The sequence below is a fragment of the Peromyscus eremicus genome, chromosome 7 (assembly GCF_949786415.1).
Source record: "Peromyscus eremicus chromosome 7, PerEre_H2_v1, whole genome shotgun sequence".
In the NCBI taxonomy this organism is placed as follows: Eukaryota; Metazoa; Chordata; class Mammalia; order Rodentia; family Cricetidae; genus Peromyscus; species Peromyscus eremicus.
In genome coordinates, this window is record NC_081422.1 from 61,515,795 (window position 1) to 61,587,604 (window position 71,810).

At 44.1% G+C, this 71,810-nt stretch overlaps 2 protein-coding genes and 1 non-coding gene across 3 annotated transcripts; 1 reads left to right on the forward strand and 2 right to left on the reverse strand.

Moving 5' to 3' along the window:
* The first annotated feature begins 9,434 nt into the window (after positions 1–9,434).
* Positions 9,435–12,526, forward strand: Rps27l (ribosomal protein S27 like). The gene is made up of 4 exons (XM_059266989.1): positions 9,435–9,567; positions 10,260–10,368; positions 11,025–11,135; positions 12,338–12,526. Exons 1-4 carry the CDS (start codon positions 9,562–9,564, stop codon positions 12,364–12,366), a joined length of 255 nt encoding a protein of 84 aa, XP_059122972.1. The 5' UTR covers positions 9,435–9,561; the 3' UTR covers positions 12,367–12,526.
* A 5,201-nt stretch (positions 12,527–17,727) lies between these two features.
* Positions 17,728–35,836, reverse strand: Lactb (lactamase beta). Its single transcript, XM_059266990.1, has 6 exons — positions 35,453–35,836; positions 35,055–35,121; positions 31,528–31,718; positions 30,699–31,059; positions 28,041–28,206; positions 17,728–18,488 (listed from the first exon to the last, which is right to left on the reverse strand). Exons 1-6 carry the CDS (start codon positions 35,798–35,800, stop codon positions 17,963–17,965), a joined length of 1,659 nt encoding a protein of 552 aa, XP_059122973.1. The 5' UTR covers positions 35,801–35,836; the 3' UTR covers positions 17,728–17,962.
* A 3,868-nt stretch (positions 35,837–39,704) lies between these two features.
* Positions 39,705–39,811, reverse strand: LOC131915805 (U6 spliceosomal RNA). Its single transcript, XR_009380446.1, has one exon. It is a non-coding gene; the product is annotated as a U6 spliceosomal RNA (small nuclear RNA).
* Positions 39,812–71,810: the final 31,999 nt, after the last annotated feature.

The following is a 71,810-nucleotide window of genomic DNA, read 5'->3' on the forward strand; positions in this document are numbered from 1 at the left end:
GACAAATTCATGGTTATCCTGGAACAATGCTCTCTCTCTCTCTCTCTCTCTCTCTCTCTCCATCTAGCCATTTCCTATTACATCCGCTTGTGAAGTAAGGAAGTGAGTAGCCTTATGAAGCTATAGCCAGGGTTTTGTATTGTCTGGAATTTTCCTACAGGGTGATCTGCACCTCCAGATGACCAGTCATGTATGTTCCAGAAACAAAAAAAATCAACCAACATGATAATTCAAATCCTCTCCAGCTTCCCCAACAATGGATCAGGCCCAAGGTCAGGGGCTCTGACTTTGATTTGTAGGTATGGCCCTGCCCCAGATTCAAAGGCAAATCCTGTGTCTAGCTACAGGCTCTGAAGAACCCTATTCCAGGAGTTCAGGGGACATAGGCTACCACATATATTGTCCTGTTCTAATAAAAAATGTGGGTTTTGACTTCTGGGTTTCTGCTTTCACGATGAGAGGGAGTCTCAATTCCAATTCCCTGTCACAGAGCCTGAGTCTTTGATGACTAGACCTTCATCCCCTGCCTGTGTGCCACCCAACCAGGGTCCTGTACCCTTCCTAATCAGTACTCTAGGGCAGGAGGGATGGCCTTACCAATCAAGAGCACTTGCTGCTCTTCACATTTAGGCCCCATTCTTCATGTAGAGACATTTTATGCAAGAGGAATTTGGAATTTAAGTACTTTTAATTTAGTTAACTAGTTACAGATGAATGGAATATTCAGGAAAAAATATTGGGGGCAAATTAGACTCATGATCAATTGTCTTCTACACCATATAACTTTCTTTAGGAAACCCCATGGTAGTCATTGACTGTGTCTTAAGAAAATCATTTTATAGCTATGTGTAGAATCATCATCACAGACCAGGAAGAACACCTGTGCCAGGAAGGCTCCTGGAACAATCACCGACTTCTCTCTCCTGGCCGGCATAGGTAGGACAAGTAGCTCCTTGCGCCACCTACTGGAATTTGAAAGAACAATCGGTTTTCTTTTGATTAAAGGTAATGGACTGCTTTGAGTTCTTTGTACAAAAGGAAAATATTCACAACATTCCTTAAGGTGGAGCTAATGTAAAGACGTTGCATTTTTCAGTACTTATGAGGCAGCTCATCAACAGTATAAGATGTAGAGACCTAAATCATTTCTTCTTTTTTTTTGTGCTGGGATTGAACCTAGGGCTTCATGCACACTAGACAGGGACTATATCACAAAGTATATACCCAGTCGCGAAAAAGAAAAAAAAAAGTTATATGATAGAATCTCTGGTCACTCAGGCTGGCCTTGAATTCACTCTGTAGCCCAGGTTAGGCCTTAGTCTTCCAAGTAGCTGAGAGTATAGGCCTATACCACCGGGAGGTTCAGTTGAAACTGATTTTTTAAACTTATTTTTGTTTATTATTATTAACATTATTATTATTAACACATACACAGGCACACATGCATACCATAGATGGCAAGCAGGCGGAGGCCAGAGGACAACTTTGGGGAGTTGCTTCTCTCCTCCCACCTTTATGTAGGTTCCAGACATTAAACTCAGGCTTTTGGCACAAGTACTTTTACCTATTGGGCCATCTTTCCTGTTCCCCAAATGATTTTTAAAAAATCGTCAACAAGCATGCTGTGTGTGGTGGCCCATGCCTTTAACCCCAGCACTCAGTAGGCAGGGACAACAGGATCTCTGTGAGTTTGAGGCCAGCTTAGTCTATACAGTGAGTTCTAGGACAGCCAGGGATATGCAGAGAGACCCTGCCCTTACCCCTGCCCCCCCAACAAAAGGTCAACAAGTACAGTAGACTGTAGTTGGCATTTATTGAGTGTCTTAGTTAGGCTTCTGTTGCTGTGAAGAGACGCCAAAACCACCGCAACTCTTATGAAGGAAAACATTTAATTGAGGTGGCAGCTTACAGTTTCAGAGGTTCAGTCCATGGCATGCAGGCAGACATGGTGCTGGAGGAGTAGCTGACAGTCCTACATCTTGCAGGCCACAGGAAGTCAACTGAGACACTGGGCAGTATCCTGAGCATATATGAGACCTCAAAGCTCGCCCCTGCAATGACACACTTCCTCCAACAAGGCCATATCCACTGGAACAAAACCACATCTCCTAATAGGGTCAATTCCTATGAGATTAGGGGGGCCAATTATATTCAAGCTACCACATTGAGTACTTATACTATGCACTGTTTCATTTTATGAAACACTTTATGAAATTATTTTCATTTTAGGGGACTGGGGTGATAGTGGGTAAAGTTCTTGTCATTTAAGCACAAGGGTCCTGGATTTGATCTCTAGCACCCACATAAAAAGCCAGGCATGGTGTGCAGGCTTGTAACCCCAGCACTGGAGAGACAGGAGGATCCCTGGAGCTCTGTAGGGATCTGCAGCCCAGACCAATCCAATAAAAAGACACTGTTTCAAAACACTAGATGGACAGCTCCTGAAGAATTTATACAGAGCTGACCTCTGGCTTGTACACACATGCACACATATGTGCTTCCACACACATTATGTATACCTGCATACACCCCCACACCCCCCACACCCCACCCCCACCCCCACACGCAAAGCTATTTTTATCTTAGCGTCAAGAAGACAGCTTGAGAGGCAAGTGGCTTTCAGTTAGGTTTCTGTGCTCCTGGGAGAGAGGTTTATATCGTCTGTTGCTCTGTACATTGCAGACATTCTATTAATAGTTGAGTAAGATGGGAGGAGAGGGAGGGGGAAGTGCAATCAGGATGTAAAACAAACAAATTAATTTAATTAATAAAAAAAGTTGAGTAAATTTTTCATTGTAAATAACGAAAGCACCATCCTTCTTACTACTTTGAGCCCTTCAAATACAGTCTTTAATCAGCTTTTGGCTAAGGGGGAAAAATGAAAGAATTCCATTTATTTTGCTTGTGCGCTCTTCTCAAGAAAAGAAGCCACATTTATTGTAATGTCTCATTAATCGCAAAATGAGTACAGAGTAGTGTTGCACGAATCCTAATTGGTCTTATAATAAAAACCCAGAGCCAGATATTGAGGTAAATGCTGAAAGATCCGAGAGACAAAGGAATAAGCCACTAGAGAAACTTCTCACCACTACTCTCTACTAAATCCTCAGGCCAAAAGGGCTGAGTTCCTGTCTCCACCTGCCTTACATGACTTTCTCCGTCCAGACATATCATGTCCTGTCTTAACCTTCCTAGTACTGGGATTAAAGGCCTGTGACTCCCAAGTACTGGGATTAAAGGTGTGTGCCATCACTACCTGGCTCTGTTTCTCTTTTAGACTAGATTAATCTAGTGTAATCCAGGGTGACCTTGTACTCACAGAGATCCAGATCTCTGCGTAGTCCTGGCTGTCCTGGAACTCACTCTGTAGCCCAGGCTGGCCTGGAACTCAAAGATCCTCCCACCTCTGCCTCCCGAGTGCTGGGATTAAAGGTTTGGGACACCACTGCCCAGCTGCAAGTGGACTTTTAAGAGAGAAAATACAGACATGGGGAACACTTAGCTTAAGAGTGCAGACGCACAGAGAAGAAAGCTCGCACGGGACATCAGTGGTTATTAAGAAGTGATTAATGTAGCCAATAAGAGCTTGCAAAAGGAAGAGGTTCTATTTGCATTCATTTATGCTGACCTCAAGATCTACATAAAACACATTTTCTTGGGTTGCAGGATCACTCATAAGCTTTGAAAGAGTACCTTGGTACGGTTCAAAATAAGTACCTCGATTTCTTGCCTGGTGGCTTGGGCAGACAGTGAGAAGGTTTGCAGGCAGCAAGAGCAGGGAGATGAGGAAAGGACCAGAGACCTGACCCCTGCAGGCTGGCAGGATGGATTCTAGGAGATCTCACCTGGCTACTAAGGTTACATTCGTTTGTTTATTGAGGCTGGGTCTCCCTTTGTAGCCTAGGCTGGCCTGGAACGCTCTCAGTAATTTGGCTACTGCTTCCAAAGTGATGGAATTACAGCCATATCCCACCACACATGGCTGGATTTGTTTTTATATAAATTTACAAAAAAGGGCCACTCACTGTTCTTGAGGTCGGCAGGTCCAACATCAAGGTACTAGTCTCCTATGAGGGCCTGCTTGCTGTGCCTGCCCGGCCCCAGCCCCGTGTGTGTGTGTGTGTGTGTGTGTGTGTGTGTGTGTGTGTGTGTGTGTGTGTGTGTGTACACAGTGGTAGTCTGTAGTTCTTTCTGGATTTTGCTTCATGGAAATTCTAAACTGTTCTGAAAACTCACAGCAGTGGCTTTTAACCCTAGCTGTACACATAAAGCCTCAGAGAGGTGGGTTTTTTTTTGTTTTTGTTTTTGTTTTTGAAGACAGGATTTCTCTGTGTAGCTTTGGAGCCTGTCCTGGAACTCACTCTGTAGCCCAAGCGGGCCTCGAACTCACAGAGATCTGCCTGCCTCTGCCTCCCGAATGCTGGAATCAAAGGCGTGTACCACCACCGCCTGGCCAGAGAGGTGTGTAAAAACAGTCACGTGGGCTGGGCGGTGGTGGCACACACCTTTAGTCCTAGCACTCGGGAGAGCCAGGCCGATCTCTGTTAGTTTGAGGCCAGCCTGGTCTACAGAGCAAGATCCAGGACAGGCACCAAAACTACACAGAGAAACCCTGTCTCGAAAAACCAAAACAACAACAACAACAGTCACGTGGGTCTCTCTCTAAAGCCCTCTAATTTAATTTGACCTGTGCTGCTGCTTTGACACTTTTAATGTTCAGTTACTGCGAGTATCCTATGCTAGAGGAGGGCTTGACTCACTGGCATGAGAAGCAGATGCCCCTTGCCGGGGAAGATGGATGATTCCTTGCTCCAGTCAAGAGAAATATTCTTGACCCTGGAGTAGCAAGAATCTGACATTTGCACAGAAAGGTAAAAAGACTCCAGAAAGTGTTGGTGTGGGGTCGGCGGTGTAATTTATAGAGCACGTGCTTAGCATGTACAGCATCCTGAGTTACACTCCCAGCACCACACACACAGCAAAGAACGCAGTTAGTCTAAGCCAGGGCTTCTTAGAAGGGGATGCTTACACACATCACTGGAAAATGATAAAATTCATATTCTGGCTCCGAAGGTCTCGGAAATTGCTGTAGACTATTTCCAAAAGGTTACTGAGTGATGGGATGCTGCTGGTCTACAGAGTGGCAAAGACCTACATGGCTAGGCCCTACCACTGTGTAACATCCTCAGGGACATTTCAAGCACAGAACAGGAGGAGCCTCAAGCCTGTCAAACTCTGGGGTTCCAGGGGCAGGCACGACATTGTTATCTGACCAGATGAAGATGGGCAAGGACTGAGGAAATGCATCTTTGTGTCTGTGGGGGCATTTCCACAGAGGACTGCCATGTGGATACTGACTGGACGTGGGCTGCTTGTTCTGCCCTTAATGGTACCCTTCCAACAGGGCCCAGCTTGTATAAAAAGAGAAGCCAGAGGCAGGCTGTGGCTCTAAGCCACTTTCCTTCTGAGTGAGCATGTCCATGCTGCCGTCATTGTCTTCAGCCTTGAAAGTGAGACTTGATACCCGGGACTCTGCAGGGAACTTCCAGACTTTCGGTTTCCAGATTGGGAGTGTTGAGCCATCCAGCTTCCTGAAGTGGGAACTCACTGGGTTCTCTGCTTCTCTAGCATGCAGTCGGCCATTGCTGGACTACCCAGCCACCAATCGCCTCCCTCCCCTCCTTTCCCTCCCTTCCCCGTTCCTCTTCACTCTCCTCTTTTCTCCTCCTCCTCTTCTCCTTCTTCCCCCACCTCTCTCTCAGCTCTATCCTCTTAGAGAACTCTATTTTTTTGGGGGTGTGTGTGGGATGGGTTCAAGACAGAGTTTCTCCATGTAGCTCTGGCTGTCCTAGAGCTCTCTCTGTAGACCAAACTGGCCTTGAACTCACAGAGATCTCCTGCCTCTGCCTCCTGAGTGCTGGGATTAAAGGTGTGCGCCACCACCACCCAGCAGAGAACCCTAATTCTTTCTCTCACCTCACAATCTGAAATTAAAAAACATTTTTACTTTGTTTATTTAATTATTTATCATGTGTGCCAACACTGCATGCATGTTTATTGAGGTTAGAGGACAGCCTGTGGAATGCAGGTCTCTCAATCCACCACATGATCAAACTCAGCTTGGTGACAAGCACCTTTACCCACTGAGCCATTCACACATCCCATGGTTTAAGTCCTGATATAACCAAAACATTTCTTTCTTGCCTGCCAGTTTCCAAATAACCAACATGGAGACTTAATATGAATTACAAATGCTCGATCGATCAATAGCTCAGGCTTGTTACTAGCTAACTCTTACATTTAAATTAATCCACATTTCTTATCTACCCTCTGCCTTGTAGCTCATGGCTTGTTACCTCATTTTCTATACATCCTGCTTCCTCTGTGTCTGCTGGCATCTCCTCTGACTACACCCTTCTTCATCCCAGCATCCTTAGTTTGGTTGTCCCACTTATCCTCCCTGCCTGGCTACCGGCCTGTCAGCTGTTTATTAAACCAATTCGAGTGACAAATCTTTACAGTATACAAAAGGATTATTTCACAGCAAATTATCTATGAGATGCTGTTTAGTTGTGAAAATTATGGGTGGGGAAGGGAAACAGTGAAAGTTAAGTTGGTTCCTAGGTCTTCATTACTGTATTATTTCTGTAAGACATCACCATAAATATAGTAGTTTAAAACAATACAAATGGTGGCAGTGGCACACGCCTTTAATCCCAGCACTCAGGAGGCAGAGCCAGGTGGATCTCTGTGAGTTTAAGGCCAGCCTGGTCTACAGCGTGAGGTCCAGGACAGGCACCAAAACCACACAGAGAAACCTTGTTTCAAAAAAACCAAAAAAAAAAAAAAATACAAATGTATTATCGTAAAATTCTGTATTTCAAAATTTTGACCCAGAGGAGTTAGGAATGCTGTTTATTTCTGGAGGTTCACTGCCTTGGTTTGCTGTATGTGAAGGTCTCCTGTAGGTGGACTTTTCTTGCCCACCTACCATTTCCCAAATAACCAACATGGATACTTAATATTAATTATAAATGTTCGACCAATAGCTCAGGCTTATTACTAACTAGCTCTCACAACTTAAATTAACCCATTTCTATTCATCTATGTGCTGCCATGTGACTCATGGCTTTATCTGTCCTCCAGCATGTCTTGCTCCCTCTGCATCTCCTGGTGACTCTTCTGACTCTGCCCTTCTTCTCCCAGAATTCTTCTAGTCTGGCTCTCAAACCCAATCTCTCCTGCCCAGCTCTTTATTAACCAATGAATGTAATACATATTTACAGGGTACAAAGATTGTCTTACAACAGTTTGCCATATTCCTTGACTCACAGTGCCCTTCCTCCATCTTCAAAGTCAGTAGCAATATCTGGTGTGGTGTTGGTTGGCACACACCTATCATCCCAGCATTCTGGAGGCTAAGGCAATAGGATCAGGAGTTTGAGGCTATCTGGGGCTATGGAGCAAGACCTTATCTCCAAAAATCAAAATCAAAACAAACACTGCCAATCACCACCACTACAAAGCCACTGCATTAATTACTTTTCTATTGTTGTGATGAAACATCATGACAAAGGCGACTTATAGAAGTGTAGTGGTTTGAATGTAATTAGCCCCCATAAGTGCATAGGGAGTGGCATTATTAAGAGGTGTGGCTTTGTTGAAGTAGGTATGGCCTTGTTGGAGGAAGAGTGTCACCGTGAGGGTGGGCTTTGAGGTCTCATATTGCTCAAGCCACACCCAGTGTTTCAGACCACTTCCTGTTGCCTGCTGGTCAAGATTTAGGACTCTTAGCTCCTTCTCTAGCAGCATGTCTACCTGCACACCATCATGTCAAACCATGATGGTAATGGACAAACCTCCGAAAATGTAAGCCACCTCAATTAAGTGTTTTTCCTTTATAAGAGTTGTTGTGGGGGGCTGAAGAGATGGCTCAGAGGTTAAGAGCACTGGCTGTTCTTCCAGAGGTCCTGAGTTCAATTCCCAGCAACCACATGGTGGCTCACAACCATCAATAATGAGATCTGGTGCCCTCTTCTGGCCTGCAGCCATACTGTATACATAATAAACAAATATATCTTAAAAAAAAAAAAAAAGTTGTTGTGGTCATGGTGTCTCTTCACAGCAATAGAAACCCTAATTAAGACAGAGAGGAAAGGTTTATTTGGGTTTGTGGTTCCAGAACAATAAGAACCCAACACCATCATGGTATGGATGTGTGGCACCAGGCAGGCATGTGACTGGAGCAGCAAGCTGAGAGAGCAAGCAGGAGACAGAGACCAAACTGGGAATGGTGCAAGTCTTTTAACACCTCAAAGCTGGCTTCCAATGACATAATTCCTGTCATGAGGCCACACCTCCTAAACCTACCCAAATAGCAGCACCAGCTGGGGATCAAGGGCCCAAATGCCAGAGCCTATGGAGAGGACATCTCTTTCAAACCACAGCCACCAACCTTAACTACACTTGTCTGGTAATCACAGGCCACGGGGATTAGGATATTAAAACCTTTAGGGCCATTATTTTTGCCTACACACCTATAACAATGTACATAATTATCTGTACGACAATATTTAGTGTTGATTCATATTTTATTTGTTATTATTATTTTTGGTGTTCTAGAGAGGGTCTCATGTAGCCGAGGATGATCTTGAACTTCTGATCCTCCTGCCTCCACCCCAATAATGCTGGATTAGGAGTGTGCCCCATCACTCCTAGTTTGATCCAGTGCTGGAAATTGAACCCAGGGATTCTTGTACACTACGAAAGCTCTCTACTAAGGTAGCCAGACTCTCATGTGGTTATTTTCATTTTCTTCTGTTTTATGCAGATTGAATATTATACATGTATCTTCTTTTTCAAAAGAAATAAAAGGTGATATGAGATGTTAGTAGGACATTCTTAGAGTGAAGCTTATAACCAGCGTGTGTGTGTGTGTGTGTGTGTGTGTGTGTGTGTGCGCGCGCGCGCGCGCGCGCCGCGCACATATGCATGCAGCGCTATCAGAGACCAAAAAAGACCTGCATATTCCCCTGGAGCTAGAGTTTGAGGCAGTTGTGAGTTGCCTGGCGTGGATACCAAAAACCAAACTCAGGTCCTCTGCCGGAGCGGTAACACTCTTAAGCGCTGAGCCCCGCCCCGCCCCCCATCATATTTCTAACACAGTGAAGAACAGGGATTATTGTTGTTCGGTGTGTCCCCTCACCCCCACCCCCTGCCCCGCACAAGGAGCAGGGAGAGGCCAGGCTGGCAGCAGCCTCGGGTCTGGCTTCCCTCTAATGCCTAATGTCCAAGGCCAAATAGCCCAGTGGCTTCCCAGGCCTGCCTGCGCTCAGGGCGGAGTCCGAGCTTAACGCAGCCGCCTTTTCGATCTTCAGTAGACTCCGACCGGCTTGCAGGGCCGGAGCCGCACTACCGAGACGGGAGCCTAGAGCGGCTGCCCCGCCCGCATCCCCCTCCACTCCGCCCCGCCGCCTCTATCCCGGAAGTTGTAGCTGAGCGCTCGCTAGCGAGCACCTCACCTCCGAGATCTGGAGCGCCGGTGCTGGCGGAGCCGTCACCATGCCTGTGAGTGTTTGACTTTAGGATCAGGCTTGCTTTCTTTCGGACTTTCTGTCCATCCGGCGCCTCGGCAGGCGGTTGAGCCCGCGGCGCCTCCTGCCCATCAGCGCGGCTCGTGGTAGCGGGCTGGGGCGCGGCGGGCTTGTCCGGACTTGCCCGGGAGGCGAGGCGTGGCGTGGCGTGGCCCTACCTGGGCCGGAGCGCGAGCGAGTGGGCGGCGGGTGGGGAGCAGCTCCCAGCCTGCGGTGGGCTTCGGCTTTCATAACAGTCCCCGGAGCTGCTGACACGTTCATTCCACCCCGGGCGGGAGGGCGAGCGGGCGGGCACGCGGCAGCCTGTGCTGGCCATCCGATGTGGAGCCCCGGGGCTGAGATCATCCCGGCCTTGCTCTGATCGACTGCGGTGCTTCCTCCGCGAGGCCTGGGCCAGAGACTCGTTCTTACTTAGCTTTGCTGGCTTTCCAGCCGATCGAAGAAGAAGGGGGTTGTCTACCATATGCACCTCGATCGCCGTGAAGTCCCAGGACAAGGACTCGGCGAACGCAAAGCATGGGTGAAAGTGGTCCCATTTTTAAAAGTCACATCTAAGTGCTCCCTCTGCCGAGTGTGCCTGTTGCTCCTGCTTTGCGTTCGTCGTGCGGTTAAATCCGCCAGCAATGTGCTTTGACTCCAGCAGTAACAATATGCTTCCTTACTCAGCTGGCTAGAGATCTATTACACCCTTCCTTGGAAGAGGAAAAGAAAAAACATAAGAAGAAACGGCTAGTTCAGAGCCCAAATTCTTACTTCATGGATGTGAAATGTCCAGGTAAATTTTCAAATTTTCTGGTCCTAAAGGAAATTTCTGAAAAGATTGGAGCTTGAGTAAGACAGGATCCACAGTTGAATAGAAATGAGATCACAGAATGGTCACAAGGGACATTTTAAATAAACGTACTCAAACCTTAGTAGAAATATATGTGAGATACGTTTGACTTAAGTCTTTAAGCTGTTCATTAAGATGATGAATTTTCCATTTTTAACGGTGCAGTGAAAGTATGTTGAGTCTTAAGCCTCAAATTGTGCTGTCTGATATGTTGGCCATTATCCATATGTGGCTATTTAGTGCTTAAAATGTGACCGGTGAAACTAGGGACAGTCTTTAAGTGTAACACACTAAACTCTGAAGGCGTAACATGAAAAAGATGACAGACATGTCTATTACATGCTGAAATGTTAATGTTTCATAAATACTAAGTTTAATAAAATGTCACCTTTAAAAAAAAAACTTCAGTGGCTTCTAGAATGCTTTGTTACGGGTGTGGCTTGCTGTTGTAGCAGGGACCAAGGTTTACAGCAAGTGTGTAAAAACATCACTTATTAATTATATAGGCAACATATATTTACATAGTGACGGAAATGGGATGAGCCCGTGCTGTTTTCATCTACTTTGCAAACTTCGTGTTGTTCCCCTCCCCCTTTTAGGTTGCTACAAGATCACTACAGTTTTCAGCCACGCTCAGACAGTGGTTCTCTGCGTAGGTTGTTCAACAGTGTTGTGCCAGCCCACAGGAGGAAAAGCCAGGCTCACAGAAGGTATAGAGAGCATTTGGCCTTTTCTAACCCAGTAATAAGATTTCATATGTTTTCTTGTGGGCTCTTTAAAGAGTCCCCTGCTCAAGTAGCTGAGTTTATGCTTGTGATGATGCAGCTGTTTTTCTAACTTTAGAATACTTGTGCTTAACTTGGAATAAGTTAAAAACGCGTCAGAATGGAAGCAGGTGTAACTGCCTACACTGTTGTACAGGGGTGGTTTTTTTTTATCATGAGATTTTAAAATAGTTTGTTTCTTATATATTTGGTACATAAAAGGGTTTTTTAAGTCATTGCTTGGTAAGGAACAAATACCTCAAATGGACAACTATAATAATACATTCAAATTTACAATTCCACAATACTTGAAATTTGCTTGTGATATTCTGGGGAGCTGTGAATTCCACATTTTCACTGAAAGAGTTACAAATGAGTTAGCAATAAATCCAAGATCTATTTGGTGTGACTGGATGAGATCAGAGTCCAAAGTCAACATAAGGTGTGTAAGAGTAGGGCTGCTGGGCGGTGGTGGCACACGCCTTTAATCCTAGTGTGCAGAGGCGGAAGCAGGCAGATCTCTGAGTTTGAGGCCAGCCTAGGCTACAGAGTGAGTTCCAGGAAAGGCACCAAAGCCTACACAGAGAAACCCTGTCTTGAAAAATCAAAAAAGAAAGGTGGAGTGTGGTGATACACACCTTTAATCCCAGTATGGGGAGTGGGGGCAGAGGTAGGTGGATCTCTATGAGTTCAGCCTGGTCTACAGGGTGAGTTCCAGGACAGCCAGAGCTATAATAACCTGTCTCAAAAAATCAAAACAAAACAAAAAACACATAAGAGTAATAGTGTTGTTAATATGCATTTGCAGGGTAGGGAGGGAGACTGTTTGAATAGGGGAATAAAAGGATCTTCAAAACAGTGTGAACTGGTAGAATCAGGTTTATGGTCTTAATTAGATTTCATGGTATAATTTGAAAACAAGGGACCATTGTGATCATGTCAGAATAAACTCATATACAACATTTATTATAGCAAATTTCTATTAATCATAATATTCAGAAACAAGTTTTCTACCTGAAATCTAACATTCCTATGTCTAATTAATCTGATTTCTAAAATTTTTTTTAACTCAAAAAGTACTTTTTGCCACTAAAATCACACCAGAGATAGAGTAAGGTATTTAATGTACTTTCTTGATTCCTTTACAGGCTGTTCATTTAGAAGAAAGCAACACTAATCATCTATACAAGTTCCTGAGTTTGTGTTTTTCACAGAAAGCCTTATCAAGTTCAGTGACTCTACCAAGACAATGTAACTGTGTTTGATTTTATAAAGTATACAACAGTGATCTCCTATTTTGGTGTCAGTTTTTCAATAAAGTTTTAATTATGGACAAATTCTCCCCTCTCCTTTTTTCTTTTGTAAAGTACATGTGGGTATATTATACAGTTAGTTGTACTGGGTATGTTGATCTTGGTTTAAACATTTTTAAAGTATATTTTGACTAGTTTGTGTCCCATTTCAAGTGTACACACCCTAAATATTTGACTTTTAGACCATTCTAAATTGCATTGAGGGTAATTAAATATCTTTGGGATATTGCAGCTCCATTTTCACACGTGTAAGCAGAGTTCTGTCAAGCCATGGTGTTGCTGTTGTTCCATGCTTAAATGTTCTTTGACATTTGTTTCAAAGGTATTGTCAGAATAGCTATACTTCTTGTGTACCAAAACCTCACCTTAGAAAAGAATTAGGGCTGGGGCTAGCTCAGCACTTGGGCCCAGCATACAGGAGGCTCAGTTCAATCCCCAGTACTTCAGAAAGGGAAAAAGAAGCCCTGTAGATTTAGTTTAAAAGCCTAGTCTGGCAGTGGTGGCGCACGCCTTTAATCCCAGCACTGGGGAAGCAGAGGCAGGCGGATCTCTGTGAGTTCGAGGCCAGCCTGGGCTACAGAGTGAGTTCCAGGAAAGACTCCAAAGCTACACTGTCACGGACTGGCCCATCGGGGGTACCACGACTGTAGGGGGACCAGAGCTTGGGTAGTCAGGAAGGCAAGGATTCGGCGAATGACAGACAACACACTCAGAAGTGGTTTAAATCTGCTGCAATTTTACTACTGCAAATCAGTAGTTTATATACAGAAAACTATCAAGTCATACAAGGAACAACAAGAGCTTGGCAATAATTCAATTACATCATCTTTAAAAAACAGCAAGCACACAATTATTAATCAGCGCTAGACATATCCCTTTACCCACAAGAACTTTGACCCAAAGAGCAGTTGTGTGTGTGTGTGTGTGTGTGTGTGTGTGTGTGTGTATGTTTTTTTTTAAGTCTTGTTTTTTTTTTTTAAGTCTTGTGTTTTTTAAACTTAGTACAGTCCCTAGACTTGGGAAGGCTTCTTTGCGGTTGTGGCTGTGTCCTTCATCTTTATCTCAGCCATTTACTAGTTTATTATGTACTTCTATTTTTTTGGTTCTCATGACCCACTTAGCCAATTTGGATGCTGCAGATCCTCTCTAAGTCTTTCTTTAGTTCTTTTATCATATATCTCTTCTAATATAAAACCTTTTTACCTGCTGGAATATGGACTTTTGTACTTTTACTCCTGTAAGGGGAAGGGGTTCTGCTGCAGTCCTTAAGTTTCCCATGCTGAACTTCCTCTACAGAGGGGCCCACCATCTGCCTCCTATGAGATAACGTCTTCTGCCATAAATCACTTTAGTTGGGATTCCTAAAGGATTCCTAGTGGGTGAGTGTTCATTCCCCAGAAGTGCCTGAACTATTATACTTTCTATTATCTAGCAGCTTGAGGTCTTTAAGGAATAGCTCATTCTGCTATATCTAAATAAGGTCCATGTCCAGCTTCCCCTTTCCTCCATAGTTTACAACCCAAGCATTCATTAATTTTGGCTGTGTTTTATAGATTAATTAGAACATTATCAGAAAAGTAGTTATACAGAACCCATAGCCCAGAGAGCTCATGATCTGTGAGGCATGTCTCCTTCAAGAAGGAGGCATAACACGGGCACTCTGCCAGGGACCTCCAGGGAGCTTAGTCCCGTGGGACACGTATCTCCCGTCCGCTATTATTGACATAGTTGTTCATGTCACACGGACGACACTGGAGTTGGTGTGGCACTACACAGAAACCCTGTCTCGAAAAGAAAAAAGCCTAACCATTTCTTAGGGATGTGGTTCTTGTGTACTGATGAGTCTGTAGCAACAAACGGAGCTGCTGCTGTCCAGACCAGGGCTCGGAAGACCCTCAGCCTCAGCCCTGTCCATGTTCTGTTTTCACGAATGTCTTTCTCATGTCATGGTCTATGTTTAGGACAATGAGTATATAGAGGGTGGCTTTATAGTGCCATCTTCAGTTTTCATTTTGTGTTTTGAGTAGTGCATTCTTGGTTTGCAGTCAAACTTTCTAATGAAAATCTGTAATTATTTTTGTAGCTGTATTAGCCCAGGCCCTTGCACATGTTAGGCATATTAACTCTATCCCTGAGCTGTATTTTCAGGCCTAATTTATTTTGATGTGACATGATTTACTAAGTTGAACTGTTAAAGTTGTATCCTGCAAAATATGACTTGACTGGCCAATTTTTAGAATTTCTTTTAATGTGAGAAGACAAGATAAAGGACCAAAATATCCTCCAGAGTCAGATAGGTTTGAATCAAGTTCTGGTGGTCATTGGTTTGTGACATAAGAAAGGTAAGGACAATTGTACTTTAGAGTTTTGGAGACTGAATGACATGACATACACCAACTGCTTAGTTAGCATAATGCCTTTCACAAGAGATATGCTCTGCTAATAGTTGTGGATTTTTTAACTAAAAGATTGTGTCTATTCAAAATAAAAGTATTATAAAGTTGTATTTTCCTCCAAATGTTCCTATTTCTTGGCAGACAAAAGCACAGTTGTGTTGACTGCTTGTTGTAAAAGAAGCCACCCCAAGTTTAATGGCTTAAGTGATGGTTTATTTTATGTAAGTTGGCTGGTTACTTTGCTGGTCTCATCTAGTTTACTTACACAGCGTTTAGCTGGGAGTGAAGCTGAGCTGGATTCAGCATGGTTTCAGTCATGCCTCATGACTGGTGCGAGCTGGTGTGTAGGACAGACATCTTGGTTCTTCAGTAAGCCTGAGTGTCCTCAGTGAGTGAAGTGGGGCAGTGGGTTTCAGGCAGTGAGGTAAGCTTGACAGTCCCTTAAAGCTTAAGAGCAGGACTTCATACAGTGTTTTCAGCACATTTGACAGGTCAAGAGCGGGTCAGAGTCAACCTAGCTTAAGGAGGGTAGAGAAACAACTACCTATGATGGAGACTGGCAACATCACACCAGAAGAGAATGGGAGGAAATGGTGACTATTAATTCACTATCTTAGAAGAATTCTAGATTCCATCAGTTACTTATTCCCTATCCTGTGAACATGTCCATAATCTGCTTTTTGTTTGTTTGTTTGAGACAGGGTCTCTCTATGTAATCCTGGCCGTCCTGGAACCCACTAAGTAGACCAGGTAGATGTCAGGTTCAAAAAGATCTGCCTGCCTCTGCCTCCCCAACCAAGTGCTAGGAATTAAGGCATGTGCTCTCATGCCTGTTCAGTTCTTAAGTACTTTTCTTTTTCCTGGTCTAAGTAAGCAGACTGTATGTGGGAAATTTGGAGAAAATTCAAAAGATCAAAGGATATGTGAAAATAATCTCTTCCTAAATATTAGGTAAAAGCAAATTAAAACAATTGTACCATCAGATGCTAAAAAAAATAAAGGCATATAAACAAGGCTTATGCAAAACTATATTCAAGTGGTTTTTTTTTTTATATAAGTACAGAATGTCATATGGTTCAATCCACAATGTTACCTCTAATGGCAAAAAGCATCTATTAAGATATTGGATGGGGCAATGATGGTGCATGCCTTTAATCCCAGCACTTGGGAGGCAGAGGTAGGCAGATCTCTGAGTTCAAGGCCAGCCTGGTCTACAGAGCAACTCCCAGAAACCCTGTCTCAAAATATTGCCCCCCCCAAATAAAAAAGATAATGGATAGTGCAATTTAATGTCACAATTTGATAGTTGATAGCAGTTACAACAAAATGGATTTATATAAACTTGACCAGATTACAATAACAGTCTTGAATTTTAAAGAAGGTAGAAAATGTGTAGTATATTTGCATAAATGTGATAGAAAGCAATAGTACTTGAGTTCTGTGCATGGTGACAGATATGGATCTATTTGTAATCTTTTACATATTGACATCCAGTTATGCCAGCACCATTTATTGAAGATACTTTTTTTTTCCGTTGTACAGTTTTGGCTTCTTTGTCAAAATTCAGGCGTTCATATGTGTATGGATTAATATCAGGGTCTTCAATTCGATTCCATTGGTCTGTATGTTGGTTTTTATACCAGTACCAAGTTGTTTTTATTACTATAGCTCTATAGTAGAGCTTGAGGTCAGGGATGGTGATGCCTCCAGAGGTTGCTTTATTATACAGGATTTACTGTTATAAAGAAGAAAGTGAAGAAACAGATGTAGGGCCGAGAAATACAGAAAAATTCTTTCATAAAATACATAAAAACTCTGACATCTTTCTTGTGTCTTCCTGTCTCCGTTGGTACACGGGTAATCTCCAAGATATACCATCTTGGACTATTACAACAAAATATTCCAAAGTCAACACTATAGTCAGCTATCTGGGGAGCCTACCTTCAGATGGCTCCTCATGATTCTCAGTACTCCTCCCTGCGTACAGTCCACTCCTACAATGGATCAGGGTCGACCTGTGATTCTTGGGCCAATAGAATTTGCCACAAGTGATGGCATAGGACTGTCTCTTCTGTACTACCTATTCCTGTCACCATGCCTTCCTTGACATGATAGACAGCAACTCTGAAAATGCAACTTCATTTTCTTCTGTTGTTTTTGACAGGTATCTGCTCACAGTGGCTTAAACTTACCGATATGGTGAATTCTGACTGTCTTGTAACGTACAATGCATTGTTCCTGCTGTGTTGTATTTCCACTCACTCTCTCATCCTCTTCCTCTCTCCTTAACTTGCTCTTAAACCCACAACCATGACATAAGTAGCCAAGCAGCCCTATTGGAAGGTCCATGTTGACAAACTGAGGCCTTTTGCCACATCAGCCACAGGACTGACTGCAGGCCATCTTGGAAACTTTCCTTCAGTCCCAGGGACAACTACCACACCTTATTGGCAACCTCTTTAGACTTTGCCCTGGACCAACCCAACTGCATTACTCAATTCCAGGGCCTAAGGAATGGTGGGAGAAATACATACATACGTATGTATGTATGTATGTATGTATGTATGTATGTATGTATGTATTTCTCATGAATGTGTTTTCACTGTTACATTAAAAAGTCTTCTGTTACATGAGGCTTTCTCTATTATACATTCAAATAATATATATTTTAGACAAGTGCAGTGGCTCATGCCTATAAGCCAGGGACTTGGGAGGTAAAGCAGAAAGATTAAAGTTCAAAGCCAGTATATGCTACACAGCAAGACAGTAAAGAAAGTAAAAATAAAAAACCTAAAAACTAAAAAAGTACTGTCTTTTATCAGAATATTTTATTTCAAGAGTTAACACTTTTTTTTTTCAAAAAGTAGAAACAACTGTTATTTCCCTGAGTGTAAAGAACTAATTGTACAATAAAAAGGCAGTTACAAAATTAAGCAATTAGAGGTACATAATTCTCCACATTTAACTGTACTCTATTACAAATGTATTCTTAAAATTTTATGTATTTTGGAACGTCAACATTTCAAAGAACGAAAGGCTCACTGTGGACCTGTGCCATTTAGGATTAGTCGGCTCTGTCTTTATCAAATTCTAGGGCAATCTTCAAAGCAGTGCTATTGAGGCCAACGGACTGCATGTTGCATATGATAGAGACGATTATTCCTCGTGGGGGAACCTTGTTATTTATGGCCTCCGGGTCCAGTTCTTCAGGGAGGACCAGCAGGACACTACTGGCGCCCACTGCGCCTCCAGTATGTGAAGCGTAGTGCCTCTGCTTCCTGCAGGAACCATATGTCTGCTTCTTCTCTACGACACCCCACGCCATGGCATATTTGCCCTCTTTATCCCAGGACATCTCCGTGTTAGGGACTGGGGTCCACATCATCACCATCGTTTCTGGCTTGAGATATCCAGGTAAGAGATTTTCACTTGAATTCTTAAACAGCCCAACTTGGTAACCATACAGCATTGCGTTCCCAAACTTCAGAAGGTCACCCACTGTAGACAGGAATCCACCACCAGCCCATTTATAGGAGTTATCCACATAAGGTGTGTTGACAAGACGTTTCTTTTTATTGTAAACATAAAATCTAAAATAAAGTAAGAATGGTCATTAAAAATTTAGTAGTCTATTATTATTGACTTTATATATGACAATGAATAGGAATGTGTACAAATGAGGCAGGTTGTACTTCAATGTAGTAATCGTACATACAACTATAAACTAACCATAAATTCTTAATATGAGTCAAATGACAATAACTGGGTAGGTAATCTACTTAATGAACTAAAGCATAGAAAGAATATTTTTTCTATTGGTATGTTTTTCCCATACTGAGCATATCTAACTTTTAATACTTAAAACAATGCACTGATTAATACTATGTATTTTCCCTGTGCATGAGATTAATATTTATATTGGGTATATATTCCTAGCCCTTGGGCTTAGTGTTGAGTTATGAATTTTGTAACAAAAAGTACATTAGGATGTTTAGAAGTAAGGCTGATGTTTGAAAGACTTCTTGGAAAAAATAGTATACCAGTGCCCGGTGGTGGTGGCGGCGGCGGCGGCGGCGGCGGCGGCGGCGGCGGCGGCGGCGGCGCACGCCTTTAATCCCAGCACTTGGGAGGCAGAGCCAGGTGGATCTCTGTGAATTCGAGGCCAGCCTGGTCCAGAGAGAGAGATCTGGAACAGGCACCAAAACTACACAGATAAACAAAACATGCATAAAAAAAAAAATAGCATACCAATGCCATGTATGATGATGCAATAAATGCCATGTATGATGATGTAACATAGTGCATCCCAGGGGTTGTGGGAGAGGGTGGGTTCATCAAAGTTCAGTTTGAATTCCAATTCTCACCTTTACTGCTATGATCACTTTGATTAAACAAATATTTATATTGTTATTACTGTATGTCAGGTCATTTTAATAAGCATTAGATACAAACTCATTTGTCCTGACAACTCATCAGAGGTGTTATTATAAATGTTATTACTTAGCTTGGGAGTGACAGAGCTGGATTTAAAGCCAGGCAGTCTGCCATGCTATGCTGTCTCTCCACTCCAGAATCGTACTTTGTGATCTAGGGGTTAATATTCCTTCCATGCAGAGTCCAGAGCATGTGTATAAAGCACTTTGCATATTTCTCATGGTGCTTAAGAAATAAATGCTAGCTGTAGTTTGCTTACATATCTAACAATATTGATGAATCTCTTAGGGCCAGGTGCTATTCTGATGCTGGGAGAGTGTCAAGGAAGAACAAAGCACTTGACCTCTAGGGGTCTGTGTTCTCTATGAGGAGGCTCCAGAGGGAAGAGCAATGAAACCACAAATAATGAACAAAAGACGAAACTTTCCTCATGGAGATCCGCTCTTTCATGATCCATATGGTGGTGCTCTCAGGTTCTGAGTCTGCTAACTGCCTCCCTCCAGGGATCCGTCTGGACGCTCTTTACAGCTCCACTATTCATAAGCAGGTTCATAGCTCCACTATGAACCACACCCTAACATCTGAAACTCGGAAACGGCTTCCTGTCACCACCGCTTGCTCCCCAACTCTGCAGCATGGAACATCTCTGTCCTCCTTCTGTCCTCCCCCCACCTCCCTGGCCCTCTCCTGTGCTCTCGGTCCTTGGATTCTTCCTGATTTCACCTGCTTTTTCTGCTCTAACTATAGCATCCATCATTTCAGCCGCTGTGGCTAAGGTCTCACCAGAACATTGTCTCATTCTTTGACCACACTGATATGCCAATCTTGACAACCCTCCTTTCTTTTGGTTTTCCTTTTCTTTCTTTTTGACCAGGTAAAGTATAAGTCCATATAGCAAAGCTGACTGGCACCACGATATACTCTGGCTACAGGACATCAGTGCTGGGGACAGACCCCAGGGCTTCTCGCATACTAGGTGGTGCTCTACCACTGAGCCACACCCCCGCCCTGGTGTTGTTATTAAACCTTCCTTCCCCTCTTGCCTATTCCTTGGTACGTTTGTAACAGTTACCCGGAGTCTCTTCCGCTCTCAGCATTCTACCCAAGTTGGCTCCAAGAGGAATACCACCACACGATTTGCTTTACTGAGAAGATCAGGGCCATCTAAAGTGAGCCAGAATGTACCTAAAAGTTATATTTCCACCATCACCACCATCCAGGCTTCTGTATTTACTTAGGACATTTCTTCCAGTTTTTAAAAAAGATTAATTCTACTGTGTACACCTTTTTGTATTTGGGGCTTTTTGTTGCTACTTGTTTGTTTTTTTGAGGCAGAGTCCCATTATGTAACCCAGGTTGGTCTCCAACTCATAATCCTCCTGCCTCGGCCTGCCAAGTGTGAGTACAGATATGTGCCGCAACACCTAGCTCCACATCTGCATCTGTGATCGCCTTGTTTTGCCCCCAAAACTTAACTCTACTGGATACACTTTTCACATTGTTTTCTCTCCTGGAAATCCACGATCTAGTCAGAAGCCACGGATTATGTCTTCCCTGTCTTTCATCCATCCAAAACCCTCTAGTGTTTATAACTGCAATGGGAATAAAATCCACACTTCCTTCCATGATCTGTAACACAACCAGTGGTCCTCCACAGAGGAAGTACTAAAGGTCCTAAATGTACTGTGAAGTAAAGTCCCACCTATGATGAATTCTTCCATATCCTGCCAGACCATCAACTATCTCATTAGATATTTACTAAACAGTGTGTTTACAATTAGCAGAGGCTACAACTCTTGGAGATTTTTACTAAAATGGGGCTTTTGCCTCAACAAGTCTGGGGAGGGGCCTCAAATCCCACACTTCTTCTTTTTTTGGGGGGGGGTTTCGAGACAGGGTTTCTCTGTGTAGCTTTGTGCCTTTCCTGGATCTTGCTCTGTAGACCAGGCTGGCCTCAAACTCACAGAGATCCGCCTGCCTCTTGCCTCCCGAGTGCTGGGATTAAAGGTGTGCGCCACCACCACCCGGCAAATCCCACACTTCTAACCAGGCACCAGATGATGCCGATTCTGCTGGTCCTGGATCACCCTTTGAGAAACAGGTTATGGACTGACCAGCATGGTCAGTGTGAGAAACCCAAACAGGACTATACATGCATGACTGAGGCCATAGCAAGGAGCAAGGAGGTTCAGCTTAGCTAAGGAGGAGCTTGAGGGGGTAAACAACAAGACAAAATGCTGGAGGAGTAGACATGGGACAGGAGACAGACCATGAAGGACTTTCTATATTGTGCTAAGAACTCTGTTTCCCACATCTCAGCTCACAAAAATGCTCACATTTCTTCCAAAGGGAAGAAAAAAAGTATCTTAGCTACAATCTCCAGTCTCTTGTATCTATTTATTTACTGCTGAACTACATCAGAGTTCGCATCTGCTCTTCTCCTTACTCACCTCTCCATTTAGTCTATATTACAGAGTATAACTTCCATTATTCTATAGCCCTTAAAATCAGGTGCCTGTTCCCATGATCCTCTAGTTCCTGCTTATGGTCCTCCTCTGCTTCGTCCCTGTGTCACTGTTGACCAACCCTTCCTGGTACTCCTGTTAGGTCCTTCTGCTCTCTGAGCTCTCTCTTCTGGTCCACATCCCTGGGTCCCTGGGATCCTCTAAAGCCTGCCAGGAGCCAACAGGCCTAGCTGTTGGGTCTCTATAGAGACAAGCACACATCTGCATCTGTACCACCACTCTAGACAGACAACTGAATTTCTTTAATTATTTGTTTTTATTCTGTGTGTGTAAGAATTTGCGGGCATGTATGTAAGTGCACCATGTACATAGAGTACCCACAGAGGATAGGAGAGGATATCAGATCTTCAGGAAATGGACTTATGGATGGTTGGGAGCCACCATGTGGTGCTGCTGGGAACTGATCCCATGTCCTTGGCAAGAGCATCAAGTGCTCTTAACCACTGGCCATCATTCCAGCACGCCCCTCCCCATCCACCCAAACATACTTTTTTTTTTTTCCTCACACTTTAGACACATATTTGTGGCCACCTCTCTCCTAACTGCTAATCCTACTTCATTCAGGTATGAGCTGGGCTTTTAGGGGATATAGTGGAATCTTGAGAAAATTAATTGGAGTCATGGAGAGATGGCTCAGTGCTTAAGAGTTACAGATAGTTGTGAGCCACTTTGAGGATGCTGAGAGTCATACCCAGATCCCCTGCAAGTGCAGCAAGGCTCGTAACTGCTGAGCCAGCTCTCCAGCCCCAACAGCTGGATTTTCTACTAACACTAATAATTCTCTAATGTGCTTTTGAAGAAGGGCTGAAATAGGTTTATTGCAATCACCTGGGCCTTCTCCCTCCCAAAATTATATCCTCCTTTCAAGATTCATAACTTTGGAGGGACTAGAAGAATATATAGTTTGAAAAATGACTCAATTTTTTTCTTTCAAGATTCCACTATATCCTCTAACAGCCCAACTCACAGGATGAAATAGGATAGAGGTGGCCACAAGCATGTGTTTAAAGTAATAATAATAAAAAGTGTGTTGGGTGGACAGGACTGGAGAGACGGCCCAGTGGTTAAGAGCACTTGCTGCTCTTGAAGAGAACCTGGATTTGATTGTCAGCACACTCATGGTAGCTCACAATTGTAGCTGTACAATTTACGATTGTCTGTAACTCCAGTTTCAGGAGGTTACTTCTGACCTCCATGGGCACCAGGCATGCATGTAGTACACATACATAGATGCAGGCAAAGCACATATACACATAAAATAAAAACAAATAATCTTTTTTTAAAGTAACTTCCTTTTCACAGTAAATCATTTGAAAACACTTACAAAGGTTGGACATTAGGAACCCTCATTCATTCTTCCTTTAAGTATAAAATTACAGAGAATTACAGTCTTTAGTTTAGAAATCTAAACTTTATATAGGCAGATTCTAAACTTGAATCTCTCAATTCCTTTGGACAGAAAACAAGTTAGCTTCTTGTGAAAACCATTTTGTTCAGTAGAATGGTAAACGAAACTATTTTAAACTCTTGGGGACTTTCTTCTTTAAAAATGGAACACAGATTCTTGAAAGTTTCTGGCAGTTTGTTGTAACTGAATAACTGAAGTGAAGCCGGATGACAAACAGCCTCCACTTACTTGGAATTCTCCACATTTACAAAAGAGAAGCATTATATAACCTCAAGAATGCAGAGCTACAAACTTAGAAATTCAAAATATTTTCATTTTAAAAACACTTCTTAATGTTTTCAAAGCACTTACGTATTACTTCTATTTTTATTGGTATGAGAGGCTTAGAAACCAGCTAAATTTAAAAATACATATTATAAGGATCTGGGGGTGTAGCTCCGTGGCAAAGCTCTTGCCTAGCATGGGTGAGGCCCTGGGTTCCAGTTCTAGCACAGCAAAACACAGCATTGTGCAGAACAGAATGCAACCATCAATAGCGACTCACTTAACACTTGGCATTAACATTTCAAATGAAGCATCCTGTCTAACATTACCATCTTTGCTAAGGCTGCACTGAGCTCTTCCTGGGCAGCTTTAGGAGTCAGCACTGTGACTGAGGTGGCGCATGCCTTTGCTCCTAGTGCTTGGGAAGCAGAAACAGGCGGATCTCTGTAAGTTCGAGGCCAGCCAGGTCTACAGAGTGAGTTCCAGGACAGCCAGAGCTACACAGAGAAAGCCTGTCCAAAAACCAAGAGGAGGAGGAGAAGGAAGAACCACAAGACTGCCCCTCTTGACAGCCCCTTCCCAAGCCAGAACCAGCCAGGAACTGCTGGCAGAACTGCCTGGACTTGGCCTGCTGTTAGGAAGGCAGCACCCACAAAAGGGCAGCAGCACGTGGACATGCCACACCCTGGGTCTCAGCTGGGAGGACTTCCAAGACACACTTCCTGGGAAGAGCTGACCTGGCTCTACCCTGCTCCTCCTCTGTCCCCTGTCACTATATCTGAGTAGTGAAGGGGGCCCTGAATCATGGTGAAACTACTAATAAAAACTCACTGAAAAATTGAAAAGGAAGAAGAAAACCAAAAACCCTACATTGAAACTGAGCCTGCTAGTCTGTCAGCTAAGGGCATGAAAGAACTTAAAACAAGAGCAATGCTTAGTTCTGAAAGACACCAGGAAGCAAACAGAAGGCCAAGCCATCCCATAATATCAAGTGCCACAGTCCAGAAGACTCCTTTTTCTTGTTTTAGTCCATTCACTTAGGAACCAGAGGGTTCTCCTTTGTTCATATGGTACTGTACTCTAACGCTGAGCTTGCCCAGCCCCCAAACTAAAGGTTTTTATTGCACATACTGCGCCAACAGAAAACACTAACGAGATCTAATAAAGCAATGGATTGACTAAGGATTTCCTCACCAACTAACCAAGCTCCTTTCAAAGGCAAAATCATCTACTATGCTCTTGTGGATGCTAGCTTAGACTTATTTCATTTACTATATAGATAGTGTATTTTGCTCTACAGAATCAACATTGTATATTACCTATATAAAATCTGTTCCTATTCTTTAAAAAAAAAAAAAAAAAATTGTTATGTATAGTGTTCTGCCTGCATGTATGCCCGCATGCCAGAAGAGGGCGCCAGATCTCACTACTGATGGTTGTGAGCTACCATGTAGCTGCTAGGAATTTAACTCAAGATCTCTGGAAGAGCAGCCAATGCTCTTAACTGGTGAGCCATCTCTCCAGCCCTTCTGTTCCTATTCTTGCATCTAAGAACGCCTCAGATTTATTCAGGACGACAATGGAGTCAGCTAGGCATGAATTCCACCCTTCCCTTCCTTACAGCAAACTTCGGCCTTGATAATTGAGCCCAAACAATGTAAGAGTAAACAAAACTAATGTGGAGATGGGAAAATAAAGTTTAAAACCTCCCAAAGTACTGCCATTTCACCTGTTTCTTTTGGAAGTGCCAATAAGGCCCTTTGAAGCATATTACTGAAAACATGCGCCGGGCGGTGGTGGCGCACGCCTTAAATCCCAGCACTCGTGAGGCAGAGCCAGGCGGATCTCTGTGAGTTCGAGGCCAGCCTGGGCTACCAAGTGAGTTCCAGGAAAGGCACAAAGCTACACACAGAAACCCTGTCTCGAAAAACCAAAAAAAAAAAAAACCATGCAAGGAAAAAATTAACAGTTGAATTGTTCAATGCACTACCTTTCTATTATATCAAATATTAATTAATATAAGAGAAACCACAACTGGAAAACTCATATTAGTTGCTGGCCTCAAAATTCTCTGCCAAAAACCCCTTTACAAGTTTCTAACAAAAATTCTGATTAAAAATTTTAGTTGCCGGGTGGTAGTAGCGCACGCCTTTAATTCCAGGCACTCGGGAGGCAGAGCCAGGCGGATCTCTATGAGTTTGAGGCCAGCCTGGGCTACAGAGTGAGTTCCAGGAAAGGCGCAAAGCTACACAGAGAAACCCTGTCTGGAAAAACAAAAACCAACCAACAAACAAAAAAAATTTTAGTTGGTTACACTTCACTAAGTATCTTTCAATTTTTAAAAACTGAATCCATAGTAATGAGAGCATTCCTCATTCTAACCCAATGAACACACAAACATGAACATCTGAATGTTCACCATTAGCATACAGAATATCAACTATAAAACACTAATTAAAATATGCACTGGGCACAGTATTATATGCTTCTGATCCTAGCTCTCAGAAGGTTGAGTAAGGTAGGGGGATTTTGAGTTCATGGCCAGTCTAGGCTACATAATAAAAGTTGTCTCAAAATTCCAAAAATAAAAATATACACATATAGGAGGCTGGAGAGATGGCTTAGCAGTTAAGAGCACTTACTGCTCTTGCAGAAGACATGTGTTCAGTTCCCAGCACCCAAACTAGGAGGCTCACAGGAGGCTTGAAATTCCAGTTTCAGGGGATCTGACACCCTCTCCTAGCCTCTAAAAGCACCTGCACACACATTTCACATAAATTATACAAGCACACACACATACACATAACTAATAATCATAAATATATATAAACATGCATGCTTGGCAGTGGAGGTGAATGCCTTTAATCCTAGCACTCAGGAGGCAGAGGCAGGTGGGGCTCCATGAGTTTGAGGCCAGCCTGGTCTACAGGAACATGTTCCAAGACAGCCAAGGCTACACAGAGAAACTGTCTCAAAAAACAAACAAACAATATATGCAAACGAATAACCATTTGCCCGTATAATGGCAATGACAGATTACGATTCATTGATCAAAGTAAACTACAAATGCATAGTAGTATGAATAAACATCTAGGTAATAAGGGAGGAAAACAGTTTTCTTCTAATAGAATTTCAACCAACAAATGTAGAAAGTAGAGAGGGGCTGGAGAGATGGTTCAGTGGTTAAGAGCACTGGCTGCTCTTCTAGGAGACCTGGGTTTAGTTCCCAGAACCCATTTTCAGTTCACAACTCTAATTCCAGGGATCCAATGCCCTTTTCTGGAATCTTAGGTCAACTGCACACTCATACACACACATACACACACACACACACACACACACATACACACACACACACATACACACACATATATAAAATAAAAATGAATCTTTTAAAAAATAGAAGAGAGGGCTGGAAGATGGTTCAGTGGTTAAGAGCACTGGCTGTTCTTCCAGACGTTCAATTCCTAGCACCCACATGGTGACTCACAACCATCTGTAGTGAGATCAGGTGCCCTCTTCTGGCCTGCAGGCAGAACACTATACATAATAAATAAATTTTAAAAAGAAATAGAGAAATCTGCTACCACTTCAATGAAGCCACTAAAACACTGTTACCAATAATGGGACAAGTTTACGGAATGCAACTTCAGAGACCCAGAACAAGTAAATGAAACGCAGGATACTGGATCAGTCCTTGGACCAGACACTATGTGCAAGTGTGAGTGTATGTTACAAAGGACATTACTGGAACAATTGGCAAAATTGGAATAAAGTCTGCAGATTTGATTAAACCATTGCACTGCACAAATGTTCTCATTTTTAGAAGATGTACATTTAAGCATTTATGAGTAATGAATACCATGTCTGCATAGTATTTCCAAATGGTTTAGGAAACACCAACATACAATCAGATAATATAAATATGGCATAACTATATAACATGTAGGGAATCAGGATGACAGGTCTATGTGAATTTCTTATACTATTGCAACTTTTACTAAGTGTGAATTACTTCAAAATAAACTTTAAGTAATGAAAAATAAGAGGTAAACACAACATTAAAAATAAGCAAAGATGTTTAAAGACCAAATTGTCTACGTACATGATAGGTAGACTTTTGGCTTAACTACTCAGATGCTTAAATTATGATTGTTTCTTTATTGTTCTTGTGCCTGCCTTCCCCTTTGTGACAGTCCCATCCTAGCTTGGCACTCACTATGCAGTCTAGGTGGGTCTTGAATTCTCAGTAATCCCTGTGCCTCATCCTCCTGGTGCTGGGATCACAGGTGTGAGATACTATGCTTGGCTTACTAAGCATCTTGGGGTACAACAGACATATTTATTTCTATACTTTACTAATAAAAACCAGGCACGTAGAGAAGCTCCAAGCATGCAGCCTTGGAGCTGGATGTTGGAATGGAAGTGAGGACCTCCTGTTTTATAAATTGACAGCAGTGTTAAGATGTGACACAGCTGGACACAGATGGACACAGCAGGTGTCCATTTACCTTGCTCTGTTGTAAATCACTGGCTCGTTTTCTTCCTGTACAGTCGTCAGCATGTCCAAGTCATGGAAAATTTTCTGCATATAGTCCAAATATTTATATCCTGAAGCTCTTTCCACTATGGCTGCCAGCAGGGTATAGCCAAATGTTGAATACAAAAACTGACTACCTTGAGACATCATTGCGTGGAGAGAAGGGAAGAAGATGCTTGATTATTATTCAAACATGCAAAACATATTTCTACTGAAAACAGTTATGCTTTTAAAGCTGTAATATTTTACTTCAACATCTAAAAATAGGTTATGGATGACGTGCTAACACACTCAGTTAACTTCGTAATGTCCATGTTTAATCAAGCCTGCTCCAGGACACCAGAATAAATAATAATCAACATAGGGACTGCAAAGTTGTATGAATCTGCTCTTTTGTCTGAAAATAAAATAAGTAAATATATTCCACCTCAAAACAAAACAAATTCTTCAAACTGGCAATCAAATAGAAAGGTGGAAGAAAAGCAAATTTGATTTCTCCATCAATTGTCTTTTGGGGGGCAAATTGAAAGTGCTAGGATTGAACCCCAGACAAGTGAACAGCACGGCAAAAGCTAAAACTTGGAGTTCCTGGAGAGAAGAGGAATGACATGTGCAGAGAACCACACAGACTCTCTGGCTTTCTTTTTACACATAAAAGGCAGAACAACGCTATTGTACAGCTTGGGATATTTAAAGGGCAGAGCAGAGCTGCTGGGTCTCTGGGGGTATCAGCCCTTAACTAGAGTCTTAGAGGTCATTAGGGCTCAGAGTTACTTCTCCAAAATGTGCACCTAAAGGCATTTTCCTTCTGGCTATCAGATTGCCCAGAAGTTTTGAATGCCAAGGGGAGGATGAACTGAGTCATAGGTTGCCCTTGAATTTAGGTTTGCCCTTGAAAAAGCTTTACAGGCCATCTCCATAGCAACACAGACTTCACTGCACATGGTAGGCCAGTGCTCAACCATTGAACCATACAGCTAGCTAGTCCTAATCAAATAAATGTCGTGTTCCCTCAATACATCCCACTGTTTAAGTACAACTAGGCACACAAGTTTTATTTATTTATTTATATCTGCCTGCCTCTACCTCTTGAGTGCTGGGATTAAAAGTGTGCACCATCACCACCCACTATTTTAATAAAATGTATGTAAACATAAAAATCTCATTTCAAATACATGCTTAAATATATACACATATGGTTCACTTTGGGTTTTGATTTCTTAAGATTTTATGATCCATACTAAAAATGGATAGAAACTTTATTTTCAAATACAAAATCCATAATTTTGTTTTCATTGGCCTTCTTAATTATATTTATATAAAAATGTTGATTCATAGTAAAATCTTTTATTTATATATTTTAAAAAAGTATGTGCATGGGGGAATTGAGTGCCCATTGAGGGAAGTTGCCTCCCAGGCCTGAAGAGGGCATGAGAGTCCCAGGATGGAGCTGGACTTATGGGTGATTATGAACCCCCAGATGTGGGTGCTGGGAACTGAACTCACCAGCTGTGGGTTCTCTGTGAGAGCAATAAATACATGCTTGCTCTTGACCACTGAGCCATCTCTTCAGTCCCATAAAATGACTTTCAAAATGAAAATAGTGCATCAATCTACAGTAAATTTAAGAAAAGTAAAGGTAAAGATAAAGCCAAGCAATGTGCTGCACACCTGTAATCTCAGTAGTTGGAAGACTGAGGCAGGGGGACCACATTTGAGGCCAGCCTGAGTTACACAGTAAGCCACGGTCTTAAAGAAAAAAACAATTATTTTTATAGTTTAGCTTTTAGGGAAAGTAAAGTTGATGAACCCTAGCTTCTTAAGGAACAAAAGTATAAAACAGGCTGCTGAGCCCTTTATACACTAGCCAAATACAAGTGTAGCAGCACTACCCTTGCCTCCCCACCTTCGAGGTTTTGTTTTGTGAATGATTATTTCAACACTCTCCACAGTTCCCGTGAATATCTTGGTACTGAGTATCTTCTATGCCTGGGCAACCTTCCATGACACTAAAGCTAAGCAGCTACCTGCCTCGCTGTTAGGGGAGATAGCTCAGTTGGGAAAGAGCTTGTAAGGCAAGCAGGAGGACCTCAGTTCAATCCCCAGAACCCACATGAAATAGTCAGGGTGATGCCCTTGCAATCCCAGCTCTAGGGGGACAGAGACAGGCTGGAGTCAGCCAGGCAGCCCAGACTGATTGGTGTGCTCCAGTCAATGAGACTCTGTCTCAAAAATAAGGTGGGGCTGGCAAGATGGCTAGACAGATAAAAGTATCTGCTGCCAAGACTGATGCCCTAAGTTCAGTCCCTGGGACCACATGGTGGAAGAACTGACTCCTGGAAGTTGTCCTCTGAACTCCACGCACATCACAATAAACAAACAAACAAATAAAATGTAAAAAACAAAAACCAAGGTCAACTCTTCCTGAGGAATGACATACAAGGTTGTCCTCTGGCCTCCACAGGCATGTGCACCACACACACCCACACACACACACACACACACAAGGCAGGCACTATACTGGCCTGTTACAATCATTAACCTTACTGACAGCAGTCAGAATGGCCATCTTGAGTTTCCTAAAGATAGAACACTTCCACAAAACTTAGGGGAGGGAGTTAGCACTCACCAGGTTTAAAGAATAAAGGATCATTTTTAAATAATCTTAGGGATTCGATTGAATTTTCAAATTTCTCTTTCAAATACAATTCGCCTTGTTCAAAATCATTCTTTTTCTTGCCCGGCTTTGAGTGCCGACACCTGCCTTCATTCTCCTGGTCGGCTTTTGCCTTCGGGGAGTCGCTCTTTTCGCTCTTTTCGTGATTCTTGCCTCCCTTTTCTTTCGGTTCTTTCTCTTGGTCAGATGGCATTAACCCTTTCGTCATCTTCAGGGCTTTACAAGCTTTCTCTTCTTTCACTTTCTTCATGTCCTTTTCATAATGGCGAATTCCACTTAAGTGGGAAATCAATAATCTTGTTGTGACAGAAACCTAAAACAAAACCATAAAAATTCAATTACAGCCGGGCATGGTGGTGCGCACCTTTAATCCCAGCATCCAGGAGGCAGAGGCTAGCGGATCTCTGTGAGTTCGAGGCTAGCCCATTTTACAAAAGTGAGTTCCAGGACAGCCAGGGCTCTTACACGGAGAAACCCTGTCTCGAAAAATCAAAATTTAAAAAAAAAAATGAATGCAATTACAGTGTTAACCTACAAATAACAAGCCAAAAGCCTTGGAAGACTAACAGTCTCCACTCAGAACCGCTGCGGGAAAATGCCACGTACAGACAGACCCTTGTTCTAAATTACAGAAATGTAGTCAACAGATTATCATCTAGATTGAGAATGAAATCTATGAAACAAAAGCAGAACCCAAAGAATTCTATTAGCTATTTAAACTATAATTGCAGTGTAGACCGTGTGACATACCAGTGGGTGAAGGAACTGGGGGTGTCACTACCTTTTCACCCTCGTATTCTTTTTCTGGGAACTCGGGGACGTAGTGCTGCACTGGGAGGTCCAGATCCAGCTTCCCCGCTTCCCACAGTTTGGCCAGAGCCACCATGGTGAGGCTTTTGCTGATGCTTGCGATTCTCATGACCGTCTCCGGTTTGCAGGGGACCCGGTTCTCCACGTCTGCATAGCCTAAACCTTCAAGGGAAATAAAGCAGAAAGTCTGACCCTGAAATTGGATCAATTAAAACACACTATGTATCACTTTTACGAGATATTTAAACTGGACTCAGGAGGGATGAGAGTCTTGCCTTGACAATAGGAAGCCTAATGATTTAAGCTTATAGCTGAATTGGAATTTTACCTGGCACTCAACAATTTCCCATCTGATATTTTCAGATATTATTAATTTTTCTTATCTTAACAATATGATGATTACACCTCTTTTTGTGTTTTCCAGACAGGGTCTTGCCACATAGGCCAGGTTAGCCTTGAACTCAAGATACTCCTGCTTCCATCTGGGATTACAGGTATTATGATGGCTGTTCTTGGTTGTCAACTTGACTACATCTGGAATTAATCAAAACACTAAAATGGAGGGCACACTTGCTAGGGGTTTCTGCTAAATTTGAAATGGAAAGATCTACTTTCTAACCCAGGTCTTTGAGGCAGGAAGACACACCCTTAATCTGGATCTAATTTGGGCCAAGCCTCCTGCTAGAAGTCTATAGAAGGGCATGGAAGAAGGAAGCTTTCTCTGTCTGCCCGCTTACCCTCACCTTGCTAGCAAGTCCATTCCTTCACTGGCATTAGAGCCTACTTCTTTGGGATTCCAGCAAAGACTGAAGACCAACTGAGACATCCCACCTCGTGGACTAAGCAATTCTTGGACTTCCCATTCATACCTAGCCATTGTTGGAGTAGCTGGACCATAGCCTGTAAGTCATTCTAATAAATACCCTTTATATATACATACACACAACACACATATATACACATGTATATATATATATATCCCTTTCTCTCTCTCTCTCTGTGTGTGTGTGTATATATATATATATATATATATATATATATATATATATATATATATATATATATATATTCTACTAAATATTTAAAATATAATTACAGGCCGGGCAGTGGTGGCGCACGCCTTTAATCCCAGCACTCGGGAGATAGAGGCAGGCGGATCTCTGTGAGTTCAAGGCCAGCCTGGTCTACAAAGCGAGTTCCAGGAAAGGCACAAAGCTACACAAAGAAACCCTGTCTCGGAAAAAACAAACAAATATGTGTGTGTGTGTGTGTATATATATATATATATTATAAACTGTATAACATACCAGTGAGAATATATACATACACACATATATATACATATATATTCTATAGGTTCTGTTACTCTAGAGAACCCTGACTAATATAGATTTTGGTACCAGAAGTGGGGTGACAGATATTGCAGTCAGATCTATATCATCACGCTTGCTATTCCATAGTTTAAATAATTTACAGTTTTTAAAGTAAATGTCACCTTCTTTATAATTCTTCATATTGTAGTCTTCTCCATTTTTGAGTATCATCACTGAGTTCTTTAAAATAGCCAGCCATAAAATGAATGTAAAAACATGTCAAATTCCCTAGCCACCCATTAAATCCAGCTGCAACCAGCAGAAAAACAATATAATGCTAATTTTTAAAAGCTTCTTCCAGAAAAACAAAGTTTGGTTTTCATCTTCTGTACAGTGTAAAAGTGTGCAATTAGATGTAAGAAATATAAAGAACTGAGTCCAAAAAAAATAAAGTGGTAAATGAAAATATTTCTATAAAACTCCCACTTATAAAGCTGGCACTTATTAAATTCTTTTTATTACTTTTATTCTCTCTCTCTCTCTCTCTCTCTCTCTCTTTCTCTCTCTTCATAATCCTCCCTGGTTGTGTGTGTGTGTGTGTGTGTGTATGTGTGTGTGTGTGTGTGTGTACATACATACATACATACATACATGTATGTACACATATAGAAGCCAGAGGACAATTTGCAAGAGTTGGTTCTCTCCTTCCATCATGTGGGCCTCTGGGACTGACCTCAGATTGTCAAGTTTGGACTCTCGGGGCACCAAGCATGCACATGGTGCACAGACATATATGCAGGCAAAACACACTCCTACATATCAGATGTATGCCCATAGCGGCTAGACCTAAGTATCGGATCCTCCGGAACTGAAGTTACAGTTATGAGCCACCATGTGGGAACCTAATCTGGACGCTCTGCAAGAACAGCAAGTGTTTTTAACCTCCGAGTTATCCCTCTAGCCCTGCCCCTGTTGTGCTTTCTGAGTCAAAATCTTGCTGTATAAACCCCAGGTGGCCTCAAACTCAAGGTGATCCTCCTGCCTCAGCTCTTCAGTGCTAGGGTTATAGGCATGGGTAACTATGCCTGGCTAACTAGATTTTTTACCACAAGATTTTTCACCAATTAGTTATATTGATTAGAATACACATATACTCAGGGGAAGTATAATTTTTCAGAACCTCACTGCCGCCAGCAATGTCTTCTAAAACTACGGCTTTCCTTAAATAATGCCTAAAATATCATTTGCTAAAAACCGAGGTGCCGAACTGAAGCAATTTGTCTGCAACAGTGAAGTTATATTCTGAAATAGTACCTTGATAAACATCAGAAAACGAATAGAACTGCGTCTCTCAAAGGTTCTGACTGTGGGGGAAGGAGTGGGGACCAGGGTCTCACCTGACTCAGGCGGGCAACTGTGTGACCTCGAACTTCTGATCCTCAAGCTTCCACCTCCAGAGCAATGGGACCACAGGTCCATACCACTTTATGTGTACAGGAGATCATACTGAGGGCTTGTGCCCAAGAGCAAGCACTCTACCAACTGAGCTACATCCCAAACCACTTCAAGCTTTTTCTTGATCAAAACAAAACAGTTAACACTTCTGCCTAATAAAAATAATCATAGATTGTAAAAATAATAATTATAGGTTGTAACTCATTAAGGACAAAGGCTTTTGTGTGTCCCTAGTATTTACTACAGTGCTTTTTATAGAAATGGGGAATAAAAAAACTTACTGAATTAAAGAATAAAATTATACAGGAGCTGACGTTTTATTTATTCATCAGGGCTATCTACAAAGGCTATAATGTGATAGTAGATATTTAATAGATTGTTCTACATTCCATTTTCAGATCAATAAATCCACTCTTAAGAGTAAACTGGGAGAAGAAACAAGCCATTTTGATCATTTCCATTTTACTTGAGTAACATTTTAATTATTTACTTACTTTTGGATTTGAAGCCAGGCTTTACACATTAAGGTTACACAAGTGATTCCACTGAGCTGCACTCCTAGCCCGGTTAGTTGCATTTTAACTTTGCAGGGATGGATAAAACCGCCTGATTATTCGATAGATACATTGTCTCTACAGTATGTGCCACTTTTTGTAACTCCAGTAAAATATCAGTATTTTATTTCACTAAGTAACAAAATGAGCCACTAAATAATACTTGCTCAACCCACCTTCTGACCAGACTTCTTTTCCGTCTACAGAAACTCCAACCACTATGCCGGGTGCGCCAACCTCATCCTAAGAGAAAAGAAGAAAAGATCTAGTTGATTCAAAAGTACAGTCTCTGTGCACAAGAGGCGCTCTGAGGCTGGGCCTCCTGACCCCGCCCACTCGGGCCCCGCCCACTCTCCGGCCCCGCCCACAGGGGGCAAGGGCTCTGCTCAGTTTGCCGTGGCCTGCGAGGGGTTCACAGGGCTCGCTCTCTAAAGGGGAAGGGGCGGTCCGCTCTGCGGCCGGTGACCTCAGCTGCGACTTGAGCAACCCCGAGAGCGTCAACCCGCGGCCGGGCGGTCGGGAAACGGGAAATCTGTCTCGGAAGCCGCCTCCCTGGCGTCCGCTAGGCCCGCACCTTGATCCGATGCAGCAGATCGCGGCTGCTCTCGATGGCTCTGGAGAAGCCCCTGGCTGCGGGCGGCGCAGGCGTGTGCGGGCTCCCGGGGCTCAAGGCCTGCTCGTGCGGCAGCTCGGCGCCCGCAGCCTCGGGGTCCGCGGGGGACTGAATGGGGCTGGCGCCCCGCAACCCCACCGCCAGCTTCGCCCCGAGCGCCAGCCCTAGCCCGAGCCCCAGGCCCCCGGCCCAGCCAAGGCCCAGCACGGGCAGGGCGGGTCGTCCGTGCGCCCCGCGCCGTCCTCCGCTCCAGGCCGGGCCCGTGGCGGCCGAAGCCCGAGCTGTCACACTTGACAGGAGCCGGTACATGTCGCCGCTGTCGAGCCCGCTGCCTCCCTGCTCGCGCAGGCCCGGCCCGCGGCAGGCAGGACGAGGGGCGGGGCGGGGGCGGAGCCTTACAGTCCCGCGCAGTTGAGTCCCTAAGTGTGAGCGACGAGCGCATCGAGCGAGCGTCTGTCTGTTCCTGGCCTCCTTTCTGCCTTCTGGCTCCTAGTCCTCACTGGTTCCTCCCCTCCCTTTATCGCTTTCTTCTCCCTTCCTCTCTTCATGCCTCTTTCCTCCCCATCTCTTTACTTTCTTGATCTCTCCCCTCCGCCTCTTCTCTTTCTTGCTTGCTTTTGCTCTGGCTTCCCTCATTCCTCGCTCTATCCTTTCTTTATCGCCTTCACTTACTTTAGTTCTATTTCTTTCCCTCTCTTTCTCTTCCCACTTGATTTTCTCTCTCTCCCTCTAGCCTCTCTTTCCTTATTTTCGCCTCCTCCCCACTCTCCCTTCTTTCTTGCTTCTCCCCTCCCCAAACACAGGTGACATCCTTAGACAAGTTTCCTGTCCAGTGTCCCATCAACAAATCCTCTTGCCACTGTATGCACACCTTAATAATATTAAGCCCTGGGCATCACTGAGATGCCCAGTGATTAAAGCGCTTGCCATGCAAACATGAGGACTGGAATTCAAATCCCCAGAATTTCACTAGATGAAAATGCCCAATGGGCATGATGCCTGCCTGCAACTGGCAAGGTCTAGGTTTGACTAAGAAACCCAGCCTCAACCAGTAAGTTAGAAGAGCAATTAAAGATAATTCCCAACATAATCTGGGGCTTTCACATGCTCCTCCCACATAAATGCAAATATGTATATACACAGGCACACACATGAAAATGGAAAAAAATTGTAATGGGTTTTATCATTTTCATTTTTTTGGATTTACTATGTGTAGTGTTCTGCTTGCATGTATTCCTGCAAGCCAGAAGAGGGCACTAGATCACCATGTGGGTGCTTGGAATTGAACTCAGGACCTCCATAAGAGCAGCCAGTGTTCTTAACCTCTAAGCAATCTCTCCAGCTCTGTGACTTTTTGGGGGAGAATTGTATATCTTGACTCACCTTCCCGCTCAGTGACAATCATGCTAGCAAACACGCAGTGCTTATTCTGTACCAGACACAACTCTGAGCCCTTGACATGTCGTCCCCTTAGGCATCATAACCACTCTGGAGTTGGTTGTGTTCTCATGGCCATCAGACACATGAGGACACTGGAGTAAAAGGTGATTAAGGGATCCGTCCAAATCTACAAAGAGGGTAGGTGGTGGGTGGCCCGAAATTTACATTCTCAGCCTTCCTGTCCTCAGAAGTTTGAAGTAGGCTTCTCCTAGCAGAGGCATGGGCTTTGGGAAGCTGGGGGGTGTATTGGCTAAGACCTGCGGCTTCCCAGTGGTGCCAGTGGAGGCAGCTGCAGCAAGTATAACGTGGCCAAGGCCCACTGGGATGGCACAGCTGCCCTTTCGTGCTCAGGCCTGTTCCCTGCTGCACTTGCTGGCTTCTGGGGGTGCCTAGACAGTAAAAGTCCTCCTCATGCATGTCTCCTTTGCAGCTAGTTAAAAATGCCTTCCTTCCCCTCTCATGTGGGGGGATAAAATAAGCAGCTCCCACTGGTTACATGTTAATACTTCATTTTCTATTCTAAGATGGTCTTTGAATTTGCAGCTCAGGATGTGCCTGGTGTGACGGGCTCAGGCCCCTCCCTTCCCACTTTGCACCCACCTCCTGTCTGCAATTCTACCTCAGTTCTCTGAAAATAGAAGACAGATGCTTGCCATCCTGAGTGCAGAGTTCTTCTTTCTGGAATGTTCCTTTTTTTTTTTCCCTTCAATGTTGCTTTCTTCCGAATATTATACCCAATTGCAGCCCTCAGCCCCGGGTTACAGTTTCCCTTAACTTCTTGGCTTTGACTTTGAAGTCTATCTGTCAATGATTTGTGAGTTCCTGCCAAGCTGAGGCTTAGTTTCAGTGACTGACACATGGTAAACTTCAACAATATTATTGAAAAGTCTGTGTGAGGGTTATGGGGGATGGCTTGGCACAGCTCGAAGAGCCAAGTTCAATTCCTAGCACTCACGTGAACTGGGCTAGATAGTGTGTGCTAGTGTGAGAAATGAGTTTTTTGTTTTGTTTGTCAAAGGTAATCCAGGGTAGCTTTGAACTCACAGAGATCCAGACAGATCTCTGCCTTCTGAGTGCTAGGATTAAAGGTGTGTACCACCACTATCTGGCCTCTATGTTTAGTCTAGTGGCTTGTTCTATTCTCCGATCTTCAGGCAAATTTTATTAGGGTACACAATATATCACCACACCTACCACCAAGCCTACCAAATCTGGCAACCGGGACCTCTGGACCAACGTGGTCAAAGGAGAGAACTACTTACTCCGGCAAGTTGTCCTTTGACCTCTACCTGCTACAGGAAACATTCTGAAAGTCCTACCATCTGTGAGTCACTGTGTCAACAAAGGTTCTCTCACTGACCAAACTCTAGCCAGGTTCCTCTCAGTCTTGCCCCTCAAACACTTGAACAAACACACATTTTCTCACAGCTCAAGGCTGAATTGCTGAAATGACCGTGTTTCTCTTCAAAATACCTGTCTGAGAAAACTCAGAGTTTCCAAAATAGGTTATTGTTTGTTCCAGGCACCACCTGAAATAGAGTCCCTGTCTCCCTGTCTCCCCGTCTCCCAGTGGGGGTTAGGGGGCCCTTTCTTGATAAGGCGTAAGTGCCAGTTAGCAATCTGGATAGAATTCACATGGAGCAAAGTCCTTCTGCTTTTAGTGACTTTCCACGCTCCCAACTCAGCTCAAGCCGTCACCACCCACTCTCTCTTCTCCCACCCCATCACCTCTGCCCACATCCTGCGGAGCTCAGCTCTTTCTCTGCCCTTGGCAGCAATAGACTACAGTCTATCTTGGTGCCTTAACTGGTGTCCAGCTGTGTCTGCCTTTGTCACACACATCCATCCACTCGGTCCTGTTGAAAACGTGGGCCTTTCAAAACGAGATCTTCTTGTGTGCATTCACTCTGCGGTTCATGGAGCTGTGCATTTAAGGTTTGTGTGATTTTCCTGTCTGCATTGTAATCTTTAATGTAAAAGCTGATAACAAAATAAAATCCTGGAAAATCCTGATGAAGGATAATTTAGGAGCTGTAAGCAGAAAAGGCTGCATACCCTGACATGTGGCGGCAGACTCACAAACAGGCATGAAGACTGTGAACACAGAGGAACAGAAATTTGGTGCAATTACAGGTGCTAATGCTACAGACTTTTCTTTTAAAAAGACTCTATCTGTGGGCTAGCATGATCAGTTGGTAGAGCGCTTGCCTAGTGTGCTGGGCTTCATCCCAGCACCACATAAACTAGGTGTGGTGGCACATGCCTAGAATTCCAGCACTTAGAAGGTGGAGGCTGGCGGATCAGAAGTTTGCATTTTTTAGATCTCGACCTATGAAGTTGTGGATCACATCCTTTTTAAAGTGTCCTCTCTTCCACCCAGTGCATGGAGTCAGTGCATGCCAACACATGGACCACAGCTCACTCTTCTTTATTATTAACTATGTTCCTATACAAAAAGATAAAATTTGAAATTGTTCTAGATATTCCTTCCTATTCTGTTGCTGGGGTGCGACTGTTCCTTCACACGGGGAAAAACTGCATTCATGTCAGTTTGTTCGAGGACCTGGTGCAAGATTCAAGCAGCAAAACCCCAACTTAGCAGATCCAATTCCAAGCTTAAGGAAAAAGGAGCAAAGATCCACTCAAAGGAATGGACTATGATACAATCAATGCTCTTTCCAAAATGTTTGCATTCTGCAACTGTAGTTACATGGCCATTTTAGGTGTCTCTCTCTCTGTATGTGTACTATGTATATCAGCATACTTTTCAAAAACAAATATGGAACACTTCATGAATTTGAGTGTCATCCTTGCACAGGGGCCATGCTCATCTTCTCTGTATTGTTACAGTTTTAGTATGCATGCTGCTGAAATGAGCATGGCTTGCTGCTTTTCAACAAGCAGTAGTATTGCATGTATGGCTATACTATAACACAGTTCACTTATGCACTTACTAGTGGACTGGGTTATTCTAGTTTCAACCATTGTACAATTTCTTGTCGAAATGCAGGTTTTCATTTCTCTTAGAAATTACAGCTGGAAGTGGACTTGCAGAGTCATTTCCTAACTCTGTATTAAATTGCGCTCCAAAGGGTGGCATTTCTCCTGCCCACCAGCATGACGTCACAGTTGCAGTTCCTCCGTGTAGCTGCCAACATTGGCTTTCTCTCAACAGCCACCCCAGCAGGTAGGAACTGAATCTCACTGAGGTTCTGCTTTGCATTTCCTCTGAGAGCTGCTGCTGCTGCTAAGTTCACTGGCTGTTTACACATCTTTTCCTTAGTTATAAGTGCTCTTTTTATAAGTTAAGATATACTTTATGTACAGCAATATAGTTTACACATTAAATAAAACTATAGTAAAATGATTTGATAGAGTTTCAACAGAAGAAAAAGGGGGGGGACTGAGATTAGAAAAACCCCTCCCCCAAAACAAAAAATTACTTTTTCTAAGTGGGTCAATGCAAAAATATATTCAGTGGTTAGTCTTGTCTAACTCTTATTGCACTGAGGATCAATAGAATTATAAAAGAATTGGTGCACATCTTTAATCCCAGCACTTGGGAGGCAGGGGCAGGTGGATCTCAGTAAGTTCAAGGCCAGCCTGGTCTACAGAGTGAGTTCCAGGACAGTCAGGATCACACAGAGAAACCCTGCCTCAAAAAAAAAAAAAAAAAAAAAAAAAAGACGAAAAGAACCATTATGGATTCAACTTTCTGGATATTGAAGTAGCACATACATCTTTTGTAGAGTAATATCCATTCAACTCTCCTCCTGCTCTCATTTTGTTCATTTTGTAGAACAAATGTTTTATGTGTACATGTGTACCTAAGTGTATGTAGGCCAGTAGAGGGCATCAAATCCCCTACATCTGGAGTTACAGGTAATTGTGCTCTCTTTGTTGTGGGAACCAAACCCTGGGTCCTCTGCAAGAACAGCAAGTTTTCTTAACCACCGAGCCATCTCTCCAGCCCCTTGACTTTGTTTTGTTCATTTGTTTGTTGCTTTATTTATTTATTTATTTATTTATTTATTTATTGAAATAGGCTCATGTTTTACAGCTCAGGTGGGCCTGGAATTCACTAAGTACCCCAGCTTGTCCTCAAATTCCTGATCCTCTTGCCTTAGCACCACAAGTAATTTGACTACAGGTGTGCACCATCACGGCTGGATCCTCTACCTATCTCTTTTAAAATTGAAATATTAATTTCATTTTACTTCATATGTGTTTTACCTGTATGTATGTATATGTACCATGTGTGTGCCTAGTTAGAAGAGGGGGTCACATTCCTTGGAACTGGAGTTACAGATAGTTGTGAACCACCATGTGGATCCTGGGAACTGAACCCAGGTCCTCTTTAAGAGCAGCAAGTGCTGTGAACCACTAAGCCATCACTCCATCCCCATCTGCCCATTTCTCTAACAGTCTTGAATGATAAAACGAAGAAGCGACTAGTGGGTTGCAATTAGGTTAAGGATTGGGGTGGGAGAAGGGGAGAAGGGTGAAGCATTTATCTAATTATTCTTTTTCAATAAAAACTCGGGAGTCAGGTGTTGAAGTGAGAACCTGATTGACCAGAGAAATGGTGGAGAAGCAGCCAGTGGCTTCCTTGCTCTCTCCTTCCTCTATCCAAAAGGGCCAAGAATCTTTCTAAACCCCTCCCTACTACTTCCTGTGTCTCTCTATATGTTCTTGGTCCTCCAAAACCTCTATAGCTAATTTTGGTCAGCTAGTAGCTAGCTCCGCCCTCTGATTTAAAGTAAACTTTATTGTCAGTCTCCTGAGTTGTCAGAGTGCAACCAAAATATCCCACATTTCCCCCTTTCTTGTCTAAATAAAAAGGGAAGGTTTTTAACTCTAACACAGTAAAAATTATATACAAATTAGTAGGTCTTTCTAAGGATTGTATCTTATCTTATCAATTTCTTATATGGCACAGATATCAAACCACTTTTTTAAAGATAAAACATGAATTACCAAGCTGATAATGATTATAATCGACATTATGTCAATCCCAGCTAAGTTGATTTTTTTCATCTAATTTTTCTATTTTCAAACTATCCATTGTGGAATCATACAGAGACCTCACTCCCTGCATCCTAATATTGTCCCCCATTCTAAACATGGGTTAAAAAACTCTTTTTTTTAAACTAATTCCTTTTTAAGAATTCCCAGGTATCTCACCAGATCTGCTGATGACAACAGTGAAGTGTGAGGCTGGCTGTCGCTGGGCCGCACAGCTGGGCAGGGAACATGGGCAGTGCGTGGCTGGCCGAGAGTAGCTGCAGCTGCTCACATGCAGATGGGGCCTGAGAGTGTGTGGTGGTGGCAGCAGCAGTAAAAGCCTGAGCAGTGCTGAGGCAGCTGACCTGGTGTGGCAGCAGCCCGAGGAAGGGATCCGGGGGAAGCCTGCAACCCACAGGGAGAGGGAGTGAGTCATCTACAAAGTGGAAACATGGGGTCATTCGTTCATAAGAAGCCCATGTGGCAGGAAGCAAGGGCACGGGGCTGCATGAAGGCAGAGCCAACCAGTGGTGGGCGGCTAACTCTGGCAGCATTGGGGGCCCCCACCACCTGTGGTGTTTGGGGCTTGAGATGGGCAGCAGCTGGAGGCTGCTATTGAGAGGCTGCAATGGGAAAAACCCCAGACTCCCATGGAAGGCCTGGACGGAGGAGGGAAAGCCAGCCATGGTGGTGACCCCAGCAGCTGCAAAGCCAGAGACAAGCAGGTGCCTCATGATCTCCTGCCCCACGTTGGCTGCCAGATGAAGCACTGATCTAATTATTCCTTTTCAATAAAAACTCAGGAGTCAGATATTGGGGTAAGAACCTGGTTGATCAGAGAAACAGCAGAGAAGTGACCAGTGACCTCCTCACTCTCTTCTTCTTCAATCCAATCTTTCTAAACCCCTCCCTCCTACTTCCTGTGTCTCTCTATATGTCCTCAGTCCTACAAAATCTCTGTGGCTAATTTTGGTCAGCTAGTAGTTAGCTCTACCCTCTATTTTAAAGTAAACTTTATTGTCAGTTTTGGGAGTATCAGAGTGCAATCAAATATCCCACAACAGAAGAATGCTGAGTATAGTTTAAAAGATTGATCTGAATTATTCTGGTGGTGATAGGCCTCTTCAGCTTGGCTCTGGAGTAGGATACATGTTTTATATTTCATTAATTGTCATAGATACACACATACACAAAGATTAGGAGAAAAACCAGGGAATGTTGTTGTTTGTTTTTGCTCTTTTGGGGGGCCTGCTACCCAGCTCCCAAATAAATCACTCACAGAGGTTTATTCTTATTTATAAATGCCGGGTCTTAGCTTAGCTTGTTTCTTGCCTGCTTTCCTTAACCTTGAATTATCCCCTCTACCTTTTGCCTCTGGGCTTTTTCCTTTTCTTACTGTTGTGTATCTTACTTTCACTCTTACTTCATGGCTGGCTGTGTAGCTGAGTGGCTGATCTTTGGTATTCTCCTCCTTTTCTTTCTCTTCCTAGATTTCTCCTCTCTCAGATTTTTCCTTCTATTAATTCTTTCTGCCTGCCAACTCAACCATCCTTTCTCCTGCCTCGCTATTGGCCGTTCAGTTCTTTATTAGACAATCAGGTGTTTTAGACAAGCACAGCAACACAGCTTCACAGAATTAAATGCAACATAAACAAAAGTAACACACCTTAAAATAATATTCCCCAACGAGAGCAACCTGAACTACATTGATAGATTGTGTTTATGTTACTGTCTTATCCATGGTATTTTACAGAAGTTTTATAAAATGTTACCAATGCAGGAATTTGTCCTTTAGAAATGCTATGGGATCTATAAGCAATAAGTTATATATTACTTACGAGGGCATGTGGATATACAATTATTTCCAAATAAGGTTAAGTTTTAAAATGCAACTAAGAAACAAACCCTTATCAGCCTCATAAATGTGTATCTTTGTGTATTGTAAGACTATTACACAACTTTCAAAGTTCAGCTCAGGTCCTGTCTCCCCCCCACCCCCCATAGACTTCACTGATTGGTATCAGCCCTACCATTTGCTCTTCTACCTTGATCTTATGTGTCCTGGTGTGTTTGTGCCGGCTGTTCTGATTTGGAAGGCAAGCCACTGAAGGCACAGCTTTGCCTCCGCCCCTCCCCCATATAAAGCCCAGGATTGCTTTGTTTGGTGGATCTGAATCTGGATGGTAAGCTTGATACTCATTTTGCTCATCTATAAACTAATTATAACTGCATTGCAGGGTTGCTGTGAAGGCGAAATGTGCTTCAACAGGAAAAAACCAAAACAAAAAACAAATGATAGAATAAACAGCAGGAATGATCAGAACTGTTAATTTCCCTCAAACATTGTTTTTTTATTTTTATTTTACTGAAAATAAAAACAATGAGCTGAAGAGATGGACCAGCAATTAAGACTGCATAACTGTGCTGAGCAGTGGTGGCACACGCCTTTAAATCCAGCACTCGGGAGGCAGAGGCAGGGGGATCTCTGTGAGTTCGAGGCCAGCCTGGTCTGTGGAGCTAGTTCTAGGACAGGTAAGGCTACACAGAGAAACCCTGACTTGGAAAAAAAAAAAGAATATCCTGCTTTCTTATACCACCCAGGACCACCTGCCCAGGGGTGACACCATCCACAGTGGGCTGAATCCTCCCAATCAACCATCAATCAAGAAAATGCCCCACGGACTTGCCACAGTACTATCCAATGAAGGTAATTCTTCCCTCTTCACAGGTCTAGGCTTGTGCTAGTAGGAAAAAAATAATACCAGCACAGCTACATAGCAAGATTCTATGAAATGAATCAAAACAAAACAAAAGGTTTGCCAAACACCGACATTCTTTTGTTCCTTTGCTACCACACAGGAAGCAGCCCTTTAGTTAAACAAGCTCAAACAGGTTGTTTTCCTCCCCAATTTCTCTCTAGCAACCTCCCAGTCAATCAGTTGGTCTCTGTGCAGGGATTAAAGACCAACTAGGAATTGAGTTTCAATCACCTGAGGGAGCCAGCCTGTTCTGCTCTTGGATGGAAACAGGTGGACAGTTAGTAAATAGTCTTTTCTTGAAGTGTCATAAGGACCTTTCAAAAGAAATTAATCAAGTACCGTGAACGCAGCCCCTCTGCCGTCATGGGAATCTTGAAACTCTAAACTGAGTGAACCCTGAGGACCACTCTAGGCTCTAGGTCCTCCCCTAGATTCTGCAATGTCTCTGCAGCTGCCTGTGTCCTCTGCCTGGGCCGCGGGCCTGGTGGGTGGCATGATTTCCCTGATGCGTGAGCAGGGTAATGGGTGTTTTTTTTCAGTCAGACCATTTTTCCTATAGTCTCAGACATATTTACCTCCTAGGAAAATGAAAAGGATTTTTGTTTGGGGGCAAAAACAAAGAATGGAGCTGGGGAGACGGCTCAGTCTGCAAAGTGTTTGCTAGGCAAGCATGAGGACCTGCATTCGGATCCCCACCACTCACATAAAAAGCTGGGCATGGCGGGATGCACCTGCAGCCCCAGGGCTGGGGAGGTGAAGACAGGTGCGTCTTTGGAGCTCAATGGTCAGCCAGCTTAGCCTAACTGGGAGCTCCAGGTCCAGCAAAGAGACCCTGTCTCAAAATAGTGTGGAGCCAGGTGTGGTGGCACATGAGCATGAACATACATCACACACACACACACACACACACACACATAAGCACACACACACTCGCCCCAAAGTATGAAGTAGCCTATATTTATTTATTTGGTTTGGATTTTTTGCCACACATAGAACACACTTTATTATCTAACTCAAATATTTCAAATAGAAACCACAAGGCAGTAATCTCCACCATCAGTCTTGAGTGAACATGGTAAGTAATTTACTTCCTTCAAGGGTATGATGAAAAATAAATGAAATGTGACTTTTGTTCTTGAAGCTGAAGACAACTGTGATTTCTAAAGTCTTTACCAAATTGTTTACTTAAATAGAGTTTTTCTCTTGTATGAGTTTGTCCCCATTTCCAGACTTCAAAACTATGTAAATAGGCTTTAAAATACTTACAGCACTAAAAACATGGCTGAGCAGTTAAGAAATGTTCATTCCCAGGACCAAGGTGTGATTTTTGGCAAATTCCTGTAATTCCTGTTACAACAAGTTCCAAGGGTTTAACATCTCAGGATCCAGCATGCGCATTCGAATACCCACACAAACACACAGTGACATCACATAATTACAATTAAAACAACTCTTTAAACAAACAATTTTTCATGAAAGTTTTTCTCTTGTAAGCATTAATTCCTGTAACAGGTGTTGAGGCTTCTAATGGCTTACATACAGAGTTTTTCTTCACCATAAACTGGTTTATATAGCCAAAATGTAAGCATTTAAGCATGAAGTCTGAGAAATCAATCCTTGTAAGCTGGTGATTTCATTTGGGAATGTATAGGAGATGCTGCCCTGCTGGAGGAAATATGTCCCTGGGGTAGGCCTTTAGAATTTACATCCACACACCATTTCCAGTTCCCTCTCTGCTTCATGCTGCATCTCAAGGAAATGAGTTCTTAGCTTCCTGATTTAGCTGCCATGTCTGACACTTGTTGCCATGCCACTTTCATGGTGACCCTATATCACTCTTTCATGTTGTCTAGAACTTTGACAACGTTCTGCACTGTTATGGTTTTCCCGACTGTATCCTATAATAGTGAGATTCCTGTGGGTCTCCAGCATCACATCTTTGTAGAGATTCTTCTGGGAAGGATTCAGCAAACTCCATTCTTCCCAAGTGAAGTCAACATGCACATCATCATAGGTCACTGCATTCTCACTTTCCCTACATCAGATTCTCTCCTATATGACCATGGCAAGCTGTTCCTGGGTTATTTCCTGCCACTCCTAATGTCTACAGCAGCAGCACTAAAACCTCCACCTCCCTGGGTTTCATCACCAGCCTTTGTTAACTCCTTGTCTAGCTTGATTCAGGTCCTGGGGGTTTGCATGGAATAGTTCCAGTACTGCAAATCGCCTATATTTATTTTATCCTCACAATTATAAATAAATTTCAAAGTGTAGGTGATGAAAAGCCAAAGTCCATGGTGAGTGAGCCCTCACACTGTTTATTCTGCTTCAAGGGCCTTCTTTATAGCAGCATTTGATGTGCTGCTCCTGGGAGGAACCACTCAGACTACCATTCATTCACAAAGCCAGTAGGTCACCAAGAGGCTCAGTCTGCAGAATAGAGAGAGGGAGAGGCCCTGAGCATGGCTGAGCAGGCTGTGTACCTTGCACAAGTGTCTGCAGTCCTGCCAAGGCTTCTATTTGCCAAGCCATAGGCTGGCTCCAGGGGAAGGACACCTTTTCCTAGCATACACTGAGCAGTGTGCACTCCTAGCAGGCCAGGACAAATGTCCAGACTTAGGACTTACTTGATATGCTCAGCACTATAATGGAGGTTATTATCAATGAGCTGTGTGGAGGAGCCAGCAGGTGAGTCTGTCTTGAGGAAGGACTTAAAGAGTGACAGAGAGAAGGGACATTTCAGAAGGGTGTTGGAAGGGGTACAGACATCCACCCAATGAAACTGGTCCCAGAAAGACAGACAAGGTGAGAGATTGGAGGCCTGAAAATGCAGGGCCTTTGTCAACATGAGTTTTCTAGGACAGGGAGTGGTTCTGGCTGCTGGAGGTGAAGCAGGAAGGTGGCGGCAGCAGATGCTGTGGGCCATACAAGGCCCGTTGAGGACTCTGTGCTCTAGCATGTAGCTGCTGACTCTCCAACTCTGTTGGGAGCTGAAAGAATATGCAGAGGACTTGTTCTTAATGCAGTTTCCTTAGCTCAAGCCCCGGGGAATGGGTTCTGAGTCTGTAGGTCTGGGAACAGACCAGGAATAAGCATCTTCAAGAATTTTCCCACACGAGAGTATCTGGGGGCTCAGGGAGGAGGGGTCGCCAGCTGTGAAGGAGAGGGTGAGAGGCAGCTGTTAGAATTCAATTTACAAGCGCCCAATGCCTGGTAAGTAACCTTAGAACACAGCCCCTCATTAATCCACTCTTAAGTATTTCTAACAACGGTGTAAAGTGTAAAGAGAGCAGATGGTAGAGCCAGAGGCAAGGATTTCAGGCTCAGCTCTTCCACCAAGATGGTGGGTCACTCTAGGCTAGTCATTTCCCTTCTGAATTGCAGTCTATGCTGAAAGCTAGCACACACTCTGAGGCCACTTTCAGTCATGTGATGTCAACGTTCTATACGTCCCAGCAAGGGGTTCAAGGTTCATTATGAAGGTAATACTAAAGCGTAGTGGAAATCTAGCAGAATCATTGTGTCCAGGATAAACGACAGAATGAGACAGTTGTCTTGCACTGTGTCTAGACTAAACTTAGAATGAAATAGTTGTTTGTTGGAGGTACTTAGACCTTGAAGAGATTATTGTGGGAAACAGTGATTGTTTTCTGTTATCTATAGTGTTATTTTTCTGAAGGAGCTTTACAGCCTTTACATGACTTTAGTCACAAACTCGTCCTGGCACACCTGGAATGTCTCGCATTACTGGGTACAGCAAACAGGGCACAATAAGAACTCAAGTTGCCAGGGTGTGATGTTTTCCTTCACAAAGCATATAGATTAGATCAGGGACGTGGTATGAAGAACTTGTTTTACCCAAAACCCAACTTTTGTGTAACAATCAATAAATACACCTTTGTATGGCTGTTTGGGGTTCAGTCCATTGAGGCTGGGCCTCCCTGCTGCCTGCAAGACCACATTTCGTCCTGGAGTGGTCCTCTTTCTTTGATTGTCCCAAGTAACTCAGAAAACCGACACCAGAGAATGGTTCCCATTCCTCCACCCCCTGTTTCCTAAAACAAACAAACAAACAAACAAAAACACTAATTTTAGAAGTTGGGATAGTCTCCTGACATGGTGGCACATGCCTTTAACCCCAGCACTGAAAAGGCAGAGGCAGGCAGATCTCTGTGAGTTCGAGGCCAGCCTGGTCTACAAAGTGAATTTGTGAGTTTTAGGACCGCTAGAATGGTTACAAAGGGAAACCCTGTCTCAAGAAGAAGAAGAAGAAGAAGAAGAAGAAGAAGAAGAAGAAGAAGAAGAAGAAGAAGAAGAAGAAGAAGAAGAAGAAGAAGAAGTTGGGTTTGGGGGAAAGGAAGTTCTTTCTAGAAGTTTCTTAGGCCTCTTCCTCTGTGCCTCACAGCACTTAGCACAGAGCTCTTCACTCAGCGGGCACTCAACACCTTCCTTCCCATCCCTCCCCTCCCTTCTGTTCCTTTTCTATCTCCCCCATCCCTCTCCTTCCTTTCCCTTCCTTCTTTCCTTTCGTCTTGTTTATTTTGCTCTGTAGTCTTGAACCTCGAAGTCTTGTCCCAAACTCAGCCTGTAGCCAAAGATGACCTTGGACTACTGGTACATCTACCTTCCTGGTGCTGGGGTCACAGGAGGGCACCACCATGGCTGGTTTCATGCAGTGCTGGAGCTTTGTGCATGCTAGGCAAGCATGCCACCAGCTGGGGTGGGAGCCACATTTCCAGCACTCCTTGCTAGGGAACAGCATCTAGTGGGATGAGCTGCATCTTCAGGGCTGGAAACATCTCTCAGCCTCCTCTGCTAGTTCGTTACCCAGCCTGTAATCCAGCAGTGACGGCAGATACCATCTTGTTTCCTAGACTTTTGTAATTAGCGCTCTCAGTGATCTGAGTGTTTTCCAGAATGCTCAGGCAGTGACAACCAGGCCTTAGTGATGACTCTGACGAGGTCGGGAACCCGTGACTAGCGAGAGGATTAGTGATCTTGAAGCCGATGAGAAGGTTTTCTTGGTCCCAAACAGTCTTTGGAATACACAGGTTATGGTCTTTATTACACTTACTGATTGATTGACTGAATATGTGAGCAGGGGGCATGCATGCCGTGACATCGCGTGGCAGTAAGGACAACCCTCAGGAGTTGGTTCTCTCCTTCCACCGTTTGGGTCCCAGGGACCAAACTCAGGCTGTCAGGCTGGTGGGCAAATGCCTTTATTGGTAGCCATCTCCCCAGCCCACTTTATTGCCTCTAAAACATGTTAAAGGAAGGTGTGATGAGGGATATATGACAGTCGACTAGAAACCGCAGGCCAGAGAAGCAGCCTTCGATTGGTCAGGGAAATTGTCTTCTCAAACCTGATCATATACGTACTAAAACTTCATGTTTATCTTAAATACGTACAATAATGTTTAAAAGCAATTTTATTCATCAGTTTGCATCAATTTCATTTGTCAGCCGGAGCCTTGTGATTTCGATGTGAAATGTCCCTCCAAAAGGTTCACGTGTTAAAGGCTTGGTTCCCCAGCTGGTGGCGCAGTTGAGAGGTGGTTGGATCATGAGAATACTAACCTCATCAACAGACTGAATGGGCTATTATTAGGAGGTGGGGTGTGGCTGGAAGCCCCTGGGCTCGTGTCTTTGACAGCATGCCTTGCTTCTGGCCCCTTCCCGCCTACTGTGGTTTCTTGTTGTCTGATGTGAGCAGCTCTCTTCCACCAATGCCCTTCCACCTGGACGTCCTGCCTTGTCACAGGCGGTGACAAGATGATGGCTGCTGTGATAGGGTAGACTAGCATCTCTTCTTGCTGCTGTGGCGAAATGCCCTGACAAAAGCGACTTATGGAAGGGCTTATCCTGGCTCACAGTTTGCGTGCACAGCCCGTCACCGTGAAGTCACGAGGCAGGAGCATGAGGCAGCTGATCACATCACCTCTGCAGTCAGGAAGCAGAGAGACACACATGCTGGCACTCAGCTGGCCTTCTTCTGTTATTCAGTGGGGGACCCCAGCTCACGGGATGGTCTTGCTCACAGAGTGGCTCTTCCCACCTCCACTAGCTCAGTCTAGACACTCCCTCATAGACCTCTCACAGGGGATTATCTCCTAGGTGATTTTAGACCCTGTTGATGTGACAGTTAGTAACCACCATAGGAGGCAGGGAGGAGGGCAGCTTCTGGAATCCAGAAATGACAAGGGCGTGCATTCTCCCACAGCAGGAGGAACACAGTCCCAATTTTGGACTGCACATCCCGATTTTGGACCAGAAAGACTAGTTTCTAACTTCTTTTTATTTTTATTCTTTGGTTTTTTTCAAGACAGGGTTTCTCTGTGTAGTTTTGGTGCCTGTCCTGGATCTCACTCTGTAGACCAGGCTGGCATTGAACTCACAGAAATCTGCCTGGCTCTGCCTCCCGAGTGCTGGGATTAAAGGCGCGTGTACCACCACCACCACCACCACCACCTCCACCACCACCACCACCACCCAGCCTAGTTTCGGACTTTTGACTTCTCAGGCTCTATGAGAATGGATGTTATTTTTGGAGGTATAGGTTTATGGTAATCAGTCACAATGACGATAAGAAACGAATAGATCAATCAACATGAGTATAGATTAGTGCCAGTCTCTAGAGCAGGTGTTCTCAAGTCTCCTAATGCTGCGCGACCCTGCAACACAGTTAGTTCCTCGTATTGTGGTCACCCCCAACCATAAAATTATTTTCATTGCTTCTGTAATTTTGCTACTGTCATGGATCATAATGTAAACATCTGACATGTAACCTTGACTGGGTCGTGACCCACAGGTTGACAACTACTCCTCTAGAGCGTTCAGTGAGTGACATTTAGTGTTCCTGGGCCTGTTCACTACTACAGGGAATGAGAAATCAGGTTTTCTGGTTTGCTAGAAAGACCAGGCTGGCTGGTCTCAACTACCCTGTGGTCCTCTGGTTCGGAAAGCCTGACCTGATCCGGCCCTACCAATCACACTTCCGGCCAGACACACTTCCACCTCGTGTCTTGGTTGAGGCTGAAAGAATTCCAGCAGAGGTAGTTTATCTGGAAGTCGATTCCAGGAAACTCCAGTAGGAATATGAGTTGGGAGGAGGAAGGAGACCTTGAAGAACAGTGGCCATCCAGGTTACCACAGGCTGGAGCTTCACTTCCTCAGGGAACTCTGGGGACAGGGCTGTCTGCCTAAAGAGCAAGGCTACTGAGATCTTTTACACCTGTCAGTTTCCAGAGGGAGAAAGAACTATCTGTCAGCTTACATCAGTGGGTTTTTGTTGCTACTGTTGTATTTTTGAAAGAGGGTCTCACTGTGTTGTCCAGGCTGGCCTCAAAGTCCTGAGCTAAAGCAATCCTCTGGCCTCAGCATCCTGAGTAGTTGGAACTAGCCTTTTTTATAATGCTCACCCTGTGCCTTCCTTTAAGCTCTCCAACCCTCCAATATCAGGTCCGTGACCTCAGAGCTTTGGGTGCTCTCCCTCCTTACAGCTTTCTCTTTATATACAGTCACACTGGGGATTAGGCCTCACGGGAACATGGGGATACTCTGAGTCCATAGAATATTTCTAGAGAATCCTTTAATCTTTACAGAATCACCCCCCCTCCCCGCTACTACATTGAGCTATCTGGATAATCTAGTATAATCTTTTCAAGATTCTTACTTTGGTCCCACCTGCAAAATTTGTTTTGTCCCCCAAAGTAACATATTCACATGTCCCAGGCGGACTAAGAGGAGGGCACTTCGAGGCCACTCTTCAACCGATTATAGTAAACTGTATTTGGTCCCCCTCCCCCCACTGCATGAAAAACTACAGCTAAACCCTTTTATGATGAGAGCTGTCTGGGGAAACGGAACCTAGGGCATAGGAATGTAGAAGATCTCTGTGATCATGTGGACATGGTAATATACCAACCATCAGAGACTGGGTACTCACCTGCCCCCAACAATGGGGGCTAGAAACTTCCAGCACTCAGGCTTTCTGCTCTTCTTTGGAGTACCACACACTTGTATCAGACAGACTCTGGTCAGTCTACTTACACCCACTCTCCCTCATGTCTGTTACAATCGGTCCATAGACCCAGTCCCATCCTGAGTCCCCTTTAATTATGCACATTTGCCCCTCTGACAGGCCATTCTACAAAGCTGTCCTTGGGGCAGCATGTGGTCCAGGTGTTTGCATAGAATGCCACTGTTCCCTGTCTCTCTGTCCTGGTTTTCTGTGGATGTGATAAAATATCCTGGCAAAGGGTTTACGTGACTTATAGTTCCAGATTATAGCCTGTCATTTGGGGAAAGTCGAGGCAGGAACTCAAGTGCTCAGTCACGTGACATCCCCAGCCAAGAGAAGAGAGGAAGGAGTGGACCCAAGGCAGCCCCCACAGACAGGTCAGCCCCCACAGACAGGTCTGCCCCCACAGACAGGTCAGCCCCCACAGACAGGTCAGCCCCCACAGACAGGTCTGCCCCCACAGACAGGTCAGCCCCACAGACAGGTCAGCCCCCACAGACAGGTCAGCCCCCACAGACAGGTCTGCCCCCTCAGACAGGTCTGCGGCCGACCTGATCTAGACAAGGCCTCCGTTGAGGCTCTCTTCTCGGGTGGGTATAGGTTGCGGCATGTTGACAGTTGAAAGCTAACCTTCACATCTTCTCTCTCACCTCTCCGTCCTTTGGCCACACACGCTAGGTTCCAAACATGCTCTGCCTTTCTCTGTGATGTTGATAATCTGTTGGGACTTTCCCTCTGCACTCTTTCTTTTTTCCCTATTACCTGGATTTTTTGGTACATATCACCTCATGTATTACATGTTAAGATTTTTTTTGTTGTGGTTTTTGTTTGTTTATTTAGCTCTGATTACTTTTTTTTTTTTTTTTTTTGCTTTTCAAGACAGGGTTTCTCTGTGTAGCTTTGTGCCTTTCCTGGATCTCACTCTGTAGACCAGGCTGGCCTTGAACTCACAAAGATCCGCCTGGCTCTGCCTCCCAGTGCTGGGATTAAAGGCGTGCGCCACCACCGCCTGGCTTACTTTTTGAGACAGGATCTCCCAATGCAACCCAGGCTAACCTCAAACTCAAAATCTCTCTGCTTTAGGCTCCTGAGTGCTGGGATTACATGTGTGTGCCACTGTGCCTAGCTATGTGTTGAGTTTTATAAGTAATTCTGTCCTGAATTTTGGGGAACACTTGACCTTAGTTTCTCAATTATCTTGACAGCTAAAAAGCAAAAGCTTAGATTCTCAGTTTATGTTTCTCACTCAGTTTGTACCTCTCTGAAAGCCAGTCGATAAATGCTCAGGCATTTTTTTTTTTTTTTGAGTGCCAGGCACCCGGTAAACCCCAAAGATTCAGTGGTGACACCACCATCCTGCTCCTAGGGAGCCTGTGACCAGTAAGAAGGGTAGGTACTTATCAAATAATCACATCCACGCATGTTTAATTATATCTGAAGATAAAGGCTCACTAGAAGGGTGGTGTGGGAGACATCACTAGTGACAGTTTAAAGAGACCTGCCCTGGATTGGGGGTCCTGGAGAGAACCTTCCCCAAGGAAATGCCCTGTGAATTATGATCAGGAGAGGGAGCAGGGGAGAGGTGAGGGAGCTGGGAGGTGAATGTGGCTGCCAGAGGGGCAAAGGAGGGGAGGTAGGCTTGGGCTTTAGCCTTAGAGCAGAGAATATTCCGCAAGAAAGAGGTGACACATGAAGACGCTGAGGCGGTCTTTCTGGTGACCACGTGGAGAAGATACACTAGTGACCACGTGGAGAAGATACACTAGTGACCACATGGAGAAGATACACTAGTGACCACGTGGAGAAGATACACTAGTGACCATGTGGAGAAACATAGCTATAGACAGAACAGTTAGGAGGCTCTAATACAGTGATTCTCAACCTGTGGGTCGTGACCCCTTTGGAAGTAGAATGATCCTCTCACAGGGGTCACATATCAGACACCCTGCATATCAGATATTTACATTACTATTTACAACAGTAGTAAGATTACAGTTAAGAAGTAGCAACAAAATAATGTTATGGTTGGGGGGGCCATCACCGCATGAGACACTGTACTGTATGTATTAAAGGGCCGCAGCATTGGGAAGGTTGAGAACCACCGCTCTCGTGGATACAGCGGAGACTCGGGAAGGTCACTTGGCTCGGGTGTTGGCAGGAAAGGGTTAAAAACCAAACAGTGGAAAGTTTCAAAGATGTAATCAAGCTTCAAGGCAGATATGAGCTATGAAGTGAGGTTTATATCAACGGGGACGACACATTTTTGAAGGGAGAAATGCCAGCTCTTTTATTTTAAGGCAGGCCTAAGTGCCCAGCTATCTGCAGCATGAGTGAGTCACTCCATACCATGAGCCTCAGATATGACAGGGGTGGCATCCTGGGGGAAGTTGACATATTCGTGTTTATGTCCGTGGGTGGCCAACATGGTTGATGCTTCTCCCATCCAAATACCCCTCACATTCTTTTCTGTGTCTGTGTGGGGGATGCACTGTTTCTAAAATCACACTGGAGAGGGGCTGACCTTGGGGGTGAGAGGCTTACAATAAATTGGGAATTCTGGGAATCTCACCCCAGGAATGCTGGCTTCTTTCCACGCTGTGACTGTCTTGTGAACTTTAGGATTTGGCAGTCAGTCAAACCAAATAGCTCCCGGCACAAGAGTCAACAGGGTCCAGAACAATCTCTGCTTCATCGCTTCATGTCTCCAAGGGGCATGTCTTATTCCTTCCCTCTTTCTGTTAAAGCAGATTCTCTTGCCCAAGAGTCTGTCGGAACCATTTTTCCCTTACTTTCCTCTGTTTATGTGTGCATGTGCATGTGCATGTGATATGTATGCCTATGTGTACATGTGTAAGTGTGGGGGTGCATGCACAGGCATGAGGCCTGAGGTTGATACTGAGTGTCCTCCTCTATCACTCTTTACCTTATTTTTTGAGGCAGGGTCTCTCACTGAACCTGGAGCTCCCTGACTAGCTAGACTGGCCCCCTAACAAGTCCTAGGAATCCCCCTGTCTCTGCCTCTCCAGTCCTGGTGTTACAGGTACACCACCACACCCAGCTTTTTAAGTGGGTGCTGGGGATCTGAACTCAGGTCCTATGTTTGAGCAGCAAGCCCTTTGCTTATTAAGCCAATTCCCCAGCCCTTTCAACATGCTTTTCTCTAACACAGCATGTGGTTGCTTTACCGGGAGAGAATATCCAAGTTTTCGGATGAAAATCTTTGGTCCTAAGCATACTGATAACATACCTGAATGTCCTCATTAAACTCACTGGTTAAAGTCAGTGGAAACTGTGAACTATCCAATCAGATTTTGTTACCCAATGGTCTCCCCACTGCTTTACACACACACTCAGCAGAGGGGCTGTGAGGGGACAAGTGTGTGTGCCTTGGGGATGAGACTGAAAGCGCCCAGATGGGGAGTGGGCCAGTGCACTCTGAACCAGCCCTTTATTCTCCTTCAATGACCCATTCTGGAGAGCGAAAAGAATGAAGAAAGTAAGGTTGTGCTTGACGGCCGTGGCAGCCAACACAGGTCCTCAGGACTTCCCAGACCCCCATAGCCGAGCTCTATGTACACCCGAGCCTATTACCACGCTCCCTGTTTCATCATTAAAACCCATGTTCTCAGCCTTGGCTACACTTTAATTCACCACGTAGGAGGAGGTGGGTGGCATCTTACAAGAAACAATGGCACCAAATACCTATGGTAATAATTTTATCCAGTGCCCTGTGTGTGTGAGTCACCCCAACTCTCCTCCATCCTTATTTTATCTCCCAGCCTGTAAAGCAAACTATGGGTCACTTTAGTTCCATTCTGTCATGGGTTTTCTTCGCCCAGAACATACTTTCTTCCTCTCTCCCTAAATCACTTGATGGTGTCACCTGTTCGAGACTGGCATCTCCATGCAGATGTAGCCTCAGAAGCTTGGCCCTGCCTTCCTCTCAGCATTGGAGGGTCAGATCCGGGCTCTGCTGGGCTTGGCAATTGTGTGCAGGTTTTAGATCCTTAAAAACAGTCTGGGAAGTAGGACAGTGTGCTCTCCCTGTCTGATGGGTGGGGCTACAAATGCCTGGAAAGGTTAAGTGGCCCCTAGAACCTCACCCGGTTCTGGAATTCACTGTTCCGTAACTCCTCAATCTGGAGAATGGCTTGTCTGAATGTAATTTGAAAATAGGAAAAAAATGGTCACCACCTGCTTTCTTGGATGGTGAAGAGTAAAGAGATAGAGTCGTGAGACTGGTGAGCTCGGAGCAGACTAGCTGGGTCACTGGAAGCTGGCTGACTAAGTTGTAGGCACTCGATGTGGCCGTGAGTGGTTTGTACTCATCATCCGGACTGCCCCAATGAAGTGCCGCAGGCTGGATTGCTTGTACATCAATACTTATTTCCCACAGCTCTGCAGGCTACAAATCCAGGTCAGGTACTGGCTAGTCAAGTTCCAGGGAGAGCCCCTTTCCGACTTGCAGGATAGCCACCAACTGGCTGTATACCTGTGGGGTGGGAGGCAGGGCACAGAGCAGGACACACTGTGTTTCAGCTCTCTCTGCCTCTTGTAAGCACTCTAACCCTACCTTACAGGAAAAGACGGGGAGGGAGGGAAATGAATGGCTTGGGAGCCCATTTCACCTTTACCAACTTCTTACAGACTTTATCAAGTTCCTATAACATTTCTAGAAACATTCTAACAGCTCATTTCTCTGCTGAGCCTCCTGTCCTGAAGAGGGCTGGAGTGGGGTCGGTGGTAGAGGCACTCTCTTCTCTGTATTTTATGCCCGGTCCTCAGGAAGGTCACCCCAAATAAGTTGATTATTCACAGGGATTCCCAAGGAAAATACCTACCGTCCCCAATACTAAGGGCTTGGTTTGTCTCCCATAATACTACAGTGAAGGCATCCGACCTTATCTAAGGGATTGACTTCCACTCTGCAGTCTAAGCTCTATTCGTTCAGCAGATCTTGTCATTATGGAGAGGAAGTGCTTATCCCTAGAGTCACCTCAGGTAGGTGAAGAGGATGCTGGGAAACAGTCTCAAGTGTAAGCCTGTAGAAGTCATCCTGTGACAGCCATGACTTCTGACAGCATCCTCCCCCAGTGGTGGCCAAAGGCTTAGCTCCTCCCACTTCACATATTAAGTTTTTAAACGCAGATTTCAAGAGGTCCTTATGGCAAGAATTTCAGGAAGCTTAAAGCTCAGCTGCATCAGCAGATACTCCTGGAAAGGGGCTGGGATGCAGGAAGAGACACATGCTTAATTTTGTATTCTAGGCTTTTCGCTGTCTTCATCCTAGTCCAGCCCTGGCAGAGGACTGCAGACATGGAAACCTTACATTTTGAGCGTTTGAAGGACACTGAAGATCTACACTACAGCAGGAAGCAGAGAGAGCTAACTTGAAATGGCAAGAGACTTTACACTCGCAAAGCTTATCTCCAGTGACATTCCCCGACAAGGCCACACCTCCTAAACCTCCCCAAGAGAATACTATTGACTGGGGACAAAGTATAAATGCCAGACCTATAGGGGATATCCCACCCAAACTGCCACAGGGACCACATCTTCACCATATGAGTCTTGGAAAGACATTGAAGATCTACACTGTAGCACCCTCTTCTTGTTTGTTTGCTTGTTTTTTAGAGACAGGGTTTCTCTGTGTAACAGCCCTGGCTGTCCTGGAACTTGATTTGTAGACCAGGCTGGCCTTGTACCCTGGCTCTGCCTCTCGAGTGCTGGGATCAAAGGCGTGCACCACCACCGCCAGGCATAAAATCCATCTTTTAAAAAATAAAATAAAGATATTTTAAAAGCTGGGTGTAGCAACATGCACTTATAATCTCAGCACTGGGGAGGTGGAGACAAAAGACTCTCTGGGCTCACTGGCCAGCCAGGCTAGTCTAATCCGTGAGATCTAGGTCCAGTCAAAGATCATGCTTCAAGCTATGTGTGTTAGTGCATGCCTTTAATCACAGCACTCAGGAGGTAGAGGCAGAGGCAGGGGCAGGCAGATCTCTGAGTTTCAGGCCAGCCTGGTCTACAGAGTGAGTTTTAGGACAGCCTGGACTACACAGAGAAACCTTGTCTCAACAAAACAAAACAAAACAAACAAACAAACAAACGACCTTGCCTCAAAACAGAAGGTGGATAAATGATCAAGGAAGACACTCAATGTTAAGTGTTGACCTCTGACCTCCACATGTACACTCACACACACATGCACACATAGATATATACCCACACACACTAAGTAAACAAATAAATCAGTATAATGTTAACAGGCATTTATTTAGCCCTTGGGTGCTGAGTGTTATGCTAATAGCAATGTTTTGCTGTGGTCTTCTCTGGTCAGGCACTTTGGACACATTGTTAGTAATTTGCTCAACAGTTTTTATGAGGTAGAGTTTATCAGCATCCCAATTTAAGGCAACAGATCAAGAGAGTGATTAAATAGTTTGAGATTAGTAATTAATTTAAGCTAAGGAAAAAGTGTAGGAGTTTGACTCCTGCATCAGCCAAGAGAACAAGATTGGAGAGAGAAGGGAGATCTGAAAGGGGGGAAAAATGGAGGCATGAAACGCCAGAAAACGGCTGTGCAGTCTTACCTCCGTTCTCCCAGAGCATCCTTCGAGGTAGGCAGATGTAGTCTCACTTGTCAGAGGGGCTCAGAGAAGTGGGATTTCTTGCCTAGGGACACTAAGACTTTCTCAGCAGGGTGCTCACACGCTTGTGTGAGTTCTCCACTGACGACAAAGGCATCATGGGAGTCTGTGGCCTCAAGAGTATTGCTCCAGTGCCAGCTATTGGTCAAGAGCTAATTCCCTGCTCACGCTTGTCTTCGTGGACTAGGAATTCTTCACAGTACCAGAGACTCAGGGATGTGTTATTTTGGTTTTGTGGGTCTGTGTGTGCTATTAAATAGTTAGTTTTTAAAGGTATGTAGCAGTTTCAAGATGTCATTGTTACTTAGGCAGGGTTCTCTAGAGAAAGAGAACCGATAGAATGTGTACACACGTATACACACACACACACACACACACACACACACACACATACACACACACACACACACACTATAACACATAGAAGGAGATTTATTAGGGTTGACTTACAGGCTAGGGAGGGGCTGGGTAGTGTGGAACAATGGCCACCTGCATTCTATAGAAGCAGAAAACCTGGTGCCTCAGCAGGTCCTGTCCAGCACTGAAGGCCTGGATGTTCACTGCAGAGTTGTTGCTGGCCGCAGACCAGGGACACTGGAGTCTGGTGTCTATGGAGGATGGAAGCAGCCGCAGTATGGACTTCCATTCTCGGTATGTAGTGAAAGCAGGCGGGCAGCATGGCTTTTCTCTTGGACCCCTTTTCAAATCTAGGCTGTTGGGAAGGTGTCTCCCAACTCTGAGGATGGGTCTTCCCATCTCTCTAGAAATACCCTCATGGAAGCCAGAGGCGCATCTCCTAGGTTGATCCTAAATATCATCAAACTGACAATTAAAATCCAGTCATCATAGGAGTTATACAGAGTTCCATGTTGATAGATACCTAACTAGCATTCAAATAAAATTAATCTAGCAAACCTAGAGGTCCATATGACATGTTCCTTTAAGCTCATAGAGCCACAAATCCAGAACAGTTCAAATGATCAGCGTTAGTTTAAGGATGTTTCACGGGAGCTGAGTTGTCACTAGCAACTTGACTGTGGTGACCGTGCTGATGGCAAAACGTCAGGTTGCTAAGGGACAGTTCCAAAACAGGGTAAAGTCATGACTCACAGAAACAAAGAATGAACACTAGACCATGATGTTATTACATTCATTCACTAATTTATGACTAAAACAGGAAGCTGTTGAGACTGGTATAAAGAGTGAGAGGCTAACATTTATAAACAATTTCATAAAGAAACATTAGGAGGTAGTTGCTAGGTTAAAGATTTGTTTTTATTTTATACGTACGTATTAGTGCTTTGCCTGCATGTATGTCTGTGCACCATGTGTGTGTCCAGTTGCTAGGTTAGATATGAAACTTGTTAACCTCCTTTATAGAGCAATAAATTATAACCTTTAAAGTTGTCTTTTCTGTTAGGCAAAAACAAATTTCACTTTTACTAGACTAAACTCTATAAGCTAAAATGTAATTTTACTAAAGCTGGGTTATTTTTTTAAAGATCCATTCATTTTTATTGTGTATTTGTGTGTGCCTGCCTGTGTGCCTGCGTACCACGTGTATGCAGTGTCTGCAGAGGTCAGAAGAGGGCATCAAATCCCTAAAGCTGGAGTTACAGGTGGTTGTGAGCCAGTTTGTGGATACTGGGGACTCGATCCCCATCCTCTGCCAGAGCAGCCAAGTGCTCTTAACCACTGGGGTAAATACAACAAACAGTGACTCCAATTCAGAACAGTCCCTGGTTCAATCTTGAACCTGATTGAGACCCTCTAGGATCCCAGAAAAGCATTCAAGAAATCTATGTTTTCACAACCATAATTATTATTATTATTAGTAGTAGTAGTAATAGTAATAAACACTAGTAATACATTGTTTGCCCTTTTCCCATGTCAACATTTATCTTGGTGACTCAAAAGAAATGCAGCTGAACTTGCTGTCATTTTTCACAAATCAAGAAGGTAGTGCCACCAAATGGAATATGCAGTAATTGTATTCTTCATGATAGGTACTAGGAGGTGGGAAGTGAGAAGGGACTGTTTCACTTAGGAAAGTCCCTGACGAACAAATCTTTCCAAATATTCACTTCTATAAAATGAGAAGTACATATTAAACATGTCTACACCAGACTCAAGTATGACAGATGTCTTGAAAAAAAGCACTGGTGCAGTTGAGGCATGAACAGAATTAGCCACTTCTGACATTTATTTCTTATCTATCTATCTATCTATCTATCTATCTATCTATCTATCTATCTATCTATCTGTTATCTATCTATCTATCTATCTATCTATCATCATTTTGTGGGTGGTGAGGAGAGTCATGCCACAGTGCAGTGTGGAGGTCAGAGGATCATTCTCAGGAGTCAGTTCTCCCCTTCCACCAGGGCTCAGGAGATCAAAATCTGGTTGTCAGGCCAGGTAGCAAGTGCCTGTATCCACTGAGCCATCTGTCAGGTTCTGAGACCCCTGCAGATTGTCTTCTGATTTCTATTCTTAATCTGTGGTATGCTCATGCACACACAAACACTAATAAATATAAGCATGTATGGTCAAAATGGGAGATGAACTAGTGGGTTTAAGTGTGACTGAACTTGAGACATTCAATGAAAGGGTTCCAGACTGTTGCTTGCATTGAATGAAGCATCATTCCTTGAAGTGTGGTGTGACATCAAGGAACAATGGTCTGAAAAGTCTACTGAACATGCTTCTCTTTTCCAGCTCTATATGTGCATGAGGTCGTATTTTCTTCATATATTTCAACAAAAATAATACGTCAATATCTGCAGATTCAAAAAACCCAGATACCTTCTGTCCATCTGAATATTAGCTCTGTAAAAAGCACAAAATAATTCCACTCTTCTCACTAGAATTTTATTTTTGGAAAGAATATTTTCTTTAAAATATCATTTGTGTTAACAATGGTTTATTATTAATATCTGAAAACAAATTAGCGAATATCTTTGTCTCATTTTAAATTCTTTCCTTTCCCTTTCTTCACATTTTCTTTTGCTTTTCTTTCTTTTCTTTTCATTTTTCCCCCTTTTTCACATTTTTTTTTCTGAGACAGGGTCTCATGTATCCCAGGCTGGCCTTAAACTAGAAATATAGCCAAGGATGACCTTGTATTCCCGACCAGCCCCTCCTCCTCCCAAGTGCTGGGATCACAGGTGTGCTTTAGCACAGCTGGTTTATTTGGTACTGTGGAAGGAACTCATGGTACTGTGCATGCTAGGCAAGCACTCTATTGGCTCAGCTATATCTCTAGACCCTTAGTTTTAATTTCTCATATGGAAATACTGATAAGTGTAAACCATATACATAAAAGCTCTTTGAAATCCTTAATTATCCACAGTATGAATGACTCCCAAGATCCAAAAAAGTCATCACTGGCCAGGCTTTCATTTCGTATGACCTCAAAGGGACAGACTGCCTACCTGTTTGCACTATGTTTTTTTCTTTTTTACGTATGTGCATGTCCAGATGTGGGTACAGGTTTATGTGTGTATTAGAGTGTACAGATGTGTATGGGTACATGCATACATGCATATGTGTGTGCCTGTATGTGTGGCCAGAGATCAATCTTAGATGCTGTTCCTCAGGTGCCATCCATCTCGTTTTTTGAGACAAGGTCTCTCACTAGGACCTGGTGCTTGCTGGTTAGGCCAGGATGGCTGGCCAGCGAGGTCCAAGGGTCCTCCTGCCTCTGCTCCCCGACCCCACACTGGGATTAGAAGCATGCACCACCATGCCTGGCTTTTACCTGAGTTCTGTGGCTTGAACTCAGGTCCTCAGGCTTGCCTGGCAAGCACTGAGCTGACCGAGTTATCTCTGAGTTCATGCTTTAGACAGCTTGTTTCTCTTAAGAGGGTTCATCTGAATTTCACACACTGCTACTCCACAGGCGGGATGATGACTTTTCATGTCCACCTTTTTGGTGTTTGTGATGAGGAACGTTTCCTGCAGGCATGCTTCATGATGCCCTTTGGCCTCTACTTGTTTACATATGAGGTCACCTCTATTTTCTCTTCCTTTAGCCTGTGACAATTTAAATAGCACGATTCACCCCCAAACTTACCTAAATGCAACGACACCACCAACATTGAACCCAGGAGGTGGTATTCAGTGGTGTCCAGATGACCTAGAATACGCAAACATCAGGGGTTTTTGTTTGTTGGCTTGTTTGTTTTTTTGGTAGTTCTGTGGATTGAACCCAGGCCTATAAAAGCTCCACCACTGAGAAACATGCATACATTCATGACAGTGACTCTGAAGAGCTTCAAGCACAGGGACCAGATCCTGCAATGAATTAGAAGAGAAGTTGTAAAAGCTATGGTTGACATCACTGTGTGCTTAGTGTCTTAAGCTCTGTAACTAGAAATCATCTAAAGACTTCTTCCTTTCATTTCTATGTCCTGGGTCTAAGTTTGAAATTTTTCCTCTCAGCTTCCTGGCTTCCTGAGGGCCCACAGATCCATTTTCTTGCAATTAAGACACACTGTGTCTTCACTGTGTTGTTATGGGGCCCACGAGCATACTTTGTCTGGTTCTCCCTAGCCCTGTCTACCATTTATGTTTTACAAAACATCCCTTTCTCCCCTTAAGGTTGATCAGGGATTGGGGAGAGGGGGTGATGCTCAGCTGATAAAGTGGTTGCCATGGAAACATGAGGACCTGGGTTAGGTCTGTAGCACGCATGTAAAGAGCCAGGGCCAGTGGGTCACATGTGTAATCCCAGCTCTGGGGAGGCAGAGACATGAGGATACCCAGCTAGGGTTTGCTCGCCAATCTAGTCTGTTCTGTCAGCCTCACATCAACAAGAGACCGTGGCTCACAAAACACAATGGATGGCTCCTGAGGAAGGACATTGGAGGCTGCCCTCGGGCTTCCACTTGCAAATGCACACATATGGATCTGCACACACAGATTAGCGCACACACACACACACACACACACACAAAGCCAATCAGTATTTTCTCCCGTAATCCCCATATCTCAGAGTGACATGCCAGCCTCGAGAAAGAAATAATATCCTCCTTTTGCAGACGACTCTCAAATGCTGAGCTCTCGCTCTGCCATTTACTAACCCTGTGAACCCAAGAGCCAGCGTTCTTGTCTATAAAATGGTCACGCTCCCTCGCCCCCGCCCCCGTCCCCTCCCCCCTCCCCCTGCCCCCCCCCCCCCCCCCCGCCTCCGCCCCCGTCCCCCAGGCACTCTGCTGTATGGGGCTGCTGCCAAGCTCCAATTGGACAAACTATCTCAGAGATCACAAGGGCTATCCAAATGAAGTTGACAGCAGAGCAGACCTGGGCGTGTTTAACATTCACTTCATGATCCTTCCATCAAGCTAGACAAGAGTCACACCTTGGCAACAGATCAACATATTGATGATTTAGGGACATGAGTCTTACCCAGAGGGTATCCCCCCTCTGCTTTGCTTCTAATTGCAATACGTTATTTCCAAACATATATATATATATATATATATCCTAGTTATTATCTGTGAGCCTAGACGGCAGGAAGATTGCAATGAAAATGGACATATAATTTTGTATTCTGACTTTTTCCCCACTAACACTATAGCAAGCATTTGCTATAGCAGACTCTGTGTTTATCACTGTGCATGTGTGTGTGTACATGTGCACACGCATGTACATGTGTGCATACAGAGGTCACAAGTCAATGTTGGGTGTCTTTCTCAATCATTCACCTTATTTTCTGAGACAGGGTCTCTGCCAACCCAGATCTTACCATGAGTTGGACTGGCTGGCCAGCAACCCCAGAGATCCTTCTGTCTCTGATTCCACCCAGTGCTGGGGGTTACAGATGCACACATCCAGCTTCTGACGTGGGTACTGGGGATCCAAATTCGGCTCCTGCTTGGCTAGCAAGCACTTTACCATCTGGGCCTTCTTACCTGTCCCTATACTTATCATTTCAATGTCAACAAAGTATTCCTTGTATACTTCGTCATGATCCCTTTGGGTCAGGATTTAGGTTTTTCTATTGTTTTCTTTCTCCCCCCCCCCCCCCCGGTCCCCCATATGGTTTCTCTGTGTAGCTTTGGAGCCTGTCCTGGAACCCACTCTGTAGCCCAGGCTGACCTCGAACTCACAGAGATCCACTTGCCTCTGCCTCCTGAGTGCTGGGATTAAAGGCGTGTGCCACCGCCACCACCACCCAGCAGTTTTTATTTTGATGCTATAAGTGTTGTTACTTCAATGGACAGTTTTTGTTGTTGATGATGATATTGTTGTTTTGGAGACAGGGTCTCTTTATGTACCCCTGGATGTCTTGGAACTCACTATGTAGACCAGGCTTACCTTGAACTTAGAGATCTATCTGCTTCTGCCTCCCAAGTGCCTTGCTTGGGCACACCTTTTTTTTTTTTTTTTCTTTTCTGAGACAGGGTTTCTCCGTGTAGTTTTGGTGCCTGTCCTGGATCTCGCTCCGAAGACCAGGCTGTCCTAGAACTCACAGAGATCTGCCTGGCTCTGCCTCCCTAGTGCTGGGATTAGAGGCGTGCGCCACCGCTGGCCAGCTTTGGGCAGACTTTTAAATTCAATATTTTGCCTTTTAAGATAAGGTCTCAAAACTAGTTTCACTCAAAGGGTATGGAAAATCCAGCTTTCTTGCAAGTCTATGTCTGCTGCTTTCCTATTATGCCATTAAGTATGTGTGAGATCACTGCAGCCACCCCAGCAACATGTGTTCTAGATTTTACTAATTTAACAAATACAAATGCTCTTTTAAAAGATTTACTTTTATTTATGTAAGTGTGTGTGTGTGTGTGTGTGTGTGTGTGTGTGTGTGTGTACAGATGGGCAGATGGGCAGATAATTGCAATACATTATTTCCAAACATCCAATATATATATATATTTAGCCTAGTTATTATATGGATGCTGGGAACTGGAATCCAGTCCTCTGCACAAACAACAAGCGTTCACAACTGCTGAAGCACCTCTACCAGTCCCAGATGCTATCTTTTTTGAATGCTATTTTTATTTCCACAAATGAGAGAAAATTTTCAGAGGCTACGCTTTAGAGGAAAAACATTTGGCACCAAGAAGTCCTGGTAGCAAGTTGCGTCTTCACCAGGAGGTGGGAAGCATGTTGGTACCCAGTCCCTTCTGAGAGCATGAGAGCTTCCCCTGTTCCCATCACATCCAGGGCTGAAATACCCAGCAAAGCAGATTGTCCAGAAGTAATTTCATGCGCTGCTGGAACTCACCAATAGACAGATTTAGCATTGTTGAACTTCTAAAGCAGCAACATAAGCTAATGGTCCAGAAGGGATGAGATTGGCAGCGTGCAAGTTACCATCTGGTGGCTGCTATCCACACTCAGAAAAGATTTCCAGGCAAACAGAATCTGCTGTGGTGTTTATAGCTTCTCGGAGGGAGCCAAGCCTCTTAGCTTTGCTATGTATATCAGCTCCCAAGGGGACTGGACTGGAAAAAGATCACTCCAGTTTTCTTGGTTTGGGGTTGCTCATTTGCCTGAAAGAAGTGATGTGAGCCGGGCGGTGGTTGCGCACGCCTTTAATCCCAGCATTCGGGAGGCAGAGCCAGGCGGATCTCTGTGAGTTCGAGGCCAGCCTGGGCTACCAAGTGAGTCCCAGGAAAGGTGCAAAGCTACACAGAGAAACCCTGTCTCAAAAAACTAAAAAAAAAAAAAAAAGTGGTGTGAGATTTGCGAATCAGAATCTTGGAAACACTCTGACGGGTGCAGAGGGCAGAAACAAATATAACTTAGGAAGTATAATCAGGGGCTGCTGAGATGGGTCAGCAGGGTTCAAAGTCAAGAATGACGACCTACCTGAGTTCAATTCCCAGCACCCACATGGTGGCTCACAACCATCTGTAATGAGATCTGGCACCCTCTTCTGTATACATAATAAATAAATAAATCTTTAAAAAAAAAAAAAGAATGACGACCTAATGTGTAGTTAGGTCTGCTACTCTGTCTAAATGATGCTGTCCTTTGCCTAAGAAAAGATTTTCAGTTTCATGAGGTCCCATTTGTTAGTTGTTGTTCTTAGTGTCTGTGCTAACAATGTTCTGTTCAGAAAGCCTTTTGTGTGTGTGTGTGTGTGTGTGCCAATGAGTTCAAGACTATTCCCAGCCGAATAAATAAATAAATAAATAAATAAATAAATAAATAAATAGATAGATAGATAAAACTTTTTAAAGATCGGTTATATTTTCAGTACTTCAAATACTGGTTCTGATATTCTCTTTTTGCTGTTGTTGTTTTTTGTTTTTGTTTTTGTTTTTTCAAGACTGGGTTTCTCTGTGTAACTCTAGCTTGATAGACCAGGCTGACCTTGAACTCACAGAGATCTGCCTGCTTCTGCCTTCTGAGTGCTGGGATCAAAGGCGTGTGCCACCACTGCTCCGGTTCAGGGACCCTTAAAAAAATGCAAAGAAAATGACAGACTTACTTGTGACCACTATAAAGTCATATATAGGGAACTATACTATTAAAAGTAAATTGTTAAACACGATAATGAAAGCAGAGGTGGTTTAGTTTTAATCATTTTTCTTTCTTTCTTTCTTTTAGCTTTTCAAAACAGAGTCTCTCTGTGTAGCTCTGGCTGTCCTAGAACTCACTCTGTACCAGGCTGCCCTTGAATCAGAGATTCACCTGTCTCTACCTCCTGAGTGCTGCGACTCAAGGCATGCGCCACCACCACCCAGCTCATTTTATAGTTGAAATTATGTGTATTTTGAATGTGTGTGTGTCGGTGTGCACACGTGAGTGCGGTGCCTGAAGACCAGCAGTGTCACGCCCTGGAGCTGGAGTTCCAGGAACCTAGGAGCGGCCTGACGTGGGTGCTGGAAACTGAACTCTGTTCTTCTGCAAGAGCATTAAGCACTTTCAACTACTGAACCATCATCTTGCCAGTCCCAACAGAGGTGCACACTGAGTTGTGTGTGTGTGTTTTTAAATTATTTAGAGATTTTTAATTGTGTCTCACCCTGATTTGCCCTTCACACAGTTAACATTTTTTTGGTATGAAGATAGATTTCTGAGGGGTGTGTGGTTCAGTTGGTAGAGTGTTTACCTAGTATGCTGGAGGCCCTGAGTTCAGTCCCCAGCACCCACATCAGGTGGTGCTTGCACGGTGACATACACCTTCAGTCCCATGACTCAGGACAGGTGGAAACAAGAGGATCAAAAGTGCAAGGACATCCTCAGTTGCAGAGCAAATTTGAGGGAAGCCTGGGCTACATGAGACCCTATCTCAAAATAAAATAAAGTAAAATAAAATAATGAATAGAAAAATAAAGACTTCCTTATTTCATTTAAATGACAGTATGAAACAATATTCCTGTGTTCTTTTTTTTTATTTTACACACAGAAACTGACCCCAGGAAACTAAAGGCCTTGCCCCAAGGTCGCATGCCTCAGAAACAATTATAAAAGTTACTTGGGCAGTGGTGGTGCACGCCTTTAATCCCAGCACTCAGGAGGCAGAGGCAGAGGCAGGTGGTTCTCTGTGAGTTCAAGGCCAGCCTGCTGGCTTACAGAGTGAGTTCCAAAAGGAGGAGGGGAAGGAGGAGGAGGAGGAGGAGGAGGAGGAGGAGGAGGAGGAGGAGGAGGAGGAGGAGGAGGAGAAGTTGTTACTGGAGTCCTTTTACTCTACCGAGGAATCACCCTTATGGATTCTTAAGCAAAAAGGCTTGAACTCTCCCTGAGGCTGCCGGACTGACGTGGGCAAGACAAGAACCAGGTGGCTGCAGACTGTGTGAACAGCAGGTGGCAGCAGTGTCCTTGGAGTTCCAGCCTGGGCCTCTCAGTCCTGGGAAAGCAAGGTCAACACGGACCACCGCATTGAGTAACTTGTGACCCTTCTCCCACGTCTCTCTCTCATTCATCTTCTCCTGAACTGGGTGGGCCATCCCCCTGCTTGTTTCCGCTCTCTCCAGCGGATCCCCGAGGAATGAGTGGGGGAGTCCGGGAAAGGAGAGTCAGATAGAGGGACGGCTTGGTGGTTAAAAGCTTGGCCCTTGGTGGTTAAAAGCTTGGGTTCTGGAGATCATGCACCATGTCAGGAGGTTCACAACTGTCTATAACTCCAGCTCCAGGGGATCCTATGTCTCTGACCTCCAAGAGTATGCACATAATACCCACACACACACACATAATTAAAATAAATATTTCCAAAAAGATTCAACTTCCACATTTACAACGGAAAAGCTCCTGTCTAGAGAAGGCTGGGATCATGGCCAAGGGCTTCCATTTCTATCGTTCATTCCACCCTCCCACTGCATTCTGAGATGCAAATATCATCCCAAAGTAATAAAGTGATAGAGAAGGACACTTCGGCTGTGGCGGAGGAAGAGAGATTTGCATGAGCTTCGAAGCTGGACAGACTGGAAATCAGACTCGGCTGGAGTATTTGTGCAAATTACTTAATACCCCAGTTTGACTGTAAAATGGTGTTATTATAAGTTACCATGTAGATTATGAGAATTAAAAAAAACCAGAAAGGCCATCTTATAATTATTTGGAAGATGCCTTAAGACCTTTAAAATGAAGGGAGCTGAAGAAATGGCTTAGCAGTTAAGAACATTTGCTGTCCTTCCAGAGGACCAGGCTTAGATTCCTGACCTCATGTGCTGTGGCATGGCTCCCAAATAAATAGATAAGTAAATAAAGTAATAAATTAAATAATGAAGTAATTAAAAGGTGTGTAAAAAAGGAATTCAGAAGCAGTCAAAACAATTTTAGATAAGGGCTAGAAATGACCAGTAGTGTTTCATGCAGAAAAAAAATTTTAAATATTTTTGTTTTTCAACCTTCCAATTGTTAAAATATTACTGTTTAAGTTGTTATAACTGAAAGAGATAAATTATGGTTTAAAAATGTCCTCAGTGGCCAGACAGTGGTAGCACATGCCTTTAATCTGAACACTCAGGAGGCAAAAGCAGGCAGATCTCTATGAGTTCAAGGCCAGCCTGGTCTACAAAGTGAGTTCCAGGATAGCCAGGGATATTACACAGAGAAACCCTATCTCAAAAAACAAAACAAACAAAAAAGTCCTCAGTGAATTAACTGTTCAATAATTGACTAAATTGATAATACGGTGAATTTTGGTGTTTGGTTACACTGGTTTTTAAATTAATTATTAAAATTTATGTGCATATGCCGGGTGGTGGTGGCGCACGCCTTTAATCCCAGCACTCAGGAGGCAGAGGCAGGTGGATCTTTGTGAGTTCGAGGCCAGCTTGGTCTACAGAGCAAGATCCAGGAAAAGGCACAAAGCTACACAGAGAAACCCGGTCTCAAAAAACAAAAAAACAAAAAACCAAAAAAATTTATGTGCATATGTATGTGTACCTGAGTTTTGTGTACACTATGTACATACAGATGTTCATGGAGATCAAAAGGTGTCAGATCCCCTGGAATTGGGTAAGCCACCAGAGGTGGGTGCTAAGAGCTAAATCCAGGTCCTCTGAAAGAGCAGTAAATGCTCTTAATGTTTGAGCCATCTCTCCAACCCATGTTTGCACTGATTTTGGCAAATGGACTTGTATTGATTGGACCTGGAGCGGTACTCAATGTACTTATATACACTTGCTGAATTAATTAATATGTGAATAGATGAATTAGAGGAATCTTAACATCAGTAAAATGATCGTTCTGTATTCAATGACTTCAGGTGATGTCAGCATTTTAAGAGTCCTGAAAGCTTTCTGGGTCATGAAAACTCCCTCCCACACATCCCCACCCCCACTGGACTCACTGCCTTCTCTGAGACTACTTAATGATAGCCAGTGATTCTCTGAAGCCTGTCAGGGTCACAGCACTCAGCTGGCTACAGCCAGAGGACCAAGCCTGGCTCACCCACTCACCTGCCATAGAGCATTGGCCTTGGCAGTTTACCTGGCGCTGATTCCTTATCCATCACACAGGGATACATGTGAGAACTGACCTACTTGTCCCTAGCATGGCTTTATAAACTACATAGATAGCTGGGATCAGGAAAGTGCTGGATGGGTGATAGTCCATCCTTATGAAAATCAAGCTCAGTGATGGAGATCCAGCAGAGGGAGAGTCAGACCTATTCTCTGGCCTCTTGTTTTTCTAGTCACCAACATCCACAGTAGACTGGGATGCATACCTGTTAAACTGCTTTCCCCAAGTCACCTGCCAGTGAGGAAGAGGAAAATTCCAATGGCCCTACCAATCCCTCCACTGTCTACTTCAGGGATGAAGTCATTGCCTGGAGTCAGTGGGGGGTTGAGGGGGGGGCAGTGAGACAAGAAGAGGAAGTCTAGATCCTGTCCTCATCGGGCTAGGTGGAGACCACTCCCTTTCCATCTGTCAGGACTGTGCAGTCAGCCTGCTGTGGAGGGAGGGGTAATGGGAGCCTGCTGGCCACAGTGAAAAGAACCAGGTGGGGAGGGGAAAGAGAGAACACAGCTGGGGTG

Excerpts from the sequence above, each read along its gene's own strand:
- Rps27l (XM_059266989.1), top strand. Across the intron at positions 10,369-11,024 it reads CATGGATGTGAAATGTCCAG|GTTGCTACAAGATCACTACA; the intron begins GTAAATTTTCAA and ends TCCCCCTTTTAG. Across the intron at positions 11,136-12,337 it reads AAAAGCCAGGCTCACAGAAG|GCTGTTCATTTAGAAGAAAG; the intron begins GTATAGAGAGCA and ends ATTCCTTTACAG.
- Lactb (XM_059266990.1), bottom strand. The coding sequence starts at position 35,800 with ATGTACCGGCTCCTGTCAAGTGTGACAGCTCGGGCTTCGGCCGCCACG. Across the intron at positions 31,719-35,054 it reads AAAAGAAGTCTGGTCAGAAG|GTTTAGGCTATGCAGACGTG; the intron begins GTGGGTTGAGCA and ends TTTCCCTTGAAG. Across the intron at positions 31,060-31,527 it reads AAGAATACGAGGGTGAAAAG|GTTTCTGTCACAACAAGATT; the intron begins GTAGTGACACCC and ends GTTTTGTTTTAG.